Genomic DNA, 60,948 nt, shown 5'->3' with positions numbered 1-60,948 from the left:
ACAACGCCAGAAGAATAGTAATCGATTAAAATAGTAAGTAGGCTACAACATTTTTACTTTTCCGTTTTAATACAAAACACAAATGAATGAAAAAAATATCTTCAAAAATTAGAGTCACAAAAGTAAAAGTACGGTACTACTCTACAAATGCCAAGGTATCGTCACATGTTATGACTTATTGTAATAAAATAGAAAACTTTGGATGGACCTAACTTGCGAACAACGATACAGTATTACCAAATTCACAAACGGAGCGATTGACCTATGTTTAGAAATAAAGGTTTTGGAAGCAAACATCTACCGTACTTCCTAAATGTGTTAAGTCAGGGGCGCCGGAACGATTTTTGACTGGGGAGGCAGGATAATGAAAAAGGGGCACTTTTATTGCTGAAAGGCCAATTTTTTTTTAAAGTTTTAAAATAAGATATAGCGATAATCCTGGGCAGTACGTTAATCGTTTTCATCCTATTAGCCATATAAATCGAAATGTGAGACAGATGAAGATAAATGAATGAAATAAATTTCATGTTCATGGCGTCACAATCTGCTGCAAAGTTTAAAATGTGTCCACGGGATAATTTGTATACTGTATAAGTGTATATAAATAAATATCAAACCAATTTGAAGTACATTTTATGCGCATTGGTTGCTCGATTGAACTCTTTGCAACAACTTCTAAGTCAATGGTGTCTATCATCTGTTTGTGAATAGTCGCAGACATTCGGTTGTTTAAACTGTTGTCTGTCATTGTGGTACGAAGCCACGTTTTCACTCGTCTTATGGCGCTAAAGCCTTAAATGGACACCATTGCCTCCCATCCATAGAAAATTTGAGGGCATGGGGGGGGGCATCCGCCCCTCTGCCCCACCGCTTCCGGTGCCCCTGTGTACAGTATTAAATTTTTTCCACTGGAACCCATTGACTCGTACTCATTGGAGCCTGACCTACAATTCCGCTTGATGAAGGGGCACGTGAGCATGGTCAGTAACTGTCATCAATCATCAGTCCCGATAGCTTAGTGGGATACTGCGTGACTTCGTAAGCGAAGAAGCTTCAAGATCAAGCGGCGCTAGTTCGACTCTCTCTCGATGTGCGCTTGAGCAACGCACGCTAAGGACTGCTCTCCATTCAGCGGCATCTAATGGATGAAATAATTCCTCGGCAACAACACTTCTTCAACAATCGAAAACTTAACTCTGTCAATCTCGGTGACCGGGCCTGCGTCAGTGATTCAAAGCCTCTACAAGTATGCGAAACTGCCAGGATCAGCCAAAGAAGCTTTCCCAATCCGACAATGAAGATTCAATCAATCAATAAAAGAAACCAATAAAGCGTACAAATGCTAAAGTTTTCAATTTAGTTTCGTCGTACTGATACTCATGTTGGCTTTACGAACATGTCCTGTCTCATAGAAGAAAAAACGCTGAGACTTGCAGTAGCATCCACTCCCACCCGGGAGCCGGAGCACGGAGAAGAATCTCACGAGATTCATGCTTTAACTCCTTCTTCCTCTTGCATATCGACAATTGATTTTTTAATCCTGAGAGCAGTGAGTCGAGAGGTCTCGCTTTCAAACCAACACTCCTGTATCAAATTCCACATGCCTTCCATGCTCTGTACATAATCACGAATAAATAAACTGTTTGAAAAACAATATCCAATCATGGATGGCCATTGGCCACGTATGAATAGCAACAATCCTTTGCAATGCCATCTGACCAATCACGATACGAAGCTGCCCATTCTGGCAGTAGTCTTTCACGATCCAAGAAATGTCATGATATGAACTTTCAGGTGCTTATTATTTATATTGAGTTTTTTAATTCAGTGCAAAATATCAAATAATAGCTACAAAAAAAACTCAACAGGCTAAGTCATGCGCTACCTAAGATATCATGATAGGTGCATTCATAAAGCGCAGCACTGAAAAAACAAAACATAAGTAACCATGAAACAATAAGTCATATGCAACTCACCTCATGCTTTTCCCAACTATCTTCCTTCAAAGGACGACGCTTTTCATCACAAACTGCAAGTTTCATTTCTTCGATTGAAGGATCATCCGGAACACAGTCGAAGTACGGAAGCTCGTACTTCAAGTCTTGTCCTGTTTAATTGTACATCAATAAATTGTTTTATTTGCTACCAATTGTCTAATTTGTATTGCGAAGGTGACCAAAGCAAAATCATAATTGAAGAACTGAGATAGCCTAGTCACATCCTATCTAAATTGAGACATTCCCATCTATGTGTTGTACCACGGTCAAAGCATGCACCCTGCAAACTTAGCTCTACAACACAGTTTCGTTTTATCAAAACACGCTGCAGTATGTGAAAGAACTACCGACGCGCATTTCGCCAGTCTTATGATTGGTTTTGTGCAATCGCAGCGCAAACAACACAGCTGGACTGCAAGATTGATAGTTTCGAAAAGTAGCAAACGTTAACGGTAACGCCTAGAACATCACATAACTAAGGCGAAAGAGAAAATTGAAAAAAGAAAACTAGATGCAAAATTAAACATCTCGCTTTTCCTTTCATCACAAGTATAAAAGTAACTACTTTCAATTCTCTCATTTTCGCAAAGCATCATTTTTTCCCGATTAGTTTTCTACTTTCAATTTCTCTTTCGCCTGAGTTGTGTGATGTTCTAGGTTTTTCCAACGTTAACTGGTGCAATACTACATGAGCAATATGGAAACAGAATACATAAATTGGTAGGCACTTCAAGCAGATTTCTAATAAACCACGAACCAATCAGAAGCTACGTTATCTGTCCAATTGTGACCATTCCAGCATTCAGCCAGAAAATTAATTATTACGTTGAACTTTGTTTGGTAATTACAGAAGAAAAAAGAGCTATAACAGAGGTGGGAATCAAACCCACGTCAATGTAATGACTACCACCGCCCTAACCCAATGCGCCAAGTCAACCGATGGCAAAGCGATGATTTAATTTAGCTAGAATTTGCGTTTTTCCTTTATTCTTCCTAAACGCAACCTTGATGACGTCATGAACAGCGTAGCTTCTGATTGGTTGGTGGTTTATTAGAAATCTGCTTGTTAAAGTGCCTTCCACATAATTAGCGTATTATTTAAACATTTTAAAGAATGGAAATATTCAAACACATAAAAAATGATAATAAAAAAGGATGGTGTGTAAATAATGATCGATGGCAATAGACGCACAATTCTAGAAACTTTTGAACAAAAAATTAAAGAAAAACATATTATTAAGAAACACATAGTTGCCACTTTGAATTACGTGATAGTTCACACGGTCAATTCAAGTTAGGCTCACCATTAACATTACAACGACGAGCAATCTCCCATAGTACGAGGCCGAGTGAGTAAATATCAGCTTTCTTAAACGAGTCGAAGTGTAGAATATTCAAGGAATCGTTTAGAACCTCAGGTGCCATGTATCTGCAAAAGAAAAATGTCAGAGATTTTATGGCATCTTTTACCAATACGATGTGCCAATGCAAAATTGTGACCAGCCTGCTTCAATGACCAGAAAATGACACACGCGTCTATATTAACGAACCTATTCAGTTCATCCATCTAAAAAGAGACCTACTGAGAATTACAGACGGACAATTACAAGTTGACCAAAATCAATAAATTTCTGTGTTTCCACAAAAAAATCACAGCGATCCAACGAAAGCTTTGAATTTATCTCACTTGTCGGCATATCGCATAGCAATTTACGCTCCCAAAACTCTTTAACGTTACACTCCATGTCAGTGTGACAGAAGTTTAGCAGCTTGCACTTGTAACATTTATCTTCACATAAAAAAGGAATAATTAGATGAAATCGTTAAGAACAAACGTTAAACGCGTGATTACAAATCACTAATTCTAAATTAGTTATTGTGCAGTGTATACAAAAAAGAAGAAAAATACTGTAGTCAGCTCTACATGCGCATGAAATGAAATGCTAAAAATACGCAAATACAATGAGACGCTCAGCAGAAACATCAGAACGACGCTAGCAAGGCTGGACATATAAGGTCTGAGATAAGAGGACATGCGTAAGAAATAAAATACAAGAATAGACATTCTCAACACGTATGTCTGAACGACCTCAGTCGTTACAATGCCTCAATTCAGGGTTCAGCCAGCCAAGAAATAGGAATTGGAAGTATACATTTTTTGTTGTTTTCGAAATTCACAACAAATTTCTTTTTGTAAAAGAATAAAGTAAATGTTAAACCTATAACATATTGCAGCTGTTAACAAAACAAACAAAAAATAAAGTCAATTAAATACATTAGCCAATCTTGAGCTAAATTTGACCTGTCTTGACCGGTCAAGCAATAAACGCGACTTGCGGCAGAGGTTAACGGGTCGGACAACCGGAAGCTGGCCTAACGACAACTCCAAAAGCGGCAATCCAGTGTCTTTGTTTCAGTTGATGATTTCTTGACAATTCAGGATGGCGATTGCTAAGCTCGACACTCCAGATTTAAACCAAGAAGCACATACAGTAGCCACACACTTTCTAGCCAACAATCAACCATTTTTTACATTTATTCAACGTCTCCTGACGTCGAAATATTGTAAAAAGTAACTGATTGCCTTGGGTTTCAATGCTCTCGTCAGGCTGAGTAAATTCCAAAGTAGGGATGCAACCACAACAGACCTCTTAGTGCCGACTTTGTTGTTGAGCGGTATGTCGATGGTATCTGTTGTTGAATCGTGGCGCACAGCAAGTCCCAAGTCAGCTATGGCACACTCGCCGTTCTTCTTAACGAGGATGTTCTTGGACTTGAGATCTCGATGGGCTATAGACGGCTTGCCTGGTAAAACACAATAAAATGTAAAATGACGTACATTTTACGTTAATCATAAAAAAGACAATAAAGAGACGATGTTTGAAATGTTGTTTATGACGTAATTTGCTGCAGCTACATTTAAACTATTCTTCGATTCATTGCAGCCATATCAACCATTTAGTAACCTTTATGTTACAATATCTTGTTCTTGTTATGCTTGTTTAACAACCATGTTACACTTCCGCCCACTAAAATAAGAACGCAATAGTTGGCATGGCCAGTAGTTCCGGTAACTTTTAGCAACTTGAGCAGGTATGGTAAGATGTTGAGCGTAAATTGTTGTTATGGAAGAGATTGGATTTTAATAAAGTTTTTAACTGGGTTTACAAGAAATCTAGTTAACGCGACATAAAACATACCGTACTTATTTAGCGTCAAAGCAGTGCTTGGAAAATGAAACGGTCAATTGAAAAATCGATCAAACTGAAGTATCTACCCTCCCCCAAACGAAGAATTTCCCTACAGAAACAACAGGCAAATAATTACCTGTCGAGAAACAGATTATTACTCTTGACTATGTCTCGATCGACCAATTCAAAATCATCTATCGAGGCAAATCTGAATACCAGACCAAGATCATGGAAGTCCTAAGAATCAAGAGTAATAATCCGTCTCTCAACAGGCAGATATTTGCATGTGACTCGTCTTTCCTTCTGTGTGTTATAATATTGTTGTCACATGCTTGTATTTTACACCTCATGTGATCTGTTTCCCGCCGTGCTATCCACTCGTAATCATTCTTAATCACTTGTTGAGTTTGTGCTTTTCAGTTCGGAGTGTCAGTTATAGTGCAGAGTCAGATTTATCTTACAAGTTTTATTTTATGTATATTACAGATTAGTAATTCCTGATGAGGACACAAGTATGTGTCGAAAACGTTTGAGTTTATTTTAATTATGTTATATTTTTTGTGTAATACACCATGTTAAACCCGTTAAAGTTACTTTGTTTTGTCTGTCTATGGTTCAACGAAGCGAACTCTCTACCAAAGCTTTATCACAACTAACATGGCCGACCACAAACAATATACAGACCGGGTTGGAGATAAGAACGACGACTAAAATAAACTTATCACACAACTTGGCCACATTCCTCAAAGCTGCTACAATAGCACAGATGTTATTGAGCAAACTTTCAACCAAGCAGAAAACGGCGTCAGAGCTGTCAACAAAGCGTTTTTCTTAGTTGCTTCCGCAACTAGTTAGCAAGCCAAAACATGTAAGGCTTTCACAAATATTAATTGCTCATGAAGAAATGGTAAACGCTGGCCTAAAAAAGTCAATTATGTGTCATGACATATTACAATTTTATGCAAATTTTCCTTTCTCAGAACGATTTTACGGATTTAATTATACGCATCGATAAACTCTACAATCTGCATTAATCCACCTAATTAATGAGTATTCTGCTTCTGGGTGACGTGGGAGACCAATGCAGAATAAATCGCACACAAACATACAAAGTACGCCAGAAAAAGTTAGGCTGACTTGAAAATGGTATCGTATTGAAAAGTAAGCATGGTGAAAGGTTGGTCGCGATATCTAAGAGGAGTTCAAATATTATGTGACGCCATTTTCTCGCACTTCTTCAACCAAATTCATGTGACGTAAACTATGACGCATGTGGTCAACCTATACAACACAACATCACGGTTCTGACACCCTCCGGCGTCATGTGATATTTATATACTTATATAGCCTTACGTAAGCAGCCCAGATTTAATCATAGGAGTTTTCAATAAAACAGATTTTCACCTTGAGTTCCACAGATTTCCATGTGAAGATGGACCAATCCACTTGCTATGGAGACAGACAACTTAAGCATGGCTGCAACGTCCACCTTATGCTTATCCAAGTAGTCGAACAATGAGCCATTTTCATGATACTCGGCTACAAGCCAGAGCTCAGTCCAAGTACCAACATCTGAGCAAAATAATGCATTGTCATCATTCTCGTACGGTATTTTTAAAACAACAATAAAATTGAGCAGCAGAAGCGGATTGAAAATTGTTTTATTAGCCATGCACAAAAGTAATGTGAAAATACATCGAGCGTTTTCGGCACGTCACTCAGCCGTCGTCAGGAAAAAAACAATTTAACGTCAACTAAGGAAAAACGAACGAAGATGTACCACGTGAACACATCTTAAACCAATGAAAGGTTGGAAATGAAGATTTTCGAGTGTTGTGCGTGTGATGCGAGGACAGCCTAGCCAGTAGAGGAAACGCGTAAGAACGTACAATAACATGTTTTTCAAGGCTGTAAAGTGTAGAATGAAGTCACTTGGAAAAACGCTTTTGCATGGCAAGAGCACACACATGTACTATGTGATTAAAGTTAAAAAATCTCTAGGTAGCTGACCAGGTTGATGAATCATGACTTCGATAGAATGAGATTATGTTGACGACATACAGACTTAGCTGGGGGAATATGGGTTTGAACAGTATCGGTTTGAATACACATTTTCGGCTTTGTCCAAATCTTTTTAAAGCAGAAATTCTCCAGAAAAACATTGCATTTAATACAAATGAACTCTATCCGTGGTTTTGTTGAGTAGACTTCATTTATTGCATGCAAACATTAAGCTCTACTCAGAGTGCCCACAAGCTAAACCGACTGGATGCTCCCGCAGTCTTACGTGACGTACTACTGGCACGTTCGTCAAAATATCGTGTGAAGATTTATCGGTAGTGTTTGATGAAAATGGTAAATAAAATAATGTAGTTATGGTAAGAAGAATCCTGGAGAGCTTTATTTTAGGAAATCTATCCTCACGTTGAGTTGACGTTAAACTAACATAAAACTTAAATTCTCGTGACACAAAATCATATATTTTGCAGGTAGTGTCTCAATACACCCTGTTAAATTCTAATTAACGACTATTTTTGTTCGAAGAGTCAAAAAAGGGCAATATGCTTACTCGAGTGGTCGCATCTCTACAACGCAAAGGAATGTCATCCGCAATGTTTCAAAATGCTTCTGCATCGCTGTCAGCAAAAACAATGTCAAGAGCACCAGCTATTTTTCGGGTAGTTGCCATTAAATAAGACGTTTATTCCAAATTGCAATAGCGTAAAACGTAGTGCTGATCAGACTTTGCTTGTTGGAACAGGCAGAAATGAGCGAGTCCACGATTGGCATGCATAAAGAAAGCAACGCAACCAACTTTCATTATTTCATTGCATGACTTGCTGCCGTGCTTTGACAACGAAAGCCAACATTAAACGATACCACAACAGCCTTTATGTTGATGCTTTAATAAGTTACTTAAGGAAGAACTCGTTTTGCACAAGTAAGTTTTTGTTGTGAAAAGTTGTGGCATGACATGACAGAACATGTCGATCGTAGATTTAGTAGTAGTAGAGTAGGAGTGCACACTTTTTCTACGACGTTTTATGTTTCAGAGGGAGCTTGAAGGTGTCATGGTCGCCACGAATGTAGACTGATTTAAAACCGCCACTGATTTTGGTCGAAATCTTAGTCTAGTATCAGCATGTGATGTTACGAATAATCATTTTTACATTGAAAAAAAGTTTCTTTTAAAGGTTAACGAGTGTAATCAGTAAGTTCTTACTTCTCACCAACAATCCAACATCACTAACCAATATTATCCGTCGCTATAAATCCCAGTATGTTATCATGTCTCAGCATCACAGTCTGGTATATTTCAGCTTCTCTGAACCAAGATTGCTCATCTCTTGTCACAAACTTCTTCACCGCCACGTCTTCGCCTCTCCATTTACCTTTGTACACTTCGCCATATCTGCAGCATAATTATGAGAAATTCGTTTGGTTAATATTGCACGGACAACAGTGAGCATCATAAGGTTATGGTTTTAGAAAACTAAAGACATTTAAGATTCAGTAGTGGTCGATAACTGAATTCAAATCGTAGGTGGATTTTAAGTAAGTATTGATCAAAAGAAAGTGGAGACGACTGGAGGATTTGCAGGACCGAGAGACATGGGGAAAAGAGCTTACGAATGTGGGCTGACGTGCGAGGTACACAAAAACGTTTTAACCGATCTCTTCGGACAAGGCCAGTCGTTTCTTCGCAGCAAAGATCACACACCAGAAACAGGTGGCCTTATAGAAAACTCACGTATGTGTAAAAGATTTCTATTAAATGGTAGGGATAAATATTAATTACGTCTTCTGGATAGCAACAGAAGAATATGTGGCACCTAGCATGCTGTAATCAACAATCGAAAAGGTAAAGCAATCTGGTAGAAATCGTCATGGGATAAACAAAAGGAACAATAAACCTGACACTGTAAGTACGTTAAACTACCAAATTGAAGTAATTGTGAAGGTCGATTTTTACCTGGAGATGTTGAACGCTTCATTTCATTACCGCGTGGACACTAGTCATGCACTCACCTTCCTTGACCAACCACGCCTTGTATAGTAACTTGTCTTGCTATGGTCCGTTGCACAAGCAGAGGAAGTCCCGCACCTGAGCCGCTGGTACTTCCGAGGGTTATTTCTTCCAAATCTAACAAAAAAGATGAGGGGAAGTAAAGTTAACTTGTTGACATGTTTTATCAACAAAATACGCTTCTTCACGTTCTGAGTTCATTGTTGATTTTCTAAATTCTGCTTCATACGCCTCGAAAGGGAGCGTTCAAATATTACGTAACGCTGTTTTTCCGAATTTCTAACCCCCCCCCCTTCCCCATGTGACGCCAACGTAACGTTTTTGTCAACCTCCCCCCCTCCCCCACGTGACGTTTTTCCATTACAAAGCCTGTTTTGCCAGTTTATATCAAAAATATGACGTGGAAACACGTGCTGATAAAATATCTTGATTTGTATGCACCTAAAGCTTACGTTTGAGACATGAAATTTTAGCTATATTCTCTTTTTGGAATTTAAACGTTATGTAGCCTACCTACTGAAAACGTTTAGTAGCCCACCCGGTTGAACTCAATAGAACCACCCTGTCCACAGCTAACACATTATCTACTCTCTATGTCTCTACTTAGTAATTAAAACGGATATAGTTTAGGCTTCAAGTCAGTGGTTTTCAACCAGGGTTCCGCCAGTAAGTCTAGGGGTTCCGCATGTTTACATTCAAATCCGAGAGTCTATTATATTATTATATGCATATTGTTTAAATATAATCAAATATTGATTAGGTTTGCCACTATTAATAAATTTTCTACACTTTAACACGTTCGCTGCGATCCCGAATTTTCGTTGTTTTCTTGTGGTGCGATTACCTTTAACTTTCTGCTTTCCCGTCAAATTTTGTCGACATGTTTTCTTCGCTTCCAGGAGTTCTTTCAGACAGTTCGTTTGTACACCGGTGGGTCAAATTGCCGTGAACGTGTTAGAGATCATTTTGTTTTGCCAGTAGGCTATTAGGTTTTTTACAGTTTGTATTTTTATTGTACATAAATAAATCTGAACATGAGTATTTTAATTTTATTTTATTAATCAAATGTTGTTTTTTGCATGAGGTAATTAAATTATTGAACAGGGGTTCCTCGAGCTTTTGGAATGTTTCATTGGGTTCCGTTCCACCAAAGAGATTGAAAACCACTGCTTTAAGTGATAAGTGATTCTTTTATTTGCAATTTACTTAAAATAATACTTTCTAAACCGGTCAAAATTTGCAGCCATAAAAAGGGCCAAAAAAAGGGCCAATTTGCATCAATTTTTTTTAAGCCAACTGCAATTTAAAAAAGCCAGATTTTTGGAATTTGGCCTAAAAAAAGGTCACCAGGCAACCCTAATGTTGTTCACTCTAGTTCACACTAAGAATGCTAAAATTCACACTAGTTCACACTAAGAATGCTGCCTTGCAATTTCGCAATGCAAGGTTTTGAGCACTTAGAACCTGTATGGAATTACGGGAATTACAGTACCGTAGTTGATACTTGATAGAGATTTTGTTGGTGCTGAATAAGTGCTGTTGGATATGATTTCAGCTTAATTTAGTATCCAAACGACAATACCAGCCAGCACAAATAAACTACCGTACTCGTAAGCGTTACGTAACGTTTTGCTTGAACCCCCTCCCCCCCCCGATGTGACGCCAACGTAACGCTTTTCATAACCTCCCCCTCGATAGCGTTACGTAATATTTGAACGGTCCCCAAATGGAACGCCACGTTTACATGACGTTTCATTGCGCCCGAAATGAAAGATTTCCATTTCGGTTCGTTTGGCGGACCCGTAATCTGTTTACACGCGGCGACCGAAGTGAGATTCATGGCGGTCTGGATTTCACATCGGTAGTTTTGACAGAAATGCCGCAATGAGATCCTAGCAATGAAATTAGCCCTAGTAGTTTGATTATAGTCAGTTAACCGGTAGTGTAGTTATTGGTAGTGTAGTTATTTGTAGTGTAGCACGTAAAAAGAACTTGAACATAACATAAATAAAATAGTTTTGTTTTTGAAGTCATAATAATAGAATTTTTCAGTATATGTGCTATAGTGCTATTTCAGTAGTGGTTAATGTACTCTTTGCATGTTTTATTGTAGAATCTATGTTGTTGTTTTTTTGGTAGAAGAGCCAGCTCAATTTTCAGCGTACTCAGTAGCCTAGTTACAGGCGCGAAAATCACTCATGCGTAGAGGCTGTATTCCTTTCGCCCGAAACCAAAAGCAGCCGCAATGAGATGGCATGTGAACAAAACCTTTTTCACCCCGCTTTGAGATGTCATTTCGGTCATTTTCATTTCGCCTATCATGTAAACGTAGCCTAAGTTTCAATTAACAAGCGTTAACGATACGTTGAAAAAAATGATTTTCCAAAAGAAATACCCGAGATATGCAGAGTACTCGTTCCGGGCATGCTGTTCCCCGGGCTATCTGTAAGTGGCAGCTTCCGTGATTTCCTTTGTTTAAAGATGAATATTCCAAGAACAATACAAATCACAAGAATCACAGCAATTCCTAAAAAGGTGGAATGTGTAAGAAGAGCGTGGCCACGATGATCTATCTAAAATATTTTACATAATTTACAGAAAAATATCTCAGGCTGAGTGATGTTTGTGACAAGCAAAGCACGCGTATGTTTTGTTTTTATACGTAATAGTTTACCCACAGCTATTGCAGTATAGAAATTGTTTTAAAATATACACTTGTTGACAATACTTATCCTATAATTATATTCAATGCAATTTACTTACCTCCAAAAATAAGCCCCAGCACTGGCGTGGTAGAGTCTGCAATAAAAGAAGAGTTCAAAAGACGAACTGATAAAAACGAACCACCTTGCTGTATTTTCACAAAACACATCTCCCAATTAAAAGCGTCACCACAGTCCCAGGAAATGAAAGAACCGTAATTGTAAATATCTAGTGAACGGTTTGAATGCTTTTCATCGCAAATTCAAAAGGTTCTTACTATTTCGCGAAATTGGAATAAATGTGCAATTTAGCAGGTGTAGTAAAGGCAAAGAAGCACAGCGTTAAAAAAAGGTGCATCGAAAGTGAAAGACGAATATATAATATAACATATTACAGTAAAAGGAATAAATCTTTTAAACCCAGAGGTTTGACTCAGAAGCAAGCAAATCAAGCAAACTTTCACAAAAAGCTGCCGTTCGTGGTAAACCAGCCCTCACGTTTCGAACAAAGCGGCATTAAAAAAATTCGACAACCACGTCAGAAGAAGAGAAACATGCTTGAAATCCGTGACTGCAAAAAGTTTAACAAACTATAGAAAACATCAAATTCCACAAACCAATATGCTGCAACCAACATTAACATTACAGACCATTGTAAACCAAAGCATGGCGTTACAAACATGCTATGGCACTGGCATACTTCATCTTAACCACAGGATAATCTGCTTGATTTTCGACAAGTACAATATTTTGGAATTGGCGATTTGATACGCAAAAAAAGTGTAATTTTAGATTTTGGAACATTTTCAGATGCAGAAAAGCAAATGTCCATTCCTGTAAGACAGCAAGAACAACAATATATACAAATCCAAAACTAATTTCGGAAACGTAGTATTCTTGTGACCCTTGAAGACCAGCTCCACTTCCTCGTAGTAAGGATCGGGAAACGCTGGGTTAGATCTGGGAAACGCAAAGTCCTGGTAAGCCTACGGAGCTCTGACACTAGCAATGGCCTGTGCTAGTCAAATCATGGCTCAATATACTTCATGAATATTACAAAGAATTACAAGAAGAACGTGGTGCGGTGCCCACCACCCAGTCATTTAGGTGCTGTTCGGTGTTACACTTGATAAAAAAAATGTCAAATGACATCGAATGCCCCTCTCCCAGGAACAAAATCCTGTGTACGTCACTGAACGTACCCTCAATACGCGTGGTTGTCTGGGTTGAGTTTACAAGCCAATTACGTGATCTACATAAAACATTATATGGGAGACGTAAAGAGTGTTGTATCATATTGTTTGTTTTAAATACAAAATATATCTAAATGACTAAAATGAGTAACCTAGCTGTTGCAAACTAACAAAATATCGTCAATGGGAGTCACAACTTGCTGGTTAAAATTAGCAAATGGGCGTTTTTTTAAATTCGTTTTCATTTCGTTTCAAAAAGTATTTCGAATGCCCCGTTGAATGAATTCTGCGTACGCCACTGTCTGCAGTATTACTCTAAAGCACCAAATGAAATAGACTTTACTGGGAATAGCACCTACATAAACAGGGGCAACAGTGTGCCGCACCTAAATATCCTGACGCCACAGTGTGTGCACCTATTTGGCAGGCACCTAACTGTCTGCAACTAAAATACGTGCTCCGAAAAATTGTGCTAATTTGTCTGGATTCTGGGCAATTTCAGACCGTGTTCTTCTCATAAAATTAAAGAACTTACAACACGACATTAGTCTAATACAGTACAAGTATATGCGCCAACAAGTACTGCTTGCAATGAAGAAATTACCACATTTTATGGCGACATTGAAAGTGCTTTAAAAAATTGTAAACACAACGAAATATAGATTATCACGGGTGACTTCAACGCAAAGGTCGGAAATATTACTTACGGAAAAACAACTGGAAAGAACGGTTTAGGATTCATTAATGGAAGAGGCATTTCCAGCACCTGGTTTATGAAAAAACCTGAAAAGCTTTGCACTTGCAAGAGCCCTGATACTCACACGAGAAATCAAATTGACTGTATTCTAACATATTAAAAATTCCTAAATAATATCACCGAGGTTTCCACAGTTGCTACTGCTGACTGCGGCCACAATCTACTGATTGCCAAGTTTAGACTTCGACTACAAAAAGTTAAAAACCTTAAAAAGAAACAAAAGTTTATTGGAACTTCTGCAACGATGTAAACCTGAAAAAAAATATCAAAAAAATTCCAAAATGAAATGATCAGCTCAAAAATTAACAAGAACAGAAACACATTACCAGAGGAAGATTTCAACATGATCAAACGTTCTTTTATCAAAGCAGCGGAAATTTTACCTATATAGCTAAAGCTTCTAGGCATAAGAATTGAATGACACCTGAAATTTTAGATATGATGAGAGAAGAAAAAATAAGAATAAGAAAGACTTAAAGTAATAACGACTTAACAACGAATCAAAGAAAATTTTATCAAAAAAGTGCAATAATTGAAAAAATCTACAATCTCACACCAAGTGAGGCACACCAAAAAATTAAAGTACCGTAATAACAAAAAAAAATTCCAATCAGTACACAAATCTGGAGGGAATGGCCCGTTTCGGCGAATCCAATTCGCAGAAATCACATTTCGGAGAAAACCGATTCCGAGAATTTGTAAGAATTATTTAGGTAGGCGGTTTTTGTGTTTACCTTTCTATACCCATGCAAAAGGATGGAAAATTAACTTAATCTATAACACTGGTCGACAAGACATTTTTCCAAGACAAACTGACAATCTTTTTCAAGTGATTCTGGTGCCCACGTAAGTATATAATTCAATGCTAATACGCAGCCAATGCTATTCATGCACTTAGTAAAAATAGGGCTAATAAGTTTAATTCATTATATACATTTTAAGGAAGCGATTGCCAGGTTCACCACTGATATATCGACCGTGGTAATGATTTATGCGAAACAAGTATGGATGGGCAATTTAGAACTCGATCTTTGAATGCATATCTTAAAGATTTAAACCATGCGGCTTTGCCACCTTTTCCTTTGGTTAGTTATGTTACTGTATTTTATTTCTACAATATCGTTTCTTCTGCATTCCAAAAAATAAAAATAAATATATATACATAGTGTACATAATAGAAGGGAAGATAAACGGTAAAAGAAGTAAAACCAGACCAAGAATGATTTCGACAACAAACATCACAAAATGGACAAAATTAACTTATGAATGTGCAGTACGCACAGCTCATGGTCGAGAACAATGGCGCATTGTATCCAACCCTCCATACGAGGAAGGAACAAAATGATGATGATGAGTGTACATTGTACAAATGTACAACTGCAAGAAACGTACGTATTAATGGAGAGGCTGTAATTGCAAACAAAATATTTACTTTATTTTGCGTTTGCTTTCGTATGGCGGAAGTATATCGAATCGGATTCGATGTAGGCCTATCTAGGCTACTCTAGCAGGTCTCTAAGCTCGTTTATTTTTCCGGAGACCAAGCATGGCCTACCAGAGCTACATCTCGCCGGCCAAATTCTCGCGCCTGGCAGTCAAAACAAATAATCCGTTAAAAAATTGTGTTTATAAAATCCGTTAATTTTTTTTGCGTTCACTCAGAGAAGAACAATGCAAACAAGAAACCTGAAACATATTTGCAGTTGTATTTAAATGCACTGCTTCCCACGTAGGTGTAGAGCTAGTCTTCGAGTTTTTATAGGTCGACAGCGACGCTCATACTTTGCCTTGTTGGTGGAAAAATATTGCGAATGCGAATGAAGAGAAAGACATTTCGAATAATGAAATGGAGAAATGTTGGCTTGTGGAAGCCGGCCTAACATGGCCAACCGGCATGGGTCTGCTACTATTCGGTGAGTCTGATTCGGTGAGTTCCTAACCTCTAACCCTAACTCCTAACCCCTAACCCTAAAATGGCAATGATAATTAGGCTACGGTACCCAATAATTTAAAAAAAAAATTGAAAAAATCCCCCGTTAAGGGATCGGACTCACCGAAACGGGCCATTCCGAACCGGCATGGTAGCTTCGAAGGCCATTTAACGTTTGATAACTGTTTATTTTTTTCTTGCTGAGACTTAAGTTGAGACTTTTTCGCTGACACTTTACTTGGTCAACTTCTATTATAAGCTAATTCCTTTGAATAAACAGACACCGCTGTGGAATTTTAGAATTCTCCAAAAAAGGCTTTCTCCGAACTAGAATTTTTCGGAATTGGCTTCTGCAAATCTTACTCTTCGAATAGTAGCAGACTACAAATCTGGATGCTTAAAGTCTAAAACAGGGAAATACTTTCGAAAGAAGGCAAGATCCTTAACAGGTGGAAGAATACATTGAAGAGTTATAGGGGGACCTAGAAAGAACAACAAAACCATTTGAATTTGCTGAATCACTTCCAGGCCCAACTATTTTAAAAAGTGAAATCATATTTGATTTAAGTAAAACAAAAACAAACAAAGCATTAGGCCCAGACGATATAAGCACTGAAATGATAAAAGCACTGAATGACATTGGCATTAACGTCCTTCATGCACTCTTCAACAAAATAAACGACACCTGTGAAATTCCAACAAAATCCATTTTCATTACAATCCCGAAGAAACCAGACAAAAGAATGTGAAGAACATCGTACAATTAGCCTAATCATAAACAGACATTAATCAGCAACAACACTACACTTAACATTATAAAAACAAAAACAATAAGCTGACGTTTTCGTCTCACAGCAAAAATATGGTTAAATCTAAACATTTGAGAAACTTGCTTAACTAGCCCATACTAAATGATAACTGAAAAATTACGCAGCACAACGGGTCAAGTATTTGTGAAGTAAAATTAATTCCATAATTGTTCAGAAAAGGACTCAAGCAGATTACGCAAGATGGACAGAAGCACAACACGAGATTGTGGCAAAAATTAGCTTAATGTCCCATATTATTAAACTACTACTGGGAGTCATTTATGAACAGAATTAGAAACAAATTACACCCAGAAATAAACGAATGCCAATATGGGTTTATGCCTGACAAAGGAAGAAAGAATGCGGTCTTCATTATGAAAAATCTCGCTGAAAGATCAACCGAAATACAAAAAATATGTATATACTTGTGCTCATAGGCGTCGATTTTTTCTTAGAAGAGAGGAATTCTGGGTGGGCAAGAGTTTTCAAACAGATTTCATTGAATGTGTGTTTGCAAATTCGCAATGGTTCAGTCTTCGAAATGAGCATATTTTTACTTCGGCAAAAACGTTGCCGAGGCCAAACGGCAAAATTTGAAACTGCCTCGGCAATTACTGTAAATATTTATTAGGAAAAGATTGTACTAAAACATGTAAAACGAGAAGCGAAAAATATACTAGAGTAGTCTATTACGAACGCATTGTTTGATTTATTGTGGTGTAATAATACCAAAAGTAGTGATAAAGCGAGCAACGCGATACGCACGCTGTTACGGTAATTCACGTTAAAAAACTCACCGGGAGGGGAAAGTAAGTTAATTTTGGGTTGATTCAACGTTCGAGTCAGCACAAATCGATTTAATTTTTCCGGCGGGTTATATTGCGTAACAACAATGCCCAATAAGAAATTTACGTTTGTTTTACATTAATTTCGACATCTAGCGATGTTGAATTATCATAAAATAACGTGAATTACTCAACCAGGTACAGGTAACATATTAATAGCTCCCTGCGAGAAGATCGCCTCGATTTACGTAAGCTTATAAGCCAACATAATTTCGGCACAATTGGGACACTGCGAGCAACACAAAGTCTGTTTGATGAACTAGTCAGAATCGGTATCATCAGATGCTGTATCAGCTGGACGAGATAACGGAAAGCGAGGCGCAACAAGGAGTAGATGCTTACAATAATTTGACGTCTACTGGAGTTAAATCAATGCAAATAGCAGGCCTTGAAACAACTTTTTTTTTCCGACGGCCAAACGTGTCCGACTGAAGCAAGCTGTTCGGCGGCCAATCACAAGCACATGGCGGCCATCGGAACTTCGACACACATTTTTACTTCGGCAGAAGCGAAAAATATACTAGAGTAGTCTATCACGACCGCACTGTTTGATTTGTTGTGATGTAATAATGCCAAAAGTAGCGATAAAGCGAGCTACAAGATACGCACGTGGCACGCTGTTGCAGGAATTCACGTTAAATAACTCACGGGGAAAAGTGAGTTAATTTTGGGTTGATTCAACGTTCGAGTCAGCACAAATCGATTTAATTTTTCCGCTCGGTTATATTGCGTAACAACAATGCCCAATAAGAAAGTTACGTTTGTTTTACATTAATTCGACATCTAGCAACGTTGAATTATCATAAAATAACGTCAATTGCTCAACCAGAAACAGGTAACAAATTAATAGCTCCCTGCGAGAAGATTGCCTCGATTTACGTATACACTAACATAATTTCGGCACAATTGGGATACTGCGAACAACACAAAGTCTGTTTAATAAAGAACTAGCTGTCAGAATCGGAATCATCAGATGCTGTATCGGAGCACGAGGTTGTCGCGTCATCACTGGAATCAGACACATCAAGAGGCTCATAGCTTGGCTGTAAATCTATACCGTCTTTGCCGTTCGCAATGAAGCGTCCACGTTTTGCGGCTTTCGGGCTTTGATACCACTCCACAGGCCTCTTTTGTTTTCATAAAGATCCATCAGGGTGTTGATTAGGGAATAAATCTATGCTGTGCCATAACGACTGGGAGGAATGTTTAACCCTAACATTACAAGCGCTCGTGTGGCCTCGGCATTTTCATTGCCGACGCTAATTTTGAAAACTGAATTTATCGCATCAATAAAGTGTATTGTGGTGTCACTTACATCCTGCTTATGTCAGACATCAGCTGCTTGGTCAATCAATAATGTTAACAATTCAAGCATAGACAGGGTGTATTGTGATTTATCGAGTGCTTTAACTCTTTTCTAGTCCTTTGTGATTATAAGTGGCAAAGTACTACTACTTTATTTACAAGGCCGCTTGTGTAAAATTTTCTCGGAACTTCATGGCGGACAAATGCGGCCGACGGAAGGGCGAGACCCGGCGGACAAAATGTCGGTTTTTGTAGGTTAATCGCGGCGATGGCCGCCTTCAGTTTCGAGGCCTGAATTATAGGGTGATATTTTTATAAAAGATTCTCCCAGCTGGGCACGTGTCTAAGCGCCGTCGAAGTAGGAAGTAACCCAAATAAACCATCCAGCAATAGTAAGATTGAACATTCTAGTCTGGTGTAGTCTAAGTAAATTAGTTTTTTCTTGTAATCTTGTTGTCCTTACAATCACCTCGGCAATTGCCGACGCTAATTTCGAAAAGTGTGGTTAGTCTTTCTCACAAAAACTGCGTTTAGCGTCGCTGCAGCAATTAAGCTTTAATAGGTTGGATGTTTTCTTTCTTGCATCTTGCGATCTTATGAGCGCTGCTAAACTAAACAAACTTCTTTTATGTTTTCCTTTGCGACCTAAAAAGCGCGTGACTCGTGACCTGTTATCTTTAAAGTGGCGCCTTCGGATTTGCCGCATTTGTAAAAGCGATTGTTTTTAGTACGTCTTTAGTTTGTATCGGTTATTTTATTGTCATGTTCATTATGATGTCATATTCACATTCCCTTACGCTGACCGGGAACTGAAGTTTGATTGTGACGTAACGAAAGTGAGACCATTCGGAGAAAAGATCAAATTGCCGACGCAAATTTGGAGAAAAGATCAAACGTGGCTTTCTCTCACCAGTGAACAAAGACGGTTATTTTTCTTAAATGTATTAACAAAAGAAAAATGATCGAATCGCAATTTCTGCAACAAAATACACAACGTAAGATTGTTAAACTCAACACTAGAACTAGAACAAAAGAAGCTGTTGTTCGCTAGCCTGCCAGAATGAAATGATACGAATAAAACAGAGTACTGCCTCGCGGAGTACACGTGACAAAAGGAGTGCAGAAGTAATCAAGGAAGCATGCTAACTGCAGGCATTTGTGCATCCCCCCCAGCTCGTAAGGCGAAACTGTAGACTTACGAGCTCGACCCCTTGATTACCCATTGACCAGAGGATGCGTCTAAATCCAATGCCGGCCGTCGGGACCGCGTGGAACGGCGCAAAACAGGCGATTTTTCAATGTGAGGGACTCCACTTGTAGGTTCGGTTGGTTCCACTGAATCGAAAGGTAGCGGCTGCTTTGGAGGTTCAGGTGAGTGCTGTGGCTCACAAAGCTTCGGGCTTGAGGCTGGTGTCGGGCAGGTGAGTGCGGGCGGACTGTGATCTGCATCGAGAAGCAACATCGGAGATTCTCCAATTTCTGGGCTAGGGCCTATTTCGTGATGCGGAGGGTGGGGAGGGCAGTAGTCCGTTTCAGGAGGCTGGGCAAAAGAAGATGATGGGAGGCTCTGTGGGTGAGCAATGATGTTTGGTTGAGGAGGGATGGGATCGGCACATGCTTTAGTATGTGGAATTACTCGCAAGAAACGTCGATTCCGTTTTGTGATTCTGCCCGACCCGTCAACTTTCACTACATATTTGTCATGCGGCAACGTTTCGACAACCATTCCCACTTTGTCCCATTTTCGAGGATAGTTGCCGTTTTGGTTTTGGATAAATACGCGTTTTCCACATTGTAAGGTGCGTAAAGGACGAGTATGCTGAGACAGCGCCTTATCGGTTCGACCAGCTCGCAGGCGAAGGGCGTCTTCCTTTGCCTTCCATGTATCCCGCCATGTACGACGAATGTGACGATTGGAGAACTTGACTAGGCGGTTTACAAAACCGAATGCGTCGCGCAGAGGGTGACCGAACACGATCTCTGCTGGAGAGATGTCACAGTCAGGATCAGGTGTGTTTCGCAACTGTAACAATGCACGTAAGAAGGAATCGTTGTTCAGGTCTCCGTTTGGGCTCACATTAGTCATGAGCAAGCGTTTTACAGTTTTGACAGCCACCTCAGCTCGACCATTAGATTGAGGGAAGTAAGATGACGATATGCGGTGCTGCACACCCCAATTTTTAAGAAAGAGTTCAGTGACGGCAGCCGTAAATTCGGGACCCCCATCTGTAGATATTTCCTCAGGAACACCAAACGTGGCAAAGTACGAGCGCAAGAGTTGAGTCAAAGCAGCTGCTCCTGCGGCACTCGATCCTGATGGCGTGGCAAATACATCCGACCACCCAGAGAATCTGTCCCCAATGACCAAAAAGTGACGGCCCCCATAGTCAAAATAATCTGCAAAAATTTTCTCAAATGGTGTAGCTGGGGGATCACATGGCGTCGGGGGAGGAGCTGCTTGAGATGGAGCATTACGATTACATGAAGTACACGAGTCACGAATAGCATGGATATCATTAGTCATACCGGGCCAAAATACTATAGCACGTGCCCGGCGTTCCATGGCAGACACACCTTGATGACCAGCATGCAACGTTGAGAGTACTCTAGGCCTAAGCGATGGTGGTACAACAATACGATCATGATATAGAATAACGTCGTCTTCAACAAAGAACCCGTCACGATAGGGGAGATATGGGCGAATGTCGCCGGTGTTGGGAAAGGTGAATCCCGTTTCAATAGCTACCATTAACTTGCTAAGGTTTGGATCGGCGGCTGTTTCCCGAACGATTTCAGGCCATTGCAAGCAAAAGGCATGGGCGGCATCTGCCTGTATGGCAGTAACCAGCGCCATTTCTGCTACATTATTTTCTGCACACGACGCTACAGCAATGAGATCGCATGATACTGGGTGACGTGAGGCAGCATCGGCTGCGCAGTTGGTTGTGCCAGGTAAGTGTGCGATATCAAAGCGCCACATTAGTGTACGCTGTTTTAAACGAAACAGGCGAGTGTTAGTGATTTCGTCCAACGTACGGTCACCGAATATTTTTACCAATGGCTTATGATCCGTTACAATAACCAAATTATCACAGCCTTGCGTAAAATACTTTGTCTGTTCTAGGCCCCACGCAACTGCTAGGGCTTCGCCTTCTATGGGAGCATAACGTCGTTCGGCCGATGAGAGGAATCGGGATCCTGCAAGAGTCACTTTCCAACCTGATGAGCAGCAGTCCGGTATAGTGGAAGCACATACGCAATGTTTTTGGAGAAGGAAATATCCGATGCCTTTGTTGGACCAGTCAGGGCGCAAACATGTTCGACGGCAGGGGTCAAAGATTTCTACCCCATGGCGAATAGCATCAACGATTGCCGATTTGGAGGCGGCAAATGCGGAATCCAGCTCCTGAGACCATTCGAACTTATGCTTTGGGCTAAGGAACGGCTTGAACGGTGCCATTAGGTCACGCAGTTGAGCATAGTTTCCTACTTGGTTGATTAATCCGAACCAGCTGCGTATGTCTGTGATATTATTCGGGACTGGAAATTCTTGGATGGCGAGCAAGTATTTAGGGAGGGGCTCGACCATTGCTTCTGAGATACGGAATCCAGCGAAATCTACGGTGCGTTGGGCAAATTGAAACTTGTCCGGGTTAAGGACAATGCCCGCCCGTCCCACTAAAGTGAGGAATTTTATGGTTCGCCACCAATGTTCCTCCAGTTGGCTATCATAGAACACTGTGTCGTCGACACAGCGTTCTTTGCGCACAAAATCGGTTAATATGGTATTGAAACGGCGATTGTAGCCATCCCCAGAGGATAGGAATCCTTGCGGTGCCCTAGTGTAGCGCCATCTTCCAAAGGGAGTGATGAAAGTTGTGAGATGCCGATCAGAAGGACGCAGTGGAACACTGTGATAGCCGTTCCATGCGTCAGTCACCGATTTCCAAGTGTTTCCGGGGACACGACGGGACAGCTGGAATGGAGCTTCGGAGGCGAAGGTTTCTCTCTGGCAGAATTTGTTTAAGGGGGACAGGTCGACAGTACGGCGTGGTGAGCCATCATTTTTGCGTGTGATAACCATGCGATGACACCATGTGGTGGGTTCGCCGTGGGGGACTTTTTCAAGGATTCCCAGAGCCTCGTCGCGGAGGAGATCAGCGTGTACTTTTTCTTGCCAATGCAAGGGGATAGACGCTGGTGTATGAACGGCCACTGGTTTCGCGTTGGGGTCAACATGTATTTCTATGGGAGGACCAGCCATACAATGTAGCGCGCGGTGCGGGCAAGTGTTGAAAGTGGATGCGGCGTACCTCTGGAGTAGCCAGTTTGCCATCTTGTCATTGTTTTCAGGTGTGCATGGGAACGGAAGCTTGGTTGGGGGAGCTGGAACTGCACCACGTTGAGGGCAAGTGCACGACTCCAGTTGCTTGCTGGGTACTGTGCATCCACCGTTGACAAGTCTGACGACGTTGATTTCTGGTTCGATAAGATTGTGCGCCATTTCTTGCTTGATCTGATGTTCCCCTAGAGTTGGGAACTTCGGGGATAGGGCACCTAAATGCAATAGTGTGTCATGAGATAAGTATAACTTGTCGACGTCTGGACTGATGTAAATCATGCACCGACGTTCAACATTGCAGCCGTGCGCTGTACCCCGAATGATGGCACGAAATGCTCCTGTAATGGAAATAGTAGAGCGATTTGCAGCTATTAGGTTTGGTGCGGGTACAAGGGTCTCTTGTCCAAAGCCGGATTGCACAAAGTTCTTCAGTGACCATACATTTATTTGGGCACCAGTATCTGCGATTGCTGTTACTTGTGCTATCACGCTAGTGTACCTGCCTTGATGACATGAGTCATCCATAGATATGTCTACCCGAACTGTGGGATGTTCTCGCATGCGGGATGGTGTCCAATGCCCTTTTTGGAATGTGTGGTGAGGACCACGAATTGTTGAGAACATTGGGTCTCGGGCTGCGATGTCAGTTTGTGTTGAGGCAAATGTGCCTATTTGAGGTACAGTAGGTGCTACACAGAGTGCTCCGACTGATGCATCTTTAGGAGGAGCGCCCCATTTGTTTTTATGACGAGATGACCGAAAGCATTCGAGACAAAGGGAATAAGGCGTAGTGTTCCAACCTCTGGGGCCTTCTCTGTAACGATTGAATAATCTATTGCATTTAGGGCAGTGAGTTTTTTGTGACCAATTGGGAGAGGAAGGTGCTGCCTGGATGTGTCCACGGTCTCTTGGAATAGGGCTTTGGCTTTTCTTGCGCTTGAACGTCGACACTGCCGAAACGTCATGAGATGGTACCGCATTGCGAGCCATTTCTTTAATCTCGACAAGGGCGATGATATCGTTGATGGGAATCGACAATACTTTGTCCATTCCCATCATTTCGCGACGAATCTCACTGTCCGAAATTCCACTGAGTAGTGTGTCGCGGATCATGTGATCTGTATAACTAACTTTCAGCCCGCAGGAACATTTCGTAGTGAACGCACATATATCCGCTTTTCCTCGAGCACGAGCTGCAAAAGCGCGAAATTTTTCGTCGCGCATTTGGTGCATCGCCATAAACTCCGACCGTAACACCCCTGTGGCGACAGGTATAACGGCCAGTTGTCGCATTGCAAGCAAAAGTTCATCTACAGGTTTGCTCACTGTCTCAGCGTCAGCTTGGAGAAGGCTGTCCCCTAGGGCTTGGCCGGTACATTGAAATAACTGGACTGAAGCTGCTTCATCAGGAATGCTGCAACCTTCTTTAAAAGCCTTCCATCTTCTGGTGAACACGCTCCATTCTTCTGGAGAAACTCCAATATCTACAGTAGGTCGATTTAGCTTCGGGCCAAGGTTTACGGGCGCTGGAGCGTTGCGCGTCGTGGCAGCATGACTGTACGTGTGACTTTGCAGCACCACACAAGCAACCGCTTCGGGCACGTCGGCTGTTTCAAAATTACAGTTGGGAAAGGCGCATGTTATCACCACCATTCCACAAATTTCTTTAAATTAACCTTATCCTATTGCGATTCGATCATGAACAAAGACGGTTATTTTTCTTAAATGTATTAACAAAAGAAAAATGATCGAATCGCAATTTCTGCAACAAAATACACAACGTAAGATTGTTAAACTCAACACTAGAACTAGAACAAAAGAAGCTGTTGTTCGCTAGCCTGCCAGAATGAAATGATACGAATAAAACAGAGTACTGCCTCGCGGAGTACACGTGACAAAAGGAGTGCAGAAGTAATCAAGGAAGCATGCTAACTGCAGGCATTTGTGCAACCAGGAATTGCCAGCTGTGGCAGTTGCCGTAGCAACAACAATGCAGTGCGTACCGCCGTTTTTCCACGCAGCGTTGTTACGGAATTGCTTTGTTCTGTCGGATACCTAGCGAGAGACATAGCGTAAAACAAGAAGTTGCGCTGCAGTTGGTTGGATAGTCCAGCGTTTAAGAAAAACGGAAATAATTGTAACGAACACTTCATAAGTGGCATGAAAACAGGGTGGGCAAAACATATTTTGCCCACCCTCGTTTCACGGCAGGGTGGGCGTCGCCCACCCTGCCCACCCTATTTCGACGCCTATGCTTGTGCTTCATTGACTATAAAAAAGCGTTTGATAAAGTCCAACACAACGGAATGTTATGCATGCTCGACCGAATTGGAATTGACAACAAAGATCTAAGAATTATCCAAAATTTATATTACGAACAATCAGCTGCTTTTGGGATTAATGATGATTGCAGTGACTATACGCCCACTCAAAAAAGAGTAAAACAACTGTGTGCTATCACCAGATCTTCTCTCATTATACATACAGTGAAATAATTTTAAGACATACGGTACGGTATTGAAGATGAAAGCTAAGTATCAGTATTGGAGGAAACAAGATTAACCACATACGGTAGCTGATGACACTGTTTTGATAGCTGACTCAGAAGTAAAACTGAAGAACACAAGTACCGCATGTACGAAGAGCAAAATATTTGGCATGGGACTAAAAAAGCAAAAAACTGAAACAATGGTCATAACTAGGGCAACCAATTTTTTGACCTAAAAACTTGAAATTTTGACTTTATAATTTACAAATTTTGACCTAATTTTGACCAATAGCTTTCTGCGTTTGCAACCCAAATGCGAAATACAAAGCATATTAGAAATCAAACCGTTAGGTAAGGATATTTTCTTTTCTAATGAAATATGAGAAAAATGTGGAAGACTCAAGGACACCACATCTATCGAACAGCGAACAGGTATAAAGAAAGTCACTCGAAAAACTGCAAAAGATAAATATGGAGTGTCTTTAAATATCCCGAAATTACTGAGAGGGTTTTGCACTATTATACTTCAACATCAACTAATGTTTCACATTATCGCCTTTGAAGTACCTGTCTCTCGCCAAAATTTTTCCTAAAATAGAGAAATAGGCTACAGAAGTTGCTTGGGAGTTCCTCAGTAGGCTATAAAAATGTAGTGAAATATCATCTCGTCCCATTTTCACAATGCACTTGATGTCATTCCTTGAGATTCTTGCTTGAATATATTTTCCAATTCGGCAGTCATCAACACCAAAGTTAAGGGACCTCATTTTCTGGTAAGCTTCTTGAATGGTGTATCGGCTGTCTTCCATCTTCTGAATTGAATCGAACAGTGCGCTGTACTGCTCCTCTATTTCTACAAGGTGAGTAGCTAAGTTGGGAGCTTTTACAGCATCTTAAGCACGCCGCAGCAAGACACCACCATCATGGAAGTCTTCCGCAATATTCCTTACTTCTGGTAGACTTCTTGAATAATAGTAAGCAGCTTTCAACCAAATAACCCATCTAGTTACATTTGGCTGTGGAGGTTGGCCAATGGAAGTAAAACTAGCTCTTCTTGACCTGTTTTTAATGGTCACTGCTTTAACCCTGGCAACCAACTGATCAACAGCAGGGTAGTTGGCTAATATTCAATCGTCAGTAGTGGGCGAAACAAGATTATTACCTCAGAAATTGCAACAAATCGATTATTACGTCAGAATAGCAACAAAAATTGCAACAAAAAATCAGTATCTGTGTAGCTTTTAATAAAATATCAATAGAGAGAAAAAAAACTACATTAAAAGAAAATTTTGACCTAACCATGAATTTTGACTTTTTTTTTACTTAATAACTTTGAAACTTCTCTTCGTGTCAGCCTGAAATTTAGTTTGTGGACGTTTTATGAACTTTGAGCAAGGCAGAAAAATTTTGACTTTATTGACTTTTGGTTGCCCTAGTCATAACATAGAACGAAACTCCTATTTGTAATTTATCAGTTAGTGAAACAATTCTTAAACAGGTCCAAAAATTCAAACACTTCCACGGTACTGTGGTTAATTGGGATGCAAGGGACGAAACAGAACTCAACATAAGAACAGTTCAAGCAAAAACAAGCTTCCAACAAATGGAACCAACTCTTTGCAATAAAAATATATCCTTTAAGACAAGGTTTAAAGTTTTAAATTGCTATATTAATCCTGTCATTCAATAAAACGCAGAAACCTGGAATATCTCAACAAAAATGGCTGAAAAATTAATGTTTTTGAGATGTGGTGCTTACATAGAATGCAACGTATTTTATGGTTTGCTTATCAGACAAAGAGGTTTTACCACAAGTGAACGAAACCAAATCTCCGTTTAAAAATATTAAAACAAGGCAATATAAATTTCTCGGCAATGTGATAAGAAAGCAAAAACTGGAGCATCTCTCTATAACCGGTAAAATGTTTGGAAAGCGGGAACCTGGCAAATAAAGACAAACTCATCTAAAATAACCTAATGACAAGGCAAAAACAATCATAACATATCATAGGAATACTTAGTTTAATTATTCATCCGAGGCCGTTGATGCCTGATACAAACAAGGCAATTGAAGAAGTATTCTTGTGCGCAAGCAGTATAAATTTAAACTCCAAAAGACAAACAAAAATACAAAGTTGGGTGGATCAACAAATTGTGACAATCACATGGCTGAAGTGCATTAAAACTAATAAACTTTGAAAGTTTTTGTAATTTTTTGAACTCTTGCAGTCAAACAGTTCAGTACTCATTCATTATTTCTACGTACGTCAAGGTCAATTTCATGGTCGTACGTAGGTCAATTTCTTGGTGAGAAGACGACACAATTTTCACAATTATTAGGCAATGTGATAAGTTAAAAAGTAAAACTCTGCTTAGTTATAAACTGTTTTTTTTTTTATCTGTAACTAAAAGTAATTTTCTTAAATTTATTAAAATTGGATATATGGTGCTGTGAATAACATTAAACTGAGATTTTTCTTGACGCATATACACCTGAATAGTAATATTCAATATAATACATAGTTGTTTTGCTTGGTACCTAATTAAAATTTTTACTACTTCTTTAATTTTACCTTCATCAGGAACAGTTGGAGTGAGTGTGGGGGACAGACCAAAGTTGCACATATCTTCGTTGTCGCAGCATTCAGTTTGAACGTTTGAATTATTGGCATGTCGACATTGAAAAATCACCTTCTTTTTAGGCAAACAACCATACAATATTCGAACCTGAAACCATAAGCAGTGTTTTGAAATCCTGTTGCTTTTGATCAGGGCTGCGATTTTTGCCTTTTTCGGTGACGAGGTCACTCGACACGCGCCATCACTATTCGACAAACGCCGTGCCTTACAGAAAAAAAAAAAAAAAAAAAAACGAAAAAAAGAGAATAAAAAGGAAAAAAAACTGAGAGAGGACTAAACATCGTCAGGTCGAGAAACAATCGGGGGGGGGGGAGGGCATCACGTGATCCCATCATAAGAGTGCTGACTTACGTAAACTTTCCTTCGCCAGGTACTTCAAAGCAAGGTCTAAAAGCGACGCTTCACACGAAAAACTCCCAAGGCGTCAGCGCCGCCATTTTGAACACTGCGGGAGAATGCTTTGATCGAAGTTCCAACGCCTGGCATCAAACATTTCGCAACACACGTTTCGTGCTATTCGACACAACGGGTTTCTTTTATAGATAAAATAACCTAGGCTACGTTGAGTTGTCAACGTCTATGCCAGTTTGTATTTCGCAGTTTGAGCTAAGTAACAATATTGCTCTGGTAAAATGACTGTTAGATACTTGCTATGAAAGTTTTTCACATGTAGAAAACAGCCTAGTTTCCGACCAGACGTTCAGAAATACAGATGAAAAAAGCCGCTATTTTTATGGAAAGGAACATTTTGAACACTGCGGGAAAATGCTTTGATCGAAGTTCTAACGCCTGGCATCAAATATTTCGCAACACACGTCTCGTGCTATTCAACACAACGGGTTTCTAACTTTCTTCAAAGTAGGCTACTTTTACTTGTCAACGTCTATGCAAGTTTGTATTTATGTCTGACTTATGCACTTGTTGTTCCAAGAATGGAGAATTTTTTTGCAATGTGAATAAAGAATAGTAGACAGATAAACACGGTTGCAACTCGACTTCCTTCCACTAAAAGGGTTTCTGTGATTACGTAATGGGCGATTTTGCACTTGCATTCACAAAAGCACACAACCTAGCTAGCAAAACCAGTCGTTTTTACATTGATTCAACGTCTGTAGACGTTGAATCGAAAAAACGAGAAGCGAAAAATATACTAGAGTAGTCTATCACGACCGCACTGTTTGATTTGTTGTGATGTAATAATACCAAAAGTAGCGATACGCACGCTGTTAATACGTTAATTCACCTTAAATAACTCAGGGAGGAAAAGTAAGTTAATTTTGGGTTACCTTTAAAGTAAGTTAACGGCACAAATCGATTTAAATTTCCTGGAGGCTTATATTGCGTAGGCTACCCAGACAGCAAAAATTATCATTTTACATTGATTTAACGTCTACAGACGTGAAGTCAATGCAAAAATAACAAATTTTGATGCCTGCGTTTCAATGCCCAAGAAGAAATTTACGTTTGTTTTACATTAATTCGACATCTAGCGACGTTGAATTGAATTATCATAAAATAACGTTAATTGTTCAACCAGGTACCGGTAACAAATTAATAGCTCACTGCGAGATGATTGCCTCGATTGACGTTTACACTAACATAATTTCGGCGCAATTGGGACACTGCGAGCAAACACGAGTCTGTTTGATAAAGAACTAGCTGTCAGAATCGGAATTATCAGATACTGTATCGGAGGATGAGGTTGTCGCTTCGTCACTAGAATACTTGAAGATGCAAAACTGCCCGTTCATGAACGCGCGATGCCATATGATCGGAAGCATTACTTTACTGCCCAAGAACCATTTATCGAATTTCGTACTACTTTTTTAACTTGACCTCGTAGCTTTTCTAATTCCAATTTGTTTCCGTCATAAAATTCTTTACAAATTTTGCAAAATACCACACTAACTTTTCCTTCTGTTTGATAATCTATAGCAGGTAAATTCTACTTTTTAACTGTACCTTCTTTCACTATAATTTATATTGGCAACGACATCGGTAAACAATAAGCATTCGATGAAAAAATAACTTTTGCGTAACAATAAGCCGGTATTTATAAGGTTGCAAACTTTTGACAGTTCACAAGAGCATTGTCAGCGCATAAAATAGCTTGCGTGATGCTCTGGGCTACCGCCGTGTGACACGCGATGAAGAAACGCATAAAATTTCGCTTGATTAAACATTAAAGCATACGGCAATTGCCGCCGTAATCCAAGGTTTGTTGATTTGGCGACGGCAATGTTTTTGCCGTCGTAGATACAAGCTAATTTCGAGGGCTGTATACATGTCCGGTAGGTACATAACTTAGCGCTTGATACTCCTTTGCAATCACTCAACCAGCGTGCGATTAATAGACCGGGAGCCCGCGACGTCCACCCTAGGTGAAAAAGTTACCAATTTCTATTCATACAGCGATGTCCGGTGGTATGTGGGTACTCATAATCTGGAAGTCTGCCGGGCCGCCGGTGGTGGGTATGGAAATGGGGGGCATTTTTCATGGCCCAAAAAATGCGCTAGGTCAGCTGAAATAGTTACCGCTTGAAACTTAGTTGGTTGTAAAGTAAATTGTTTCTAGATGAATTTTGATTATACTTTACATTAGAATTAGATGTTACTCAGAACATGCACTTAGTAGTATTAACAGAGGGTTCAGGGGTACTTAAGGACCCAGAACCTTTCCAGTGTGTCTTTTTTCAGTTTTGTTTTTAATGCACGTTGTAGAACACAACAAGATGAAAATAAAAAAGCTTATATATATGCCAACAAGCAAACTTAAGAACTATGTATTGTATGGTGTCCGACAAATTGTTCGTAAGCAATTGTTCGTAAAGCAATTGTTCGTAAAACAATTGTTTGTAAAATTAATTCTTTGTAAAACAATACTTCCTAAAACATTTTTTCGTGCATGCAGTTAAAATTTGATGTATACGAAGAAATGCTTTACAAAGAATTGTTTTATGGATTTCATTTTACGAAAAACAGTTTACGAACAATTGCTTTACGAACAATTTGCCTATTACCGTACAACATCATTTTCCAGTGTGCTTTCATGTTATATATATATTATAAAAAAAATGTGCTGGTTCTATTTAAGAGTAAGATAAAGGTGGTTTCTATACTTAATTCCAAGCTTCGGGGGATAAAAAGAAAAGGTCCTTATTGTACTAAGCCTTGGGTACAATTATTACAAATTAGAATAAAGTGATCAGCTCGTTTCTCTATGGCGGATATTTCTTCAGAAGCTATGCCTATCCAATCCATTATCAAATTAAGTACACCATGGGTAAAGTAAACAGTGCTTTTCAACAACCAGCTTAAGCTTGATGTTAAGCCCAGATCTCATGATTAGAAAGTGAGTGGCTTATCCGCTGCATGATCTAACCACTCCATTTAAGAGTGCATTCCAATAAGATTTACCAAACAAATTGAACTTTTTACCACAAGTACAAACAATGAATGAACAAAGTATAAGATGAAAGTAAAATAAGTTCAGTTTATCATACCACCATATTTAGCAAAATCACTGAAATTTAAAACAGTATAGCGATTGGGAGATGTTAATCAAATCTCTTCATATGAAAAAATATTAATGTATAGGGGATTGTCATAAAGGATGTGATGACAGCAATTTACAACAACATAAATCAGTAGTTTCAGACATACTTTATTTAATCGCACTTCTCGTGTTGTATAGCACATTCCACCTTCATCAGTAGTACATGTTTCATTATTTTGACAGGAAACACTTTGCCTTGCATCTTCATCACAATAACATGTCCTTGCTTCGAAAATATTGAGATTTGAAATAATTATTTAACTTTAAGTTTAAATAACTGCAAAATAGAGTTTAGAAGTGAGTGACTTATTATTGGCCTAAATCCGAAAAAGCCAGCTAAAGTGAATTTTTTGGATAAATCCAGTCGGAAAAATATAGTTAACAGGTGCAAAGAACCAAAAAATATTTACAATGTATGGCTGATTGTAATAAAACACATCTTTCTTGTAGCATGATGTCAACACATCTCTTGATTCGAGTTGTAGCAAATGAACAACGTTGTGCTACTTTGCTCAATTACTTATCCTATAGGCCTTGTAGGTTATGCTTTTTGAGGCAAATGTTAAAGTAAGGAAACTTTGATCACAAACAGTCGATTGTGGAGTGGCACCTCCTTGACAGTAACCCTTCATTTTTCTCATTATTATGAACAGTAAACTGTTCCAGACAGAAATTACCACGGCCCTTCTTAGGGCGATATGGCCTTCTAAATTGTTGCATGCAGTTGCTCCAATAATTTGGGTGACATGTAATCATTTTGGTGGTGTATAAGTCCCCATCCTGGTCAAAAATACCACAAAGTCATAGAATGAAACCAACCAAAAAAATACAAAGTGAAGTGTGAACGGCAGCTTCACAGCTTTATCTTTGCTTTGTTATTTTTGATTTGCTAATAGGTTGAGAAAATAGCCAAGAAAAGATGAATCAGTGAAGGCATAAAAGAGGTTAAATGGCAATATACACACACTTCACAATCACAGTATCATATATATCTTGATCATTCCAATTTATGCTATCATTGTATGTCAGGCATCTAAGCTCCCAGCGGCCATGCCCGCCGAGAAGTAGTTAAATGGCTTCCGAAACTATCGTGCCTGTAAGCCATGTTTGGTTGCTGGCTTCCACAAAGTCAACATTTCTCCACAACTTTTTTTACAAACAATGCGAAGCCAAAGTCTCTCACGTGGCGATGGGCAATAGCACTGAGCTATCAACTTATAAAAAATTGAAGACTAGATCTACACCTACTTGGCAAGCAGTGTATTTAAACACAAGTATGTTTCAGGACTTTGTTTACGTTGTTCTGACCTGAGTGAACGCAAAAACACAATTTAGCCTAATTAACTAATTTTTGAAAACATGAATTTTAAACAGACATTATATTTTGGCTGCCAGGCATGAGCATTTGGCTGCCAGGAAGAAAAGATCTACAGCTACCGCAAAATGACTTCGGACCTTTTTACCAAAATTTACGCCAGGTTTGTAGCTGTGCGTTTTACATCAGATCATACCACTAACAATAAGCATTGTGACTAACAATGCGAAGATTGTGAAAAATGTGAAGAAGGTTATAATAATGCAATATGACAAATTATTAAGAAAGGTCGATAGTTTTTATTAAAAAATTTCATTGTATACAAAATGCTTGTTTTTCTTGAAAATTTAGAAAGGTCCGAAGTCATTTTGTGGTAGCTGTGGTTCTGGTAGGCCATGCTTGATTACTGGAAAAATAAAGAAGTTTAGAGGCCTGGTATTTCGTCCAGGGCAGCAACTTGTACACCAGCTACAATTTTTTAATACAAGCACTGGAGCACAACAAAATTTTATCAAAACTTTTTCTTTAATAGCAACGTTGAAAAGGCACTGTCTATAGACCTTGTTGATCACCTATTTGAGCTTGTCTGCCCCGATAGCTCAGTTGGTTACTGCGCAACTTTGTGAACGAAGAAGCTTCAAGATCAAGCGGCGCTAGTTCGACTCTCGGGATGTGCGCTTGAGCAACGCACGTTTAGGAATGCTCTCCTTTCAGCGGCACCTAATGGATCGAATAATTCCCCGGCAACAACACTTTAACAATTGGAAACTTCACTCTGTCAATATCGGCAACCAGCCCTGCGTCAAAAGCCTCTACACGTATGCGAAACTACCAGGAATAACCTATCAAGGCTTTGTCAGTCCGAAGATAAAGATTCAAAACAACCAACTATTTTTTAATGCAAAATACAGCATAGCCTATTTTCTTACCTGTAATTTGCTGAATATTTACAAATATTCCACAAAGACTTGATATCACCATAAAGGATATTTTATCCATCATCCACTGCTGGTTCCACACAATACTAGATATGTACTGGTAGTCGAAACTTCGAAAGCGTGTTCAATGACACTAGGCTACTGCGAGATAGAAGATCATAAACAAGTTTATTCAATTTTGAAAGTTGCTGAACCATAAAAATTAAAAGTTGAAGTTAATGAACCATACAATATAAAAAGTTAGTGAAGTGTTGCCAAATGAACATGTAGTACCCAATTTGGAAAAATTATGAAATGGAAAATTTTTTATTTCTGTAATATATGTGCTCCGGAGGGTCATTGGCCTTAGGCGCAGAGGCAGACTTGGTTGTCGGCTCTAGGCAAAAATTTTTGTTACGTTTACGCCTTGCTTAATTTTTACCTGCGAGAACGCACCTTCTCAAAGGCAGAGATGGGCGTGATCTTGATCTTCAAGATCACTTTTTTTTCTAAGATCACTTTTTTTGTGTGATCTTGATCTTGAAGAACAATAAGATCAAGATCACTTTAAAATTGAAGTTTACTTACTAGAAAGAGGCATTTTTTTAGAACTCGTACTGTACAAAGTAGTTAGTGGCAACTACTAACAATAAGCCACTGTTAATGTGATATGTATCCAACAAAAAACGATTTAAAGTCCATCTAATCTGGTCAGTGTTGCCATGTCAAATTGAAAAAAGTTTTCTGTGTTGGTCATAATAAAGAAGTCAACTATCGTGTACGGTACGGTACTTTATGTTGACTTACAATAAAAATGATTTAACTTTTTTCACAATTTCCATGTGTGAATTTTAAAGAAATGTTTGCTTTCTTTGACTCAATTTTAGATGTTGCAAAAGTCTAGATTGGCGGTGTTCACTTTGGTCATGTAAAGTGGTTTATTGCAGCAATCAACCAGATTGGTCACAGCGGTAAACCATAATCTCTTCGTGGGAAAATTGTAACATAAGCCTAGTTATGACAGTCTATCATGGCATAACTAAAAAAGAATTTAAGGTCAATTGTGAGCCAATGAATAAAAACACACGATACACAAATTGTTTGAATCACTCACGTTTAAGTTAATACACAAATACAAAGGGCATGCAAAGAATGAACAGCGATAAGAATAATACGCGACGATACATGAAATTGGTACCATAGGTTACCTATGATAGGTATACACACTAAAATGACGCTATATAGCCTACAATGGTTGCGATAATAACCGACTGTTCTGGGCTCAGACAAGTGTCGGCCACTGCAGACAAAACCAGGCTCAAACCCTAACACTTAAGTGTTCTTTACAGGGGCGAGGCACGAAATATCCCTCAACACGTAGTCTACTTTCACTTTCCCCGTACTCTCATCATAGTTGCAGACGGCAATTTTAGCTCTACGAACCACAGGCTTCCCTTTCCTAATTTGTGGGACCACCTCATGCACCCACCCAAGTTGATACTTCCCACGTTTACCAATGTCTTGGAGAGAACCCACTACTACAAGTTGACCAGGCTCCAAATTATCGGCCATTTTAACTATTTTTTCCGGCCCTGAAGCCCTGGCAAGTAAAAATCGATCCATTTACTCCAAAACTGCTGAGAAAGTGACAAATTGAACCGATAATCCCTTCTTAATTGGTCACGATCATGTGGTTTCCCAACAGCACAGTATGGGTCTAAGTATGGGGTCAAAAGTGAGGCAGGGGTGATGACAGTAAAATCCCTAGGGTCGTCACTCAAAGGTACCAAAGGGCGTTCGTTCACGATCCGAACGGCACTGCCTGTGTACGTAAGCAGTTCAATAAAGTTGGGCTTACGTATTGAAGAGTCCAAAATGTGAAAAAAGTACTTAGTCATATCGGCCACGAAACCAAATCTACTAAGCCGAAATTAAGCCAAGACATCTACCAGAGGGTTTAACAAGTCATGACCCGAAAACATTACATCATTAACACAAGTTCCTCGAAATTCAGACTTGCCATCGTAAACAATGCGCTTTTTTAACTGTGACGTCACAAAGTATGGTAAATACCACTCAACCCCTTTACATTTTCTGCTTCACCAGCACGCTCAATATAGCCATTAGATTTAAGATCCTTCATGGTGTCAGTAAGAAAATCACGAAGTTCAGGTTGTTTTAAACCCCTTTTCCTTAAAGCAGCAGCTCTATCTGACGCCAACACAAAATTGTTAGGTAAATCAATATCTTCCTTCAACGGTACAGGTATCTCAAATCGACCATTTTTCAACTCAATATTCGGTTCAACAAGTTCTCTAGCCAAAATGTCATTGCGAGACAATTCACAGGTTTCATTTTGCAAGGTCAAATCCTGAATGACTTTATTCAGGTCTGCTATTTCCATATCACGAGACTCAACTTTACGCTGAAAGCCAGAAATGACATCCGACTCTGACGACGTCTGCACTCTGCACACATTAGCAACGCTTTCATCTAAGGGTGACTTACCACCACAAGCCAACCAACCGAGAGGAGTGAGCAAAGCATGCGGTTCACTACGATTTTCACCAACACGCTCTTCTTTAGCCCACATCAAATAAGCGTTGTCGTTGCCAATCAGTACATCTACAGTACTACAATCATTCAAATGACACATATTCACGTCATGAAAATGACAGAAACCACTTAAATCCTGCTTATGCGGTAAAGTTTTAACATCGTCAGCCTAAGCTGGGTTAACCACCGAAGTTATATCACAAAACAGTTCATCCGTCTCTAACGAATGGATGTTGAGTTTAACAAGGTCAGCACAAGTAGGTTTCTGACCAGCCAGAGTATCCATTTTAAACGTCGCTTTGTCATACGGTTTAAGACCAAGTTCGCACACCAAATCACTCGAAACAAAAGTCAACTGCGAACCAGGATCATGCTGACAATACACCAACTTCGATTTGCCAGTCATTGGATTCAAAACACGAGCAGCAGTAACGCGGTTAAAAGCTGCTTTAACATTTCCAATCTTAACATTACGGACAGGAACTCTGGCACCAGCATCATCTTTACGGTAGGCACTTTAACATCACCCAATCGTCGAAGAGTGCCTGCATTTCAATGTGAAATTGTTTTGTGTTTTAGTCACATTTTTCCTTATAAACTCCATTGGTTGCAGTCATTAACATCCTTCTTGCACTCAGTTCAGTTGCAGAAGAAAAAATAGTATTAGCAGAGGGTGGGAATCGAACCCACAAAATCGAAATTACTACTCCTCTGCCCTAACCATTAGGCAACGCTAGTTGTAGCGAAGCATTCAGTTAAATTTCTTTGTATCAAAATTTTTTGATCAGAATATCACGTGTCGAGTCACATGACTGAAATCAGCTGAATCGCGAGTACGCTTTTCGACGAGTGGGTAATGTTAAAGTGCCTACCCATCTTTACCGATCGAATCCAGAGAATCACGTGACGTCACATAAAAATCATGCAGAAGAAAATAGTGTTTCCTATCGTTGTTAGGCCCACACTGACGACAGTTGTTTGCATGATTACAGTCCCTAACCATATGCTGGCGCAAACAATTCAAGCATTTGCCAGCTTTCACAATAACATCTCTCCGATCTTTAGGTGTCAAGCGCAAAAATTCTTCACAATTAGACAAAAAATGATATTCAACTTGACCACGTGACGAACAATAAATACATGCCGGCATGTCTCTACGTCTGGCCACACCACCGCGCGGTGCGCCAACAGCAGTCGAGTACTGCGAACTCCCTGACATCACATCATCATGGGGTTTTACCGACGTCTGCCTAACCGGACATGAAGACAATTTTCCTTTGCTAAACTTTTTAAAATGCTGCGACTCACCAGAATCGCCCATTAGCATAATGCTAAAATCAGTCGACTTACGCGTTTCCTCTCGTACAACAAAATCGAACAAACTCTCAAAAGTAGGCTCATTAGTGTCACCATACTGATCACCCACAAGGTCAAGATAACGCTGCTTAGCGTCAAACGGGAGTCGCTTAGCCAAATCCAAAACAAAACGTCCTTCTAATTTATCACGCTGACCATAAGCTTGAGCGTAAAGCAGACACTGCGACAATTCATCTTTAAACTCTTTCAAATCACTGGAAGAGATCGAAGTTAATTTGCTACCATAGCGATACTTTCTAATTTCTGGTTCGGCGAAAAGACCTCCACGAACTCCAAAACGTTGGGACAAGCGAGCTAACGACATTTCTATCCTGTCTTCCTCTGACAAGCCAGGAGTGTCAGAAACCAAATTAGCAATCGTTTGCGCAGCTGTCCTAACACAAGCTCCTTGTAACAAAGTCAAATGAGCCCCTTTAAAGGGCGAAGCTGCCATCAAGGCCGTAATACGATTTTTAAAGAAGATAAATGGCATATTATTACCATCGTAACCAATCAAGGCCGACTTATCGAAAAACGTCCTACTATTTTGGTATTCAAAAAAGCAATCCTGTTGTTGAGAACTCGATTTAGCGGGAGAAGACAAGCTATATCCCTTAAGGGGCTGAGTGGGCTCAGTCACATGCACAGCCCGATCACGTTCCTCACAAACGTTAAAATCAGTAGACGCGACACGCCTCTCACAACCACTCAAATTACGTGTAGCTGGGCGATCAAAAACTAGCGACGCAGAAAACTGTGAAGGGGGCAAAGCATTACTGCTAATGGCGACCTCGTCACCTGTACGCTCTGGGGGAGGAGTTCGGTTATTAATCGCAAGCCTTGGCTCTAGAGCCTTCGTAAGACCCTTAGCCGCGGCCCCCAAGACCTCCTGAAACAGCTGGAAAACATTTGGATTGTACAGGTTCACTTACGGATTGAACAGGCGTCTGGAAAAGGTTAGGTAAATTAAACTGCGATTTATGTTCACTTCTGGAATGGCTAGAAGAGCCCTTCTTAGAACTACGCCGGGAGCCAAACTCTGAACGATATTGAGCTAAAACTACCTCTTTACGTTGTTCAGCCCTCAACTGAGCGTCTTTGAGTGCGAACTCAGCAGCTCTAGCTTCGGCTCTCGCGGCGGCCTTAGCAGCTCTCGCTTCGGCCTCAGCAGCTCTCGCTTCGGCCTCAGCTCTCGCAGCGGCCTCTGCTCGTGTGGCCTCAGCAGCTCTCGCAGCAGCCTCAGCTCGTATGGCCTCAGCTCTCGCCATGGCCTCAGCAGCTTTTGTTTCGGCCTCAGCTTGTGTCTGGAGCTCCTCTCGTTTTAGCTGCAGGTTAATTTGTGCAACTATCCGTGACGAACTCTTAGACATCCCAGTGCTTACATTTGAGGCGCTATCCTCAGGATGTATGTCAGCATTCAACATTTCGGAGTAGGCTACTCACTTTCTTTTTGTTCGAAGTTATTTTTCAACGAGTTAAATTCGGGATCTACCCTACCACGAAGTTCTGCCAAAATTGCAGAGTTAAGATTTTTACCCAAAAGTGCATGGAAATGCCGTAATTCCTCTTCTAAAGTAGATAACTTAGATCTAAAAATTAACAGTTCTTGCTTATCACCCAAAGAACCTAGGGCTACAGAAAGTTCCCCAATTTGAGTCAAAATATCCCTTCTAAGATGCCGGGCCTCTCGAACTGACTTAGCCTCATCGTTACTGGGTCCCCCCACAGAATGGCCTGCCCGACCGCAAAGAACATCATCAGGCTTAAACTCAGTCGAGTCGACGGCGGCCGAGTGCCTGTCGCGACCGAGTGTAGACATATTAAATGTTGGGGCTAAATTTACCAATAAAAAAAAATTAAGTTACACAAACACACAAAATTATTACAGTAGTTATAAAAAAAAAACTTAACTGCAAAGACCGTAAAAATACAAAAAGAATTTAAATGCACAATACCGTAGTTGTACGGGTATATGAAGTCCTAAAGTTCCACAAAACTTGCTTGGATTCGTCCACTTAAATCTTCAAGCACAGATCGATTGTCTTTAATCTTTTTTCTTGCCAATGAATGTCAATGTTGTTTTTTCTTCAGAACCAACAAAGAGACGCCTTTAATTTTTAACTTGAAGTTCTTCAGTACCAACTGAGAAGAAAAGTCTTTAATTTTCTTGTGCTTTAAGTTCTTCTGCACTAACTGAGAAGAAAACGGCTTTAATCTTTTGCTTCTGTAGACTACCAACCAACAAGCTCGTCTTATTTTGCTTCTGTAGCCTACCAACCAACAAGATCGTCTTTATTATTCTTTGTGCTTCTAAGTTCCAACTGACAACAACGTCTTTATTATTTATGGCCACAGCGGTAAACCATAATCTCTTCGTGGGAAAATTGTAACATAAGATTCTCGGATCCGTTCGTCTGTATGTAATGACCGAAAGAAACACTCTTTTGAAACCGTCTATTCAAAATTGTATTTCTGTAAAATTAGCCACCTGGCTGTCGAAATTAGGATGCAACACCGTACACCACTAAAACTTGTCACTACAGAACAGATTACTTGGATAAAGACGGAATTTTCGTCCAGCTGGCAAGCACTAAGCAAACAGTTAAATATGCGACTAACTTCCAAGTAACAATTTTAAGAATGACTAGAACAATTTGCAATATTCCAAATCGCACGTAAGCAGCTATGTGACGTAATAATGATAGGCAATGATAAACTATTCAAGCACCTGTTTCAAGTTTGGCTAACACCTGTTCAAGTCTAGCTCACACCTGCTCAAGTTTGGCTTACACTTGTTCAAGTAATTAAAGATTTAACGATGATGTAATGCCATGCCGCAGCTGCAAATTTTTTACAGGTCTTGCAAACGATTCTGCAATCTGCTCATTTTTTGCAATAGTCCATTACGTCAGACGCCAAGATTCAGTAGACCTGAACGGTTTTATATGACGTTTGATATGAACATTGTCCGTAACACAGACCAAAACTTGTTTAGGGTCTGAGTATGGAGCGGTTTGTCTGACCACAAACCTCTGAACTTTTTTGATAGCAGACAGCAGTATCAAGGTTGCCAGATGGGTAAATGGTGCAATAAACATTGGCAAAATACAGTGAAAGTTAAAACTACTTAGTAACACGAATAACGACTTCCACATGAACCAGACAAAAATTTGGTAAAAAATTATGTTATGCAGTTCAAAGTTTATTTTTTTTATTATAAATAAAAAGTATAAAACTAATTGCAAATTTTGTGACTTTTTCAGTAGGCTACTACTGTAATTAACCTCGGCCTTGGGTGTGACGTTAGGATTTTACCCAAACTACGTCAACAATTGATGGGCCTAATAGCAACAGTCACTATCTGATTACAATTCTTTGGCCAGCGATTGAGTAGTTAAAAGGAAAAGTTAGCAATACCAACTATATACCTTTACCCAGGTTGTAGCTAACTGCTCTAGGCTGTTGCTGAGCTGAGTCAGAGTCTGCCTCGCTTTCTGACCTAGTCTTGTTTTGACACGATCCCTGTTCCATATCTCGAAAGCTAAAACCTCAATTGCTAAGGTAACAGGGATCAGTAGTCAGTAGATGTAACATGTTAACATGTTACATCTACTGACTACTGATCCCTGTTACCTTAGCAATTGAGGTTTTACAATTGAGTTGCTAAGGTAACAGAGATCAGTAGTCAGTAGATGTAACATGTTAACATGTTACAACAGTAGTCAGTCACATCAGTAGTCAGTAGATGTAACATGTTAACATGTTACATCTACTGACTACTGATCCCTGATCCCTGTGATCTACTGACCCCCCTACCTGTTACCTGGAGTAGTCGGCAGCAGTGGCCGAGTGGTTAGCGCGTTGGGCTCGCAGTCGAGAGCCTGCATGTTCGACTCCAGCCACCCGCACTTGCTGTTGTTTCTCTGGGCAAGGAACTTTACGATAATTGCCTCTACCCAGTGATCGATTTCGAGTAATGGGTAGTACCAAATTTAAGTCATAAATAGAGTAGACAACCGGAAACAGACATTGCAGTCGGCTGCAGCGTGGGTCAGGTGTACGTCGGCAGGCGTACACCGATGCATAGCGCTCAAGTCCGCTTTCCGGCAATGCAGGATAAAGATGAAGATAATAAAACAAAGCAAAAACAAACCTTAGCAATTGAGGTTTTAGCTTTACCCAGGTTGCTTATAGTAATTATTTGATGCAACATCATTGATCAAAAACTTTTTTTTTTTTAAGTAGGCCTACACAAAAAGTGATCTTGAAAGTGATCTTGATCTTCAAGATCACGATCTTGATCTTTAAGATCACCTATTCTTGGTGATCTTGATCTTCAAGATCACCAATACTGGTGATCTTTCCCATCTCTGCTCAAAGGAAAGGCAACACTCTTTAGTTTTCATTCCGTTTGAGTGCAGTATTAGATGCCGTTCATGTTAGATGGTATCTGATAACAGCTATTACAAGGCTTTGTCAGTCCTAGAATACAGATTCAAAACTACCGTAGGTTTAATAGATGCACATAGGCTACGGAATGAATTACAACTTATTCAGTCATCGCATGCTGCTTTGTCAAATAATCTTTTGCTGCTCCTGTCTGTTGTAGAATCAGGGATATCTTGACACTACGGCAGGGGCTCCCAACCTGGGGGCCATGGACCCTAGTGGGCCATGAGCCTTTTTCAAGGGGGCCATGGAAAAATTTGAAAATTACAATTTTTTAATTTATAATCTCTAAGTCCACTCCAACACTATATAACAAAAGAAATAAATTTAAATTAATTAATAAAAATACTAGTAGGCTACATTTTTCCCAAATCATCATGAAAAGGTCTTTAATTCCCGGTTGTTTCAAAAATAGTACCGTACAGTAATATCATTTTAACTACCGGGTACTGTAGGCCTATAAACAAGTTTTTTAATTGAAATGACGTTTCTTAATTTTTTCAAAAGGTTGAAAAAAATAGGGGGGGCCATTGATTTTTCAAAATTTTCAAACGGGGCCATGGTGCAAAAAAGGTTAGGAACCCCTGCAGTACGGGATGCTGCCCGTCCAACTGAAGGGCTAACTATGCTGTTTATATTGTATTGAACAATGCCGTGTTACTGCATGAAATGTTTGTTTTGCACTTGCTGTTTTCACTTGATCGTTTCATTAATGTGGCATTTGCAATGTTTTTGACAAAAGTATTAATACTTTATAAGTTTATTGCCTGCATAGCCGCGTGGTGAAAGCCCTGGAACGGCAATCGAAAGGTCGCTGGTTCGACATCGCTCAAGAGCATGCGGCTGTGTCTTTGTCAGGACACTTAAAGGCATGCCTGAAGGTGGGCACGAAGATTGGCTTCCTTGCCTTCCGTCCACTTAATTAATCTAAAGCAGGGGTGGGGAACCTTTTTAGTATTGCGGGTCACATAAAATAAGAAATAACACCGGCGGGCCACTAAAAATTTCGAAATTTTAATTACAGATAAAAAATGTAGCGAAGTAGACAATGATTTATTTCACTTTCACAGCTAGTGGGATGACTGAAAGCTTTTATTTTTGGTGAGTCGTGTGATGTCTGCTGAAACAGAGGTTGTTGAAACTCTTAACTGCATCTCCACGTTTTTATCAGTCAGTCTGGTGCGAAGCCGACTTTTTGATAGATTCAATTTGAAAAAAACAACTGCTGGCAACGGTAGGTGCTTCCAAACAGAGACACATTATTAATTCATGGTATGTTTCCGCATGACTGGAAAATCATCAGCATTTATGTAGCGTTGATAAAAGTTGAGCAGTGGAATGTTTTGGTACATCACTTTCAACGTACCGTCACTCTGAAGCTCTACTATTTCATGTTGGAAGTTACTAGGAACATCAGTTGCAACCACATTGGAACGAGAGGCAAAAAGAGAGCAAGAGCAGAAAGCAAAAAAAAGCCTATTTTTTTTTGAGCAGTGTTGTTTCAATATATTTTGAGTAAAAAAATGTTGACGTGGGCCACATGGAACAGTCACGCGGGCCGCATTCGGCATGCGGGCCGCAGGTTCCCCACCCCTGATCTAAAGCACTGGGTGTAAGCCTGGATACGACAAAAAAAATTACACAAAAATTTACATGCAGAACGGACAAAAAAACACAACAAAACAACGACTATTGCAGTATTGTGGATTAATTTGACTAGCATGTGTATAGTATACTGTATAGCCTACACAAAACAAAAATAATGCACATCAATATCATTGCACAATGAGATATTATAACTACAAACTGTAACCACAATCAAGTGATGACCTAAGTTCAAATAAGTTTTTCGCAGTTTTGAGTGAACCACCACTCGCAAGCGCGCAAACTGTTTGGGCCATCTTTGCTGGTTCCTCGCGCCTGGGAGCGTTCAAACGTTTTGGTTCATTTCTGGCGAAACAATACGAAGTTTTTACAATCAATTCAGAGTTATAGGACAAGTTATAGCCTATGGGACAAGCTTCATCAGCCAGTGCCGGTCTTTGGGGTGTGCAAACTGTGCGATCGCACAGGGCCCGCAAATTAAGGGGCCTTAAATTTAGTCAGAAAATTAGGGATTGTAGATCACACTGTAAGTGTAGGCTAATCAGTGTTGGGCGCGATAACTCATTTTTTAGTTAAGCGATAACGATAATCGATAAACGAAAAATGCCTAAAGCGATAACGATAAACGATAAATCAAAAAAAAATTAAGCGATAACGATAAATTATCGCCGATATAATGTCCGATAACGATAAATTTTTTTTTCTTGATTAGCGCTGCCCCATCCCATGCAGCACGAACTATTTTCATCAACATGACGAAAAATCGATGATGAGTCTGTGGGACAAGCTTCATCAGCCAGTGCCGGTCTTTGGGGTGTGCAAACTGTGCGATCGCACAGGGCCCGCAAATTAAGGGGCCTTAAATTTAGTCAGAAAATTAGGGATTGTAGATCACACTGTAAGTGTAGGCTAATCAGTGTTGGGCGCGATAACTCATTTTTTAGTTAAGCGATAACGATAATCGATAAACGAAAAATGCCTAAAGCGATAACGATAAACGATAAATCAAAAAAAAATTAAGCGATAACGATAAATTATCGCCGATATAATGTCCGATAACGATAAATTTTTTTTTCTTGATTAGCGCTGCCCCATCCCATGCAGCACGAACTATTTTCATCAACATGACGAAAAATCGAACATAATATACTGTAAAGGGACCAAACTTTTTGTAAGTTTTGCATAAATAGAATCGCAATAGCGGCAGTGGGTATCGAATCTTCAACCTCTTGATCCAGAATCAAACCACTGAGGTAACCGCCGTGCTTATAATTATACCTTCAGATACCAGTTGGATGCTTTTATCAATTGAGTTACACTGCCGCTTACGTGCAGTAGGCAAAATAATTAAATCAAATGAAAATACCATAAAAAATTCCAAACTTTGTATTTTGCTTTCTGCTTAAAGGGCTGTTTACAGCAAAGTCAGCAATAATTGAAAAAATTTCCAAAAACGCAAAATGCTTGAAAATTTATCAGTAATCTTAAGCGTTATTGGTAGTAAAAATCTGCATACTGTGAAATCCATCAAGCTTGTCAAATTGGTCGTGTTTGTTTAAGAACAATAACATAATTATTGTAGGCTAATTTACTGATAATTTCAGATAATTTTTTTTGTTTTCTTTGTGAACACCATCATTAAAGCAATGGCAGAACGCTGAGTTGTTGAGATAAGAATTACAATATAGGCACTGTATTAGTGGGAATAAAAATATTTGGTTGAGGTAGGCTAGCATAATTTTACCACGCAACTCGATCCGCCTATTGTCACGCAAAAACTACTACAAGATGCAAAAAATGTGATGTCGGTCTGCATGTTAAATGCTTCAAGCAATATCATATTCCGCAATGACTTGTTTCAGTGATGTTGTGTTACTTTGCTAATTTTCATCTTCATATTTTTTGAACTTTCATTTCAATAAAATGCTCGATGACAATAATGACATGACAAGACATGAACAAGACATTTCCCATTTATCACTTTGAGCGATCAGTAAAATGTAATAACGCTTAAGCATTGCGCACAAGAAACTTGTGAAATTTGATAACAGATTTTCCTAGCGTCTTATATAAAGGACGGCTTTTTTCTCAAAAAGTACAAACACAATTAGGAAAAAAATAATTGTGATATGTTTTTTAGGTCATAATTATGCAATATTTAAATTTTCCGAAAAATTTTTTAAGTACTTTCGCTTTAGGCACAAATGGCTTAACTTTTTAAGTTAAATGGCACTTATGCATTCGGTTATTATTTTTGGATTAAAGGTATATCGCCAAGCTAAAAAACAATCGATCTTACAGTCTATAACCGATCTTGTATTGTTATTGTGTGTGAATTTTGTCTTTTAATCTGAGTTTGTGACGTAACCGCACGTCTCAAGGCAAGTTCTTGCAGTTTTAGTTAATCTACTCATCTAAAGATTTAATGCGCTTAAAACAGTAAGTTTCATGTTTTAACGAGAGAGATTTTATTTTTTTACGACAATTACTAAAAACTAACACTTTCAACGAAAAAAGAAAACACAAGAATAAAATAGTTGATCGTGAGGTGGCGCGAAAGACCATGTTTCCGACGTAAAAGCGGCCTCGTATGTTGCATGCATTGCAATTTGCAACTCTAAAAATTATTGTGTTGTCAGGGCCGTTGCTGCAGGGAGACGTGCCCCCTTCCCTGATAACGACCTGTGCACACACACTTCAGGCACTGAAGAAGAACTGGTTTTAATTGTAGTTTCATTAACTAGGTGGCTAGTAAAAATATTACTTTTCATGGTCTTTTCACTTGTGTGTTGATCCGAAATAAAATTTATCGGCGATTAATTATCGGCGATAATCAAATATTGCCTTCGACGATAACGATAAACGATAACTGAAAAAATAATTGAGCGATAACGATAAGCGATAAAAATTTATCGCCGATAATTATCGTCGATGAATTATCGCCGATAATGCCCATCACTGAGTGTAATGTACTGTCCCTATCAGAAAATGCAGTAATTTTTGTCATTTCCAATAAAAAAAATTCGATTCGATTTACAAGCAAGTAGCCCACCGGTATTTTTGTTGAACATGCTCTCAGAATACACCAAATTCAAAGTAATTTTTCAAAATTTTCTGGGGGAGGCTCCCCAGACCCCCCGCCGCTGAGTGTCAAAAAAACCTACCCTTTCAAAATACCTGGCTACGCTACTGAATTGGATCATTGTCATTGGGGCCCGCAAAGCGTATTCCGCACAGGGCCCGAAATATCCTAAGACCATCACTGCATCAGCCTGCAAGCCGAATGACGTCTCTGCGGTATTCTTAACAGCTCGAACAAAAGCTGAGCGTGGTTTTGGTAAGGTGAACATTTTCATAGAATAAACGTTTGAACGCTCATCAGAAGAGAATTTACAGCAAAGTTAGTGCAGACAGTCAGTAAGTTTTCAATTTGATTTGGGAAAGGTTTTTGGGCCTAGGTCAAACATTTGATGATTGCTGCAATCTGAAAAGCGGTTTTGGTCTAATTTTTAGTCCAGAAATAGGAATAGCAATCTTCTTACCTGTGCCATTTCAGTTTTTGAGTTTATACAAACTAGGGACAGTGGAATACCGGGACGACTCACTTTACTGATTTTTCTTGCCATGTGGCAGCTGGAGGGTTACTGCAAAATTCAAAACTACAAAACGTTTTCTTTGCTTTTATATAAATTCATTCTCATTGAATGAAATGCTATATTTTGCTTGAAATTTTGGGTGCTAGAACATCGACAGAACCTTACTGCAGTGTAACTGCAGTGCTTTACTGCAGTGTAAAGCTACCACCTTTACCACTGTAGCGTAAACTCTACCGTTGACTTATCATGAATTGAATAGTATAAAATAAACATGATATCACGGATTTCCATACATTTATTTTGGTAATAAACACTTTGTACACTTGTGGACAGGCCGCAAACTCTGCACCTGAGTATGCGGCATATGGTGGTAGACCTTAAGCTGTAGTTGCACCAAATTTTATCATAACATTATGACCCTCCAGTTGTCCACCCTCGTTTTGAGTGAGCAATCCCCTACTTCTACCATCCCTAATACAAACATTATCGTAGCTTGTTTAATTTGAACTTCGTGTTTCGGGTTATATTTCACTAAATATTCGTGGTTAGGGAAATCACTATAGGCCTACCGTACTAGACTAAACTAAATTTTTATTTTACTGTTTGGTAGCTGAAGTGGCTATTTTACCACTAGAGAGGTGAAGTGGGCCCGGTATCCGGAAGGGGGCCCTGTATTTTACCATCTGGCTGCTGAAGTAGGCTAACTGTTTTAACCTCTGATGGCAATTTCTTTAGATCTGATTATATTAAGATTAGGCTACCGGTATATTAAGTTATCTATCCCCACGACCTGCCAAATACGGCACCTGCCAAATACGCCTATGTCGATGACTTGGCCACTCTACACTTGCCGAACGATTGGAAAACATTAGAAGGGACTATATAAACCAGAACAAGTCGACATTTTCGGCATACTTCCATAGATGGAGATTGAAGCTCAGCAAAACCAAAACAGTGACGACAGCCTTCTACTTAAACTACCAGGAAGCAATGGCGTGAGCTCAAGATAAACACCGATGGAAAACTCTGTCTTTCTGCACAAACTCTAAATATCGTAGCCTATCTAGGTGTAGTTCTGGAGAGTTCTCTCACTTATCGTCAACATTTGGAGTCCCTACGCAAAAAGATCTCAACACGCTCAGCTTTGCTAAAGTGTCTGGTCAGCTCAGGCTGGGGAGCCGGATCCGGCCCTCCACGAACAATTATCCGGCCCGCAGCACCATTACGAATTATAGTAATATATGGCCCGGTCAGTGGTGTATTATAATCAAATGGGAGAACAAGTACTTTTCATTAACCATTTTGGTAGCCCCACGTCTTTGATTTGCAGCGTTTCTGATTGTGTAAGCAAGGAACTCAACATAAAGCGCCATTCAGTGTTGTATGCGTCAATGAAATAAATTGACGGCGTCAGCGCAAATTGCCTAAAAAATTTATGGCGTAAAGAACTGCGTCAGCTCTTAAAGAAATTGCACAGAGCCCCCTGGTCTAAAAGTGCCCCGGGCCCTCATCAGCTAAATCCGGTCTTGATTTCAGGGAGCCCTTCCAACCAACGCTAAAGCCGGTAATTCGGATGAGTCGCGCTGGCCAGCATACATTGTGAAACTCTCATTGTGAAACGAGATTTTCCATCAAAACAAAAAATGACGCATAGCGCTTGACGCTTAAAAGCGGCAAATAGTTGACGGCGCTATCACTTCCGTCAACTAAAAAATAACCTGACGGCGCTAGCCTCAGCGTCAACAAAAAGTTAACGCCGTCAAGTGACGCCGGCAAATTGACGGCGTCAACGTACAACGTACAGGCTCCATTGATACAAAACATATTATTTTTTCCCAAGTAAATGGGTCAAAACAAGGAAAGGCAAAGTTAATCTACTCAAAAATGGCATAAGAATCGTATTTAAAATTTTGAACTGTTAAATTGCGTGCTTGAAATGGATTGGTATTGGTTGCAAGGTACTGAGCTTGTTTTGTTGTTGATTTGCTTGTATTCGGCTTGCTTTCAGATTTGCTTGCTTGTTTTTAAAAAATAACCTGGCATCACCGACATGGAGGTTTTAATCGGTAACGACTAGAACATCACACAACTAAGGCGAAAGAGAAAATTGAAAAAAGAAAACTAATCGGGAAATAGTTAAAACATCGCACTCTCGAGTTTTTTGGTGCTAAAAGCATAGTAAGTAAGATATCTATGCTAAAAGTAACTACTTTCAATTCTCTCGTTTCCGCAAACCATCATTTTTCCCGACTAGTTTTCAATTATCTCTTTTGCCTGAGTTGTGTGATGTTCTAGTCGTTACCGTTTTGATCAGGTCAAATTTCCAAAATTCACTAAAATCAGTGCAGTGATGAATCAATGGATCACTTAAATTTTCTAAGTCTTGATCCATGCCTCAGGCTCAGACAGTAGGGGAGAGAGGGGCTAAAAGTCACACGGGTAAGTTGTCACAAGCCTGAGTTTAACGCACCCAGTGTAATAAACTTCTTTCTGGCGTCATAAAAAGCGAGTACTACTTCCCTGGTTATACGTTGAGATCGGCCATGTTGGTTTAAGCAACAGAAGTGAACAAAATCTAGACAACAACCTGTAGTGATTTTCTGCTTCTTGCGAAGACGAATTGCCCAAGGTAGGTATTTTGATACAACTTAAACGTTTCTGAATATATGCGGAATCTTTTTGTTTCTGTTAGTAGTGACTAATGTCAGTAATATATGGATGAACTTATCGTATAAAATGCTGAAGCATGTTGACCAAAATTTGGAATTTAAAAACTAAAGATGCTTTGAGGTAAGTTGTCACATTGTGTGACAACTTACCCCGAGGTTCAATACTAATACTTCATTAACCATCTTGTTTCAACCAGAGTGTATTTCTGTAAATTCTGTCATAAATAAGCTAAACCTACTGTATTACCAATAATTCTTGTTTCTTTCTCATATAAAACCAGTACCGGTAGCTTATATTTTTGCAGATGCGGAACTACCAAAGGAAAACTGAACGTGAACGGTGTTACGGCCAATCTCTGTACAAATCAAACGTCATATAAAACCGTTCAAGTCTACTGAATATTACGTCATGGAAATTCCTAAAGCATGTGCCAAAATTGCACCATCGTTCATAAGACTTGTTTGGACTTGTTTGGGCCTGTTTAAACAGGAAATATTACATCAGCTTGAACACCTGTTGGAATGACTTCATAATTGTCTTTCATTTATTGCGTCACAGTTACTTTCTACGTGAATTTGAGATATTGATATCTATTCTGGTCATTCGTAAAATTATTGTTTGAAAGTTGGCCGCACATTTAACTGTTGGCTTAGTGCTTGCTAGCTGGACAAAGGTTCCGTCTTTTATCCAAGTAATTTGTATTGTAGTGACAGTTTTTAGGTGTACGGCGTTGCACCAGTCATTTCGATAGCCTCGGGCTAATTTTACTGGAATACACTTTTGAATAGACGTTTCGAAAGTGTGTTTATTTTTGGGTCATTGCATGCAGACGAACGGATTTGGGAATCTTACGTTACAATTTTCCCACGAAGAGATTATGGTTTACCGCTGTGACCAAACGGTATTCGAAAGACGCGATGGAGGCTGCTGCAGAAGCGGTTGTGAATGGTGGCCTGAGCATCAGAAAATCTGCTAGCAACAATGATGTTAACTACAAAACATTAAGTCGTTATATTCCAATCTAATCCACAAGTCAAGCCTTGTTTGAAGACACACATGTGCCTTCTTCAGGCTCCGCCTCATCTACTCAAATCTTAATTCCTCCACAAACTCTACGACCATTTGGGCACCTCAAAGCAAGGAAGAAGAGCTCCAGGAAACGGAAGAAGAGAAAATCTGAGATATACACAGACTCATCTGTTATGAAAAGGATGGCAGAAGAAAAGAACAGCAAAAGAAAAGGGAAGAAAACAGCCGCTAAAAGAGTGATAAAATTTCAAAAGAAGACCAAGACTCCAGCACCAGAATCATCAAGTGAGGACAATGAAAGCTTAGATGAAACAACCTTGTGCGATGATACCACCGATGAAGACTCAGATGATGAAAGTTGTGTCCAGACACCACTTAGTCTTGATAACATAGATATGGACGACCACATTGTTGTGAAATTCGAAAGTGATCGAGCCACACAATATTACGTTGGAAAAGGTTTAGAATTCACCAAAGATCAGATTAGATCAAACTTCATGCGGAAAAAATGCCTTGATAAATTTGGAAACATGCAGTTTCATTTTCCTGAAAATCCACTAGAGGATGTTGTCTTCAAGCTTCCAATTCCACTTTGTGGACAAACAAAACGAGGAGCAAACTTATTTAGCTTTCACTGCTCTCAATTATCTGAGTACAACGTGCAGTAGTTTTGGACTCCACACAAAAGCCAATTTTAAAAGTACGGTAACAACAAATACCATACTTGTAAAGTGAATACTATGTATAATTGGCTTTTTAAAGTAGTCTATCTGTACTATTTTATTAATTCCATTGTACTGCATCCTAAATAAACTTTACGCGTTACAAACTGCATGTGACAATTTACCCCAAGGTTTGTGACAACTAACCCGGAGGCGGGGGAAAAAGTCTCACCTCAGTGCTCATTCAAAATATCGAAAATTTTTGATAAAGAATATAGTTATGTGGAATATTATATGTACTTCAAGTACTCGAAGTGCGACAGTAAACCTTAGTTTGTAAATGTTTATGAAATTCCCACCCAGGGCGTGTAGATGGTTCAATTAGTAAATTTTGTGACTTCTTGCCCCTCCTTCCCCTATGTATGTATTGGAAATTTTTAAGATTAGAGATAAACAAGCGGGGGCTAGAATGTATTTTACAAGGTTAAATCTCCTACATTGTGTTGACAAATAATGGTAGGCTACCATATAGGTCTGGTTGAGGAGTTTAGAAATGAAACCTTTTAGGTGCTCTTTCACAAGACGCCCTGTTGGTCAACCAGACAAATAGATGACGTCATAGTACGTCACACACATTGGAATGGACTATTATGAAGGAGGAAATGCGGGGTGGAAATGCAATGAAACACACCAGAAGGAAATTGTCTCCCATTTACTGATTTGTTTTTCAATTTAAACAAATTTGCGATCGTTGAAAAGCACAAGCATAGATCTAACCAACTAAATTAATACCAAGTCCCAAAATACTACTAGCTCTATCTGGTGGCCACCTAAACTTGACCAAATTCAAACCATTATAAAAAGTTTATTTGCAATGATAAAAACATTAAACGACGACCAATTAAAAGAACATGTTACTGTTTATTGAAGTGCTAACTTTCATTTTTATACCTTATTTAATATATGAGCAATCGTTGTTCGAAGACAGCCCCCCAACGAAGCTTTTGCCCAACGCATTTCAATGGCGAATCGATCGTCTTCCAGTTCACGCCCTGCATGTTCACGATAATTAATTGTCTCCCATTTATTCATTTCTTTCTCAGTTTCAACAGATTTGCTATCGTTGAAAAGCACAAGCATAGATCTAACCAACTAAATTAATACCAAGTCCCAAAATACTACTAGCTCTATCTGGTGGCCACCTAAACTTGACCAAATTCAAACCATTATCAAAAGTTTATTTGCAATGATAAAAACATTAAACGACAACCAATTAAAAGAACATGTTACTGTTTATTGAAGGGCTAACTTTCATTTTTATACCTTATTTAATATATGAGCAATCGTTGTTCGAAGACAGCCCCCCAACGAAGCTTTTGCCCAATGCATATCAACGGCGAATCAATCGTCTTTCTGGATTCACATTGCGTGATTGCGATAATTAATTGTCTCCCATTTTTATTAAAAAAATGCTAAAGTCATAGAAAGGATTAGGATCAGGCACACAAATAGCCTAATTGGTGGTGTAATGGCTTGTCCGAATCAAGTAATGTAACAAACACTGATCAATAGGAAAGCGATGTGTGCTCTAGAGCGGTGTAGAACTTTGATCCTTTGGATGGTCGTGGAAGAATTCTTGTCACTCGGCCCTCAGTCGACATTAACTGGTAAAGCTCGTTTGAGGAAGCAAGTGATGTCAGCTCCAAGTGCAGGAGCCAGAAAATTGTTCCTATTTGGATGGAGAAACCTCTGCAAATAGTAAAAAGCAACAACAACCAGCGAGACAGTGGGTGCGGATACTTATGTTTTGTTCAATGCTTAGCCAAGAATTTTTTTCACAACACATAGGCTAAGCCTAATAAACCTAGGCTTAAATATGGATCAAAGGTAAGTAACGAAACCGTAATGAAATGACTTGGGCTTGCATTCTCGTGTTCTTTTATTACCACACAAGTCTTTTTCCCAAAGGCATCCGTGTGTGTAAACAAAATGATTCATAGGTCCAAACCTTAAACGTTGACACACAAAAATCATGTTACAAACGTAAGTTAAAAAAATTACTTTGTTTCATCTGACATTGCACTTTTGTTAGCCTAGTTTGTTTGGTATAGAATAAATATCACAAAGTAGCCTATGTGGGCAGCAAGTCTTTTTTATCATTAGGTAGCCCTGAAAAGGGCTGTTTTTTTGGCAAATGGACGATGTGGCGGCTACAGTTAGGGGTAGGACTCCCTTAAAACGCGGAGAACTTCCGGAAAATGTCGTCCCCGTGGAAACTGATGTCGCCACATAAATTCATCAAGATACCCAGGTATCATGTGCCTTGTGGTGCCACCCATTCTTTTAAACTTCCGTTTACAATTCAGTCAAAGGTTTTCAATGTGGTTCGTATGAACCCCTGTGGCCGAAACATAATGATGGTGATGGTTGACCGTTTGGTGGCGATATCCAAGATCTAAAAAAATACAAAAGCAACTTTAAATAAATTTCAGCGTAAAATGCTTGCTGCAACGGTTTCCAAATAGAAATAACAAAAACATGTTAAATTGGTATATTTATTTTTAATGGATGCATAATTCTTTTGACATGAGCCATCGTGCTTTTTGAAAAGGAGCTGTGCAGTTAAGTGGCGAAGTCAGTTGACTGTTTTTTCTGCTCCCAAAGTAACTTTAAATGGTTAACTGTTGTTAACAGTTTCTACACTATGAATAAGCTGTAGCCTATCAAGTGGGACCTGGCATGACAGTTTAAGCCATATGGTTGGGTCTGATGCTATCACAACAGAAAAGTACACATTGTACTGTGATATGTCTTCAGACAAGCTAAACACAAACTGGTGGTTGAATGACCAATGGGACTGTGCAAGCAATCACTTTTGGGACATATTCCTACGTTATTTTAAGGCTGAAAGGATTTTTTTTACTTAAATAGTATTTTTCACTAGGGATGTAGATAAGAGCTACTGCTTTATTTTGTACAATCTTGAAAAGCCTTATTACACTACACTTTGCTATAGATCATGGCAAAAGTATATACCTTTTTAGATTTCAATTCATTGAACCTTTAAAGTGTTTTATTTTATCATGTCTGCAAAGAAAAGCGGGTCTATTTATTGATGAAAACCAAGAAAACAAGTTCTGCTTCTTTTTCTCTTGAGTCTTTCATTCCATCATACCCTTGACAATCAATTGATGTATCTAGCAAAGTGTTCCCTGGGACATAGCCCCTTGTCCCATTGATCATGTATGTAAGCAACCTATGGGACAGTTGTCTGACACTTTTTAATGATTAAAAAAAACAAAACAATAAAGAATATTAGCCTACAGTCATTACTGTTTTGATTTCATGTTATGAAATAATGACTAAACTTTGCAATAAAATTGCTTTAGTTCATGATTTGCTTTAAAATAACGTTTTATTAGAAATAATGTCATATTCGTCCCATGATAGGTGCCACATCTCCCCTACACATTTTTACTCTCAGTACACCTAGTCTACACAAATGTTTAATCTACATGCATTTTATGTACTTCATCCAATCCATTTAATGTTTAACATAATCAACGTTAAGTGTTTACATGTTAGTGTATGTCATTTTAAAATAGAACTACAAGAAACACTCACTAGATAAGTTAGAGTATGCACCCCATTCATCGGAATGAATCTCTGTTCCTGGTGCGATGTGGCGTAGAATTTCTGCCTCCAGTGTAGTCCTGTCCCGCCGCGGTACCATTACGAAGCAGCAGTGGCCGAGTGGTTAGCTCGTTGGGCTCGCAGTCGAGAGCCTGCGTGTTCGACTCCAGCCACCCGCAATTGCTGTTGTTTCTCTGGGCAAGAAACTTTACGATAATTGTCTCTACCCAGTGATCGATTTTCGAGTAATGGGTAGTACCAAATTTAAGTCATAAGCAGAGTAGACAACCGGAAACAGACATTGCAGTCGGCTGCAGCGTGGGTCAGGTGTACGTCGGAAGACGTACACCGATGCATAGCGCTCAAGTCCGCTTTCCCGCAATGCAGGATAAAGATAAACAAACAAACAAACAAACATTCTCTAATAGCACAATTTTACTAGGGATATCTACAGGCATTGAGAAGCAAAAGAACGTGCCCTAAGGAGGGTGGGTTAAATAAAAGTGTTATCAAATATTCCTTCAAATCCCAAGCCCAAGTGATATTGCTCACCTGCTCGAACGTAGTTGACTAGGCGTAGGCCTAGTTGTAGTGAGTAAACATGCACATAATATGTAACTTACTTTGTTGTAGTGTCAATCCCGCCGAAGATCCACTGCTGTGGCACTGGGCGCCCTTGTAAATTTCCTCGTTTTCGTCTGGCCACCAAGGACTCATCGATAGCGACGATGTGGCCAGGTCCACCGATTTGATGCTGATTCCTCAACAAATCCTCCGAACAGATCTGTACGTTATCAACAAATGGCGAATATTCGTGTTCATCAATAGTGATGGTGTGGCCTGAAGCCACATAGTATGCTTTTCGTACAAGCACGAATATTTGTTGTTCCAAAACCGTTTGTGTTTGAATATTTTGCTTGGAGACCCAGGGCCTATGAGAGGGGAGTACTGAGGGTACGGCGTACCCTTGAGGGCCCAGGCCTGTGATTGTTGGGAGGCCCGAAATTGTGATTTTATACTTTACGCAAAAAAATGATCGTTAAAACCACCCTAAACGACTAAATTCAAGCATAAAAGCTGTCATCCTTTAGTCCTGGGGGGGCCGTAATGTAGCAAAAGGGTCCGGAAAAGTAATTGAGTGCATTGCGCGCAAATTAGGGGCCCAAAGTGATGATTTAATGCTTTACGTGCAAAAATGTTCCGTTTTAAAGCACCCAAAATTAAATCGTAAAAGTTAGTTTTTCTCCTGTTTGGGGGGGGGGAGGACATAGGGAAGCAAAAGCAGGGTTGAGAAAAACCCGGGCTTTTTTTAAAAAGCTCGGGTGTTTTTGGGCTTTTTTGTGTTTTTTAAAAATTATTTGAAAAAGGTAGTTTCACGCTTATTTCACTTCAAAATGAATTTCGGAGTTGGAGCATGAGCCGGAGTCAATACTTTCGGAGCAGGAACGAAACCGAGTCAAAAAAAAGTAACTTCGTTCACCTCTGCTAGGCATGTGGTGAATACAAAAGTTAATGAAGAAAACTTATTGATCAGACGATTAATTTGATGATGTTTTGACAAGATGTTATGTTTGAGCCTTGGTAGAGAGCTTGACTTGTTGTACCAGATACATATAACACTCAGTAACGTTAGTGGATTTAACATTTTTTATTAAACACACAAAAAAAACAAGAAAAAACTACTAAATCCAACGTTTTCGACACCAAATCATAGTGTCCTCATCAGGACTAATTATAGGCTACATCTAAGATAAATAAATGAATGAATTTGAAAAATTTGCATTAAAGCTGCAAGCTACAAGCGACACCTCTCAACAGCACCGGCATCAACAACTGACACACGAATTCAATGCAGGATAGCCAACGCAAATTGGCGAGGGACAGATCACATGATAGGCTATGCACAACACAAAACACTAAATAATAGTTTTATTGCAGCCTGATGCTATTATTGCGCACAGATGACCAATTCTGCAGTAAATGTTCAACGATAGCAAATCTGTTGAAATTGAGCAAGAAATGAATAAATGGGAGACAATTAATTATCGTGATCACGCAGGGCGTGAACTGGAAGACGATCGATTCGCCATTGAAATGCATTGGGCAAAAGCTTCGTTGGGGGGCTGTTTTCGAACAACGATTGCGCGCATATTGAATAAGATATAAAAATGAAAGTTAGCACTTCAACAAACAATAACATGTTCTTTTAATTGGTCGTCGTTTAATGTCTTTATCATTGCAAATAAACTTTTGATAATGGTTTGAATTTGGTCAAGTTTAGGTGGCCACCAAATGGAGCTAGTAGTATTTTAAGACTTGGTATTAATTTAGTTGGTTAGATCTATGCTTGTGCTTTTCAACGATAGCAAATCTGTTGAAATTGAGCAAAAAATAAATAAATGGGAGACATTTAATTATCATGAACATGCAGGGCGTGAACTGGAAGACGATCGATTCGCCATTGATCACGCAGGGCGTGAACTGGAAGACGATCGCTTCGCCATTGATATGCGTTGGGCAAAAGCTTCGTTGGGGGGCTGTCTTCGAACAACGATTGCTCATATATTAAATAAGGTATAAAAATGAAAATTAGCCCTTCAATAAACAGTAACATGTTCTTTTAATTGGTTGTCGTTTAATGTTTTTATCATTGCAAATAAACTTTTTATAATGGTTTGAATTTGGTCAAGTTTAGGTAGCCACCAGATGGAGCTAGTAGTATTTTGGGACTTGGTATTAACTTAGTTGGTTAGATCTATGCTAGTGCTTTTCAACGATAGCAAATCTGTTGAAATTGAGCAAGAAATGAATAAATGGGAGACAATTAATTATCGTGATCACGCATGGCGTGAACTGGAAGACGATCGATTCGCTATTGAAATGCATTGGGTAAAAGCTTCGTTGGGGGGCTGTTTTCGAACAACGATTGCGCGCATATTAAATAAGATATAAAAATGAAAGTTAGCCCTTCAATAAACAGTAACATGTTCTTTTAATTGGTTGTCGTTTAATGTTTTTATCATTGCAAATAAACTTTTGATAATGGTTTGAATTTGGTCAAGTTTAGGTGACCACCAGATGGAGCTAGTAGTATTTTGGGACTAGGTATTAATTTAGTTGGTTAGATCTACGCTTGTGCTTTTCAACAATAGCAAATCTGTTGAAATTGAGCAAAAAATGAATAAATGGGAGACATTTAATTATCGTGAACATGCATGGCGTGAACTGGAAGACGATCGATTCGCCATTGATCACGCAGGGCGTGAACTGGAAGACGATCGATTCGCCATTGAAATGCATTGGGCAAAAGCTTCGTTGGGGGGCTGTCTTCGAACAACGATTGCTCATATATTAAATAAGGTGTAAAAATGAAAGTTAGCCCTTCAATAAACAGTAACATGTTCTTTTAATTGGTTGTCGTTTAATGTTTTTATCATTGCAAATAAACTTTTGATAGAGGTTTGAATTTGGTCAAGTTTAGGTGGCCACCAGATGGAGCCAGTAGCATTTTGGGACTAGGTAATAATTTAGTTGGTTAGATCTATGCTTGTGCTTTTTAACGATAGCAAATCTGTTGAAATTGAGCAAAAAATAAATAAATGGGAGACAATTAATTATCGTGAACATGCAGGGTGTGAACTGGAAGACGATCGATTCGCCATTGATCACGCAGGGCGTGAACTGGAAGACGATCGATTCGCCATTGAAATGCATTGGGCAAAAGCTTCGTTGGGGGGCTGTCTTCGAACACCGATTGCTCATATATTAAATAAGGTATAAAAATGAAAGTTAGCCCTTCAATAAACAGTAACATGTTCTTTTAATTGGTCGTCGTTTAATGTTTTTATCATTGCAAATAAACTTTTGATAATGGTTTGAATTTGGTCAAGTTTAGGTGGCCACCAGATGGAGCCAGTAGCATTTTGGGACTAGGTATTAATTTAGTTGGTTAGATCTATGCTTGTGCTTTTTAACGATAGCAAATCTGTTGAAATTGAGCAAGAAATGAATAAATGGGAGACAATTAATTATCGTGAACATGCAGGGCGTAAACTGGAAGACGATCGATTCGCCATTAAAATGCATTGGGCAAAAGCTTCGTTGGGGGGCTGTCTTCGAACAACGATTCCTCATATATTAAATAAGGTATAAAAATGAAAGTTAGCCCTTCAATAAACAGTAACATGTTCTTTTAATTGGTTGTCGTTTAATGTTTTTATCATTGCAAATAAACTTTTAATAATGGTTTGAATTTGGTCAAGTTTAGGTGGCCACCAGATGGAGCTAGTAGTATTTTGGGACTTGGTATTAATTTAGTTGGTTAGATCTATGCTTGTGCTTTTCAACGATAGCAAATCTGTTGAAATTGAGCAAGAAATGAATAAATGGGAGACAATTAATTATCGTGAACATGCAGGGCGTGAACTGGAAGACGATCGATTCGCCATTGATCACGCAGGGCGTGAACTGGAAGACGATCGATTCGCCATTGAAATGCATTGGGCAAAAGCTTCGTTGGGGGGCTGTCTTCGAACACCGATTGCTCATATATTAAATAAGGTATAAAAATGAAAGTTAGCCCTTCAATAAACAGTAACATGTTCTTTTAATTGGTTGTCGTTTAATGTTTTTATCATTGCAAATAAAGTTTTGATAATGGTTTGAATTTGGTCAAGTTTAGGTGGCCACCAGATGGAGCTAGTAGTATTTTGGGACATGGTATTAACTTAGTTGTTTAGATCTATGCTTGTGCTTTTCAACGATTGCAAATTTGTTTAAATTGAACAACAAATCAATAAATGGGAGACAATTTCCTTCTGGTGTGTTTCATTGCATTTCCACCCCGCATTTCCTCCTTTATAATAGTCTATTCCAATGTGTGTGACGTACTATGACGTCATCCTTTTGTCCGGTTGACCAACAGGGCGTTATGTGGAAGAGAGAGAGAGAGAGAGAGAGAGAGAAACCTTTTATTTTGTCTGTTGCGAAAAATAGTATACGGTACAAACATATATATATATATTCAACAACAGACAGGAAGCAGCGAAAGACTATATTAGTCATCGAGTCAGCTGCTTCCCGTGATTTTAATGTGACAAATGTAAAGCATCGGCATTACGTTGAAAACACCACCGTCATTCTGGCAGAATAATTTCTCCGCTTTGCGCCTAAAAAAGTCATCCGTGAATAAGTGCGAGGTTTACAATGCGACCCGAGGTACTTTCGACAAATCTCAAATAAAACTATAATCCGCAACATATGCCACTTAAATTTTACATGCATCGGATTCAGTATTGAATTACCTTTCCAGGGGTGTGCACCAATAGGTGGGCATTTGGTAGGAACTCTCAGCAGAACGGTTCAAAGATGGAGGATAT

At 39.4% G+C, this 60,948-nt stretch overlaps 1 protein-coding gene across 1 annotated transcript; it reads right to left on the bottom strand.

Moving 5' to 3' along the window:
- Positions 1 to 357: 357 nt before the first annotated feature.
- On the bottom strand, positions 358 to 34,138 carry LOC145769664 (TGF-beta receptor type-1-like). Its single transcript, XM_082581332.1, has 12 exons — positions 34,027 to 34,138; positions 31,890 to 32,008; positions 28,160 to 28,313; positions 11,979 to 12,014; positions 11,611 to 11,742; positions 9,218 to 9,332; positions 8,440 to 8,600; positions 6,593 to 6,760; positions 4,646 to 4,802; positions 3,302 to 3,426; positions 1,977 to 2,107; positions 358 to 1,614 (listed from the first exon to the last, which is right to left on the bottom strand). Exons 1-12 carry the CDS (start codon positions 34,097 to 34,099, stop codon positions 1,489 to 1,491), a joined length of 1,497 nt encoding a protein of 498 aa, XP_082437458.1. The 5' UTR covers positions 34,100 to 34,138; the 3' UTR covers positions 358 to 1,488.
- Positions 34,139 to 60,948: the final 26,810 nt, after the last annotated feature.

The sequence above is a fragment of the Aplidium turbinatum genome, chromosome 4, assembly GCF_918807975.1.
Source record: "Aplidium turbinatum chromosome 4, kaAplTurb1.1, whole genome shotgun sequence".
NCBI lineage: Eukaryota > Metazoa > Chordata > Ascidiacea > Aplousobranchia > Polyclinidae > Aplidium > Aplidium turbinatum.
This window is presented reverse-complemented; position numbering and strand designations above follow the sequence as displayed.

What these genes read in the sequence shown, in the direction of transcription:
- LOC145769664 (XM_082581332.1), bottom strand. Translation starts at nt 34,099, where the DNA reads ATGATGGATAAAATATCCTTTATGGTGATATCAAGTCTTTGTGGAATA. An exon ending in AAATATTCAGCAAATTACAG is followed by an intron (nt 32,009 to 34,026) that starts GTAAGAAAATAG and finishes ATATTTTCGAAG; the next exon opens with CAAGGACATGTTATTGTGAT. An exon ending in ATAGTTGGGAAAAGCATGAG is followed by an intron (nt 1,615 to 1,976) that starts GTGAGTTGCATA and finishes GATTATGTACAG; the next exon opens with AGCATGGAAGGCATGTGGAA.